General features: G+C 38.9%; 1 protein-coding gene and 1 pseudogene across 2 annotated transcripts; one reads left to right on the top strand and one right to left on the bottom strand.

Annotated features, from left to right (window-relative positions):
- The first annotated feature begins 21,882 nt into the window (after positions 1-21,882).
- LOC107000908 (large ribosomal subunit protein bL21m pseudogene) lies at positions 21,883-22,243 on the top strand (annotated as a pseudogene).
- Positions 22,244-33,652: 11,409 nt separating this feature from the next.
- On the bottom strand, positions 33,653-54,428 carry IFNG (interferon gamma). Of its 2 annotated transcripts, XM_077952283.1 has the most exons (5): positions 54,338-54,428; positions 42,315-42,485; positions 36,988-37,056; positions 36,710-36,892; positions 33,653-34,291 (listed from the first exon to the last, which is right to left on the bottom strand). In XM_077952283.1, the coding sequence occupies exons 2-5, from the start codon at positions 42,339-42,341 to the stop codon at positions 34,160-34,162; spliced, it is 411 nt and encodes a 136-aa protein (XP_077808409.1). In that variant the 5' UTR covers positions 42,342-42,485; positions 54,338-54,428; the 3' UTR covers positions 33,653-34,159. The 2 variants fall into 2 exon arrangements, with proteins under 2 accessions (XP_077808409.1, NP_001028077.1); NM_001032905.1 differs by lacking the exons at positions 42,315-42,485; positions 54,338-54,428 and adding an exon at positions 38,291-38,404 and having other exon boundaries at positions 34,160-34,291.
- Positions 54,429-72,089: the final 17,661 nt, after the last annotated feature.

The raw sequence follows: 72,089 nt of genomic DNA on the forward strand, positions 1-72,089 counted from the left end.
ATTAGTGACAAAAATTTGGCCTCCTTTCCTTATTTTCTATTCACCTCTTCTTCCCAACAGCTCCCCTCACACTATAATTTGTCTAAGAGCAGGAAGAACCCCTGGTTCTTGTCCTTGGGGGTCTAGAAAGATTATCTGTTAGGCTGTCGGCCTCAAAGCACATCATCCAATGACTCTTCTTCTGAAAAAGTTCAGCTTTCTATATTCTACTATAAAAAAAATTAATAAAAAATTCTTTTTAAAGAACGTGAGACAAATGCTGATAGGAAGTGAAAATAACTTCTTTTCCTTGATGTTAAGGCATCTTGTAGGAATGAACCAACATTAAGAACTTTTTCTCAATAACAAAAGAAGAATGACTATTATTTATTCTTCCAACAAATATTCATTGACTCGTCATTGTGTGTTAGGTGTTCTTATAAGTGCAGGCTGCAGGCTGGCCAGGCTGAGGTAGGGTGGATAATGGATGATAAGCAACTAAAGAAATGAGAACAGAAGCAAAGTGTAACAGAGAGTGACTTGGACGCAGCATTAGATTGAGTCATCAGGCAAGGTCTTGCTGAAAGGATGCCATGTAAACTGAGACCTAAATGATTAAAAAAAAAGAGCGAGAGAAAACCATGGGAAGTCAGGAGGAAGAACATTCCATACCAGGAGAACTGTTTGTGGTAAGGCCCTAAGTCAGCTGTTTTAAAGGGATACGTGTCAAAGACCTGCATTAAGTTTCTAAAAAATAATCAATTACATACATTTAGGATAGAAAGACCTCAGTTTGCCTAGGTTTAAAAAATAAAAAAAAAAAAAAAAAACTCAGAAGATCTTAGTTGACCACAAGCTAAAAATAAGTTGTGCCTGTTGAAAAAAATGAAAAATAGTCATGCATGATTAGTCCAGAGTGAGCAAGGGCTGCCCTTGGGTCACATACGTCCCATCTATTATCGACAAAGTTCAAAATAATCCTACAAGAAACAGTTCATTATTCCCACTTAAAAGCTAAGAAAATGAAAGTTAAGAGAGATTAGCTTCATATGATGAGGAAGAAAAAACAGATTTTTCTTTGGGCTTAGTTTATTCATCTATTTCTAGTTCCTTGCAGTGTAACATTAGGCTGTTTATTTGGGATCTTTCTTCTTTTTTAATGTAGATGTTTAATGCTTTAAACTTCCCTCTTGGAACTGTTTTTGCTGTATCCCATAAGTTTCGATATGTTGTGCTTTCATTTTTATTTGTTTCAAGATTTTAAAAAAATGTCTCTTTTAATTTATTTTTTGATCCATTGGTTATTTAGAAACATGTCGTTTAATTTCCACATAGTTGTAAATTTTCCAAAATTCCTCCTATTATTGATTTTTAGTTTTATACCATTGTTGTTAGAAAAAATACTTGATAAGATTTCAATCTTCTTAAATTTGTTAAGACTTGTTCTGTGGTCTAACATATGATCTATCCTGGGGAATGTTGAAGAGAATGTGTATTCTGCTGCTGTTGGATAAAATGTCCTGTATATGTCTGTTAGTTCCATTTGGTATGTCCAATGTTTCCTTATGGATATTCTGTCAAGATAACCTGTTCATTGTTGAAATCCCCTACTATTATTGTATTACAGTCAATCTCTTTCTTCAGGTCTATTAATATTTGCTTTATATATCTAGGAGCTCTGATATTAGGTACATATATATTTATAATTATTATATCTTCTTGATGAATTAATCCCCTTATCATTAGATAATGAAGTTCTTTGTCACATTTTACAGTTTTTGATTTAAAGTCTATTTTTTTTTGACATAACTATAGCTCTCCCTGCTCTCTTTTGGTTTCCATTTGCCTGGAATATTTTTGTTCATCCTTTCATTTTCAACATATGTGTGTCCTTTAAGGTGAAGTGAGTCTCTTGAAGGCAGCATATTGTTATATTTTCACCCATTCAGCCATTCTGTGTGTGTCTTTGGTTAGAGAATTTAGTCCATTTATATTCAAGGTAATTATTGATAGGTAAGGACTTACTCCTGTCATTTTGTTGTTTTCTGATTGCTTTGTAGATTCTTTGTTTCTTTCTTTCTCACTGACTGTCTTCCTTTCTGATTAGATAATTCTCTCTAGTATGCTTTCATTCCTTAAGTTTCATCTTTTGTTTATCTACTATACATTTTTGCTTTGTGGTTACCCTGAGGCTAACATAAAACATCTTATAGTTATAACAGGCTATTTTAAGCTAACAACTAAACTTTGACCACATTAAAAAGCTTAACACTATTACTCCACCACACTCCACATGTTTTGTTTTTTATGTCACAATTTACATCTTTTTATTGCATATCCCTTAACAAATTATTATAGCTATTATTATTTTTAATAGTTTCATCTCATCTTCATAGTATGAATATAAGTGGTCTATGCACCACCATTAGATTATTAAGAGTATTCTGAATTTCACTGCATCTTTATTTTACCAGTGAGTCTTATACTTTGATAAATTTTCATGCTAATAATTACTCTTCTTCTCTTTCAGCTTGAAGAACTCCCTGTAGCATTTCTTGTAAGACAGGACTGGTGGTGATCAACTTCTTCAGCTGATGTAAGTCTGGGTAAGTCTTTCTTTCTCCTTCATTTCTGAATGACAGCTTTATCGGCAATATATTCTTAATTGACAGGTTTTACTTTTCCCTGGCAGCACATTGAATACATCATCCCATTTTCTCCTGCCCTGTAAGGTTTCTGCTGAGAAATCTGCTTCTAGCCTTATTGAAACTTCCTTATATGTTATTTTCTTCATTTCTCTAGCTGCTTACAGGATCCTCTCTTTGTCTTTGATTTTTTGTGGGGTTTTTTTTTTTTTTTTTTTTGGAGGGGGAGGGGGTTGTTAGTTTCTCGGGTTTTTTTGTTTATTTTTCTTTTTGTTTCTTTTTTGTTTGTTTTGTTTTTTGAGACAGGGCTTAGCTCCGTCACCCAGGCTAGGGTGCAGTGGCATGATCTTGGCTCATCACAATCTCAACTTCCCAGGCTTAAGTGATCCTGCCATCTCAACCCCCTGAGTAGCTGGGACTACAGGTGCATGCCACCACACCTGGCTAATTTTTGTATTTTTGTATTTTTATTTTTTGTAAAGACAGGGTCTTGCCATGTTGCCCAGGTTGGTCTCGAACTCCTAGGCTCAAGCAATTTGACTGCCTTGGCTTCCCAAAGTGCTGGGATTACAGGCATGAGCCACCACACCTGGCCTTCTTTGTCTTTTGATTTTTGACAGTTTGATTACATGTCTTAGTGTAGTCTAGTTTAGATTGAATCTGATCAGAAAACTTTGACTTTCCTGTAGTTGGATATTTATCTCTTTCCCTTGATTTGGACATTTTCTCCTATTATTCTTTAAATAAGCTTTCTGCTTTTTTGTCTTTCTGTTCTCCTTCTTGAACTTCTACAACTTGAATATTTGCCATTTTGATGCTTTCCCATAAATCTCATATACTTTCTTCTTTCCTTGTTATTCTTTGTTCTTTTTCTTCTCTGATGGTATATTTTTAAATAACCTGTCTTCAACTTCACAGTTTTCTTCTGCTTAAGACTTTTTTTAAATTTTTAATTTTAATTTGTGAGGGTATATAGTAGGTACATATATTTATGTGGTTCATGAGATGTTTTGGTACATGCAGAAAATGCATAATAATCATTTCATGGAAAATGAGGCATCCACCCCTTCAGGTATTTATCCTTTGTGTTACAATCTAATTATACTTTTTAGTTACTTTTAAATGCACAATTACATTATTTCTCACTATAGTCACCGTGTTATGCTATCACATACTAGGCCTAGCTTATTCTTTCTATTTTTTTGTACCCATTAACCATCCCCACTCCCCAACCCCAAATCCCCTACTGCCCTTCCAGCCTCTGGCAACTATCCTTCTACTCTCTATCTCCATGGGTTTAATTGTTTTGATTTTTAGATCCCACAAATAAGTGAGCACATCCAATGTTTGTCTTTCTGTGCTTGACTTATTTCACTTAGCATAATGACCTCCAGTTCCATCCATGTCATTTGCAAATGACAGGATCTCATACCTTTTATGGCTGAATAGTACTCCATTATATATATGTACCACATTTTCTTTATCCATTCATGTGTTGATGGACACTTAGGTTGCTTCAAAGTCTTAGATTCTGAACAGTGCTGCAACAAACATAGAAGTGCAGATGTCTCTGATATACTGATTTCCTTTCTTTGGGGTATATACCTAGCAGTGGGATGGCTGGATCATATGGTAGCTCTATTTTTAGTTTTCTGAGGAACCTCCAAACTGTTCTCCATGGTAGTTGTCCTAATTTACATTCCCACCAACAGTGTACAGGGTTCCCTTTTCTCCACATCCTCGCCAGCATTTGTTATTGCCTGTCTTTGGGATATAAGCCATTTTAACTGGAGTGAGATGATATCTTATTGTATTTTTGATTTGCATTTCTCTGATGATCAGTGATGTTGAGCACCTTTTCATGTGCCTGTTTGCCATTTGTATAGCTATTCAAATCTTTTGCCCATTTTTTAATCAGATTATTAGACTTTTTCCTATAGATTTGTTTGAGTTCCTTATGTATTCTGGTTATTAATCCCTTGTCAGATGGGTAGTTTGCAAATATTTACTCCCATTCTGTGGGTTGTCTCTTTACGTTGTTGATTGTTTCCTTTGCTGTGCAGAAACTTTTTAACTTGATGTGATTCTGTTTATTCATTTTTGCTTTCATTGCCTGTGCTTATTGGATATTATTCAAGAAATTTTTGTCCAGAACAATGTCCTGGAGAGTTTCCACAATGTTTTCTTGTAGTTGTTTCATAATTTCAGGTCTTATATTTAAGTCTTTAATCCATTTTGATTTGATTTTTGCATACAGTGACAGCTAGGAGTCTAGTTTTATTCTTCTGCATAGGGTTATCCAGTTTTCCCAGCACCACTTATTGAAGACACTGTCTTTTCTCCAGTGTATGTTCCTGGCACTATTATCAAAAATTAATTTATGGTAGGTGGTGGATTTCTTTCTGGGTTACCGATTCTGTTCCATTGGCCTATGTGTCTGCTTTTATGCCAGTACTGCTGTTCTGGTCACTAAACCTCTATAGTATAATTTGAAATCAGGCAATGTGATTCCTCTAGTTTGTTCTTTTGGATTAAGATAGTTTTGGCTCTTGTGGTTCCATATCAATTTTAGGATTGCTTTTTTCTATTTTTGTGAAGAATGTCTTTGGTATTTTGATAGGGATTGTACTGAGTCTGTGGATTGCTTTGGATAGTATGGACATTTTAATAATATCGATTCTTCCAATCCGTGAACATGGAATATCTTTCCATTTTTTGGTGGCCTCTTCCATTTCTTCCATCAGTGTTTTATAGTTTTCATTATAGAGATCCTTCACTTCTTTGGTCAGTCGCAAATCTTGGTAGGTTGCATGTGTCTAAGAATTTGTTCATTTTTTTGAGATTTTCCAATTTATTGGCATATAATTGCTCATAGTAACCACTGATGATCCTTTGAATTTCTGCGGTATCATTCGTAATGTCTCTTCTTTTTTATCTCTGATTTTATTTCTTTGGATCTTTAATTTTAGATATTTAATTTTATTTATGGCTATTGTAAATGGTATTACTTTTTTATTTCTTTTTTAGATTGTTCAATCTTGATATATAGAAATGCTGCTGATTTTTATATTTTGGTTTTGTATCCTGCAACTTTACTGAATTTGTTTATCAGTTCTAATAGCTTTTCTGTGATGTCCTTAGGTTTTTCCAAATATAAGATCATACTATCTGAAAATAAGGAAAATTTGACTACTTTGTTACCAATTTGGATGCCCTTTATTTATTTCTCTTGTCTGAGTTCTCTAGCTAGAACTTCTAGTACTATGTTGAATAACAGTGGTGATGGTGGGCTTCCTTGTTATGTTCCAGATCTTAGAGGAAAGGCTTTCATATTTCCCATTCAGTATACTAGCTATGAGTCTGTTACATATGACTTTTATTATGTTGAGGTATGTTCCTTCTGTTGCCAGGTTTTTATCATGAAGCAATGTGAAACTTATAAATGCTATTTCAGCATCACTTGAAATGATTACATAGGTTTTGTCCTTTATTCTGTCTATATGATGCCTCACATTGATTGATTTGCGTATGTATGTTGAACCATCCTCACATCTTAGGGATAAATCTCACTTTGTCATGATGAATCATCTTTTTGACATATTGCTAAATTCAGTTTGCTAGTGTTTTTTGTTTGTTTGTTTGTTTGTTTCTTTGTTTGTTTTGAGACAGAATCTCACTCTGCTGCTCAGGCTGCAGTGCGGTGGTGCGATCTTGGCTCACTGCAACCTCCACCTCCTGGGTTCAAGCAATTCTCCTGCTGCCTCACTCTCCCCAGTAACTGAAACTACAGGCATGCACCACAACACCTGACTAATTTTTGTATTTTTAGTAGAGACAGGGTTTTGCCATGTTGGCCAGGTTGGTCTCGAACTCGTGACTCAAGTGATCCACCCGCCTCAGCCTCCCAAATAGATGGGATTACCCAGCCAGTTTGCTAGTATTTTGTTGAGGATTTTTGGATCAATATTCATTGGAGATATTGGCCTATAGTTTTCTTTTTTTGGATGTTTCTTTGTCTGGTTTTGGTATCAGGATAGACATCAGGTCATGGCTTTTCTTTAGTGGGAGACTTTTTATTACAGCTTTGATCTCATCACTTGTTCAGGTTTTGGATTTCTTCATGGTTCAATCTTGGTAGGTTGCGTGTGTCTAAGAATTTGTTCATTTTTTTGAGATTTTCCAAGTTTGGCATATAATTACTCATAGTAGCCACTGATGATCCTTTGAATTTCTGTGGTATCATTTGTAATGTCTCTTTTTTTATCTCTGATTTTATTTCTTTGGATCTTTTCTGTTTTTTTCTGAGTTAGCCTGGCTAAACATTTGTCAATTTTGTTTAACTTTTCAACAAATTTTTAAAAGTTTCAATGAAATTCTTTGTTTCAATGATCTTTTGTATTGCTTTCTTCATTTCAATTTCATTTATTTCTGCTCTGGTCTTATTATTTCTTTCCTTTTACTAATTTTGGGTATAATTTGTTCTGACTTTTCTCATTCTTTAAGATGCATAGTTAGGCTATTTATCTGAAGCTTTTCTTCTTTGTTGATATAGGCACTTACAGCTATAAACTTCCCTCTTAGTACTGCTTTTACTGTATCCAATAGGTTTTGGTATGTTGTATTTTCATTATCATTTGTTTCAAGAAATGTTTCAATTTCCTTCTTAAATTCTTCACTGATCATTCAGGAACATATTGTTTAATTCTATGTATTTGTATAGTTTTCAAAATCCCTCTGTTATTGATTTCTAGTTTAATTCTATTTTGTCAGAGAAGATACTTAATATTACTGCAATTTTTTGAATGTTTTAAGACTTGCTTTGTGACCTAACATATGGTCTGTTCTTGAGAATGATTCATGTGCTGAGGAAAAGAATGTTTATTCTGCAGTCGTTGGATGAAATGTTCTGTAAATATCTTTTAGATCCATTTGGTCTACAGTGCAGATTAACTCCAACATTTCTTTGTTGATTTTCTGTCTGGAAGATCGTACAATGCTGAAAGTGGGGCATTGAAGTCTCCAGCTATTATTGTATTGGGGCCTATCACACTCTTTAGCTCTAATAATCTTTGCTTTATATATCCAGGTGTTCAGTGTTAGATGCGTATATATTTAAAATTGTTATATCCTCTTGCTGAATTGACCCCTTTATCATTATATAGTGACCTTCTTTGTCTCTTCTCGTGGTTTTTGCCTTGAAATTTATTTTGTCTGATGTAACTATAGCTACTCCTGCTCTTCTTTGGTTTCCATTGGCACAGAGGATCTTTTCCCATCTTTTTATTTTCAGTCTATATGTGTCTGTTTTTCATTTGTTTGTTTTTGGTTTTTTTGGTTTTGTTTTTGTTTTTTTTGAGACAGAGTTTCACTCTTGTTGCCCAGTTGGAGTGCAATGGTGCAATCTTGGCTCACTGCAACCTTCACCTCCTGGGTTCAAGTTATTCTCCTGCCTCAGCCTCCCAAGTAGCTGGGATTACAGGCTTGTGCCACCACGCCCAGCTAATTTTGTATTTTTAATAGAGATGGGGTTTCTCCATGTTGGTCAGGCTGGTCTCAAACTCCCAACCTCAGGTGATCTGCCTGCCTCAGTCTCCCAAAGTGCTGAGATTACAGGTGTGTGCCACCATGCCACACCTATATGTGTTTTTATAGGTGAAATGTGTTTCTTGTAGGCAACAGATCATTGAGTCTTGTTTTGTTTTGTTTTGTTTTGTTTTTAATCTATTCAGCCACTCTGTGTTCTTTGATTGGAGAGTTTAGCCCATTTACATTTAATGTTATTATTGATAAGTAAGGACTTATTATGCTATCTTGCTATTTGTTTTCTGGGTGTTTTGTGGTCTTCTCTTCTTTCTTCCTGTCTTCCTTTTAGTGAAGATTATTTTCTTTGATGATATTGTTTCATTTCCTGCTTTTTATTTTTTGTGTATCTTTTGTATATTTTTTGTTTTGAAGTTACCATGAAACTTGCAAATAGTATCTTATAACCCATCATTTTAACCTGGTAACAACTTAGCACTATTTGCATAAACAAACAAACAAGCAAAAAGAAAACCAATGAAGACTCTATGCCCTAACTTTATTCCTCTGTTTTTTAACTTTTTCTTGTTTCTGGTTATATCTTATTGCACTCTCTATGTTTTGAAAAGTTGTTATAGTTATTATTTTTTATTGGTCCATTGCTCAGTCCTTCTACTTAAGATAAGTGTAGTTTACATACCACAGTTACAGTGTTATAATGTTCTGTATTTTGAGGTGCTTACTATTACCAGTGAGTTTTGTACCTTCAGATGATTTTATTTTGCTCATTAATGTCCTTTTCTTTGTGATTGAAGTGTTCCCTTTAGCATTTCCTATAGGACAGGTCTGGTGTTGTTGAAATCTCTCAGCTTTTGTTAGTCTAAGAAAGTCTTTGTTTCTCCTTTACATTTGAAGGGTATTTTCACCAAATACACTATTCTAGGGTAAAAGGTTTTTTCTTCAACACTTTAAATATGTCATGCCACCCTTTCCTGATCTATAAGGTTTCCACTGAAAAGTCTGCTACCAGATGTAGTGTAGCTCCATTATATGTTATTTGTTTCTTTTCTCTTGATTTTGTTTTAGAATCCTTTCTCTATTCTTGACCTTTAGGAGTTTAATTACTAAATGCTTCAAAGTGGTCTTCTTTGGGTTAAATTTGCTTAGTGTTTGAGAACCTTCTTGTACTTGGGTATCAATATCTTTCTCTGGGTTTGAGAAGTTCTCTGTTATTATCCCTTTGAATAAGCTTTCTACCCCTACCTCTTTCTCTACTTCCTCTTTAAAGCTGCCTTTTTGAGGCTGTTTTCCCAATTTTACAGGTGTGCTTCACTGTTTTTTTTTTCTTTCCTTTGACTGTGTATTTTCAAATAGCCTGTCTTCAAGCTTACTAATTCTTTCTTCTGCTTGATGAATTCTAACATTAAAGGACTCTAAAGCATTCTTCAGTATGCCAGTTGTGTTTTTCAGCTCCAGAATTTCTGCTTGATTCTTTTTAATTATTTCAGTCTCTTTGTTAAACTCACCTGAAAGAATTCGGAATTGCTTCTCTGTGTTATCTTGAATTTCTTTGAGTTTTCTCAGCACAGCTATTTTGAATTCTCTGTCTGAAAGGTCACATAGCTGTTTCTCCAGGATTGGTCTCTGGCACCTTATTTAGTTCATTTGGTGAGGTTATGTTTTCCTGGAGGGTGTTGATGCTTGTTGACATTCTTTGGTGTCTGAGCATTGAAGAGTTAGGTATTTATTGTGGTTGTCTCAGTCTGGGATTATTTGTACCTGTCCTTATTGGGAAGGCTTTCCAGATAATCAGAAGGACGTGGGTGTTGTGATCTAAACTGTATCTGCTTTAGGGGGCACCCCAAGACTGGTAACATTGTGCTTCTTGCAGATTCATAGAGGCACCACCTTGGTAGTCATGGACAAGATTCAGAACAATTATCTGGATCACCAGGCAGAGATTGTTGTTCTCTTCTTTTACTTTCTCCCAAATGAATGAAGTCTCTCTGTTCTGAGTCACCTCACACTGGGGGTGGTGTGACACAAACACCCCTATGGCTGCCACAAATGGAACTGCACTGGGTCAGACCTGAAGCCACCACAGCACTGGGTCTCACCCAAGGCCTGCTGTAACCACTCCCTGGCTACAGCCTATACTTGCTCAAGGCCCTGGGGCTCTACAATCAGCAGGTAGCAAAGCCAGCTAGGCCTGTGTCCTTCCTTCAGGGTGGCAAGCTCCCCAGGCCCTGGGCATGTCCGGAGGTGCTGTCCAGGAACCAGGAGCTAGAGTAAAAATCTTAGATGTCTGCCTGGTATTCTATTGCACTGTGGCTAAAATGGCTCTTGAATCATAAGATGTAGTCCTTCCCACTCTTCCATCCCCTTTCTAAAGGCAGAGAAGCCTCACCTCATGACCACCAACACCCCAGACCCAAGGGAATACTGCCAGGCTACCACTGATATTCTTTTCTGGCCTGAGGTTTCTCTGGTCAGCTTGTGGGAAATGCTGCTTGGCCTGGGACTTCTCCTTCAGGGAAGTGGGCTCCCCACTGGCCCAGGGCAGGTCAAGAAATGTAGTCCAAGAGCCGAGTCTTGGAATTGGGGAGCCAAAGGGTCTGCTTGGTACTCTAACCCCCTGTGGCTGAGCTGATACCTAAGGTGTGAGACAAAATCCCCTTTGTTTTCCCTCCACTTTTCTCAACAGGAAGGAGTCTTGCCCCATAACCACTATATCTGGGAAGGTGCTGAAACTCGCCTGAGACTAACAAGTCTCAGAGGCTCACCCAAGGCCCTTGGTGTAGTACCTAGATATCACTGCTGGTTATTCAGGGCCCAAGGGCTCTTCAGTTAGCAAATGGTAAATCCTGCCAGGACTGGGTTCTTCCTTTCAAGGCTGCAGATTCTCTTTTGGCCAGGGTGTATCTAGAAATGCCATCTTGGAACTAGGGCCTAGAAAGGGAGCCTCATGACTCAGACCAGTGCCCTGTTCTACTGTGGTTGAGCTGGTATCCAAGATGAAAGCAAAGTCCTCCCCACTCTTCCCTCTCCTCTCCTCAAGTGAAGGGAAAAGGTCACTTTTGGAGCCATGAGCTGTGCAGCCTGGTGTTAAAAGAGGGGTGATGCTAACATGGTGTCTCAGTAGATTGTGTGCCCCCCACCCAGTCCACTGTCTCTGGACCCAATTTGGCACTAGAATTTGACTAGGAGTTGCAGTCCTTGTGGCCTAGACTGTCTTTCAAGCTTGTTTAGAGCCGCAGAGCACTTTAGCCCATTAGCAAGGATTGTAGGAGCTCAAGTTTAGACCACTGGGATCTGTGATTTCCCTCTGGCTAGAGCTGCTTTGAATGCTCCCTCTGTGGGTGTGTGTCAGTTGAATTTGGCCCAGTTTTGTTTTCTGTTGTAACAGGGCAGCACTGTGTTCAATGCCTCACAAATGCTATGATCTTCCTCTCTCCAGGGCACTGAAAGCCTCTCTGCACCATGCCATCCCTGCTTGGGGATTGGGCAAGAGTGGCTTTGGTGATTCAAGACTGCTTTTCCTACCATCCTAGCACCTCTTTTAGTGATATAAAGTTAAAACCAGGTATTGTGAGTACTCACCTAAGTTTTGGTGTTTATGAAAGTGATTTTTTGTATAGATAGTTGTTAAATTGATGTCCTTGCAGAGGGGACAATCTATGGAGGTTTCTATTCCACCATCTTGCTCTCCTTGATTAATTCTGTTGTTGACACTCTTTGCTGCATTTTTTATTTCATTCACTATATTTTTCAGCTCCAGAATTTGTTTGATTTTTTTTTTTCTTGTAGTTTCAATCTCTCTCTTACATTTATAATTTTGGTCATTTATTGTTTTCCTAATTTCATTGAATTATTTTCTGTATTTTCTTGAAGTTCACTCAACTTCCTTTAAACAGTCATTTTGAATTCTTTGTAATGCAGTTTGCATATTTTAATTTCTTTGGGGTTATTGTGTTCTTTTGGTAGTGTTTTTTATGTTTTTTGTCTCATGGTGATGTCTACACATTTGTCAAGTAGACATCCCTTTCAGACTTTACATGATAGTTTTGCTGCAGGTAGACCTTCTCCAGTGGTAGGGGATAGTCTGAGGGCACTTGCTGGGTGGGGTATGTTAATTCTGGCACAAGTGAAGGTGCGGCTGTGTAGTCTCTGTGCAGCTTTGTCAGCTGAGGTTGGTGTTGACAAAAATTGCAGGGATCCTGAGCAGCCAATGCTCTGAATGTCTGCAGTGGGGTCCTCAGTGGCAATGGCTGCTAAGAAACTCCTGGTATTTTTCTCCCACTGGGGATGTTGTGGCTGAGGCATCCCTGTTGGCTCTGGGTCTGGCTTGTGTACCCTCTCACAGTGGTCATGCTACCAATGACTGATAAGTGGATCATCCATGGAGCTGAGGCCTGGAACATAGGCACATATGGAAGAATAACAGCTCCAGGATCTACAGAAGTAATGGCATTGGTGCCTGGAACATAGGCATCCCACTGCTCTGGTGGTAACAGTATGTAAGGTACAGATGCTTTAAAGTAGCTGGGAAACTGAGAATGTGAGCACAGGAGTATGCAGAGTTAAAGTGGCTCTGGTATATAGCCTAGTTCTCTACAGTGGCTGAGTCAGCACTGAGAGCATGGGCATAGGCAGGAAGAACTTGGCTCCAGGGCCCAAAGTGAAAATTAATTCACTATGGTGATGCCTCCAGGGTCTGATATGTGGGCAGGCACAAAGCAGTCACAGAGCTTGAGTCAGGAGTGAAGGCATTCTCAGGGGAGCCACAGCTTGGGGGTTAGGGCCCACACAAAGTTGGAAGACACGGCTGCTCCTTTCCCAAAGCAGCTCCACGGCAGCTGCTTCCTGATGGGTGAAGGGGAGGGTGTAAACCATGTTTCCTTCTCCAGAGCTAACCAGGGGAAATGGCTGTTGGTTGCCTCAGTGGCAAGAGATACTGGTGTCCTGTGCAGAGCAGGCTGCTCTGACCATGGTGGCTTCTGTAGAGTGGCTGATATAGATAGCCTCTGCCTTTTTCTTTGTTACTGGCTGTCTTCTGGAGTCACACATAGGCCAATATCACCGGCAATGCTTACTATGTGGATAGATATACTCCATATTTTTTGCTCCACCACATTGCTGCAGATTATTTGATGAGCACTTGAGGTCTGTATTTTGGTTTGTAGATAGTTGTCTCTATTGTTTTGTGGGGGGGCGGGGGGGCAGGGGGGATGAAGGCTGGTATCTCCCACTCTGCTATCTTGGTGATGTCACCCTAGTTTACTTTCTTACAAGCCTAAATCTGGTTGTGGAATGATAGTGGCAGTTACTGAATTTAATTAAACCTGAATCTGCAGAAGTTCCCTAATGGTTACCTCTTTGTAGTAAGACTGCTTGGGCTATAGGCATTTTCTGATTTTTTCCCCCTAAACGAATCCTGTCATTAAGATTTTTTTAAATCCTAAAATGAATCATCCTAGAGTGTCCACTGTGCTCCCTCTTGAATACACAAATGGACACTTGTTTGTTGAGTATCTTTCCTACACATTATATGGTACATGAAATGCATGAGGATTTGTTCCTGTCCTAAAAACTGATCATCCATTTGATAGACAGAATACACACATAAAACAGTTAGAGAATAACTTAAGATAGCATGAAATAAAATGCATTACACACCATGCATCTCATTTAAAATGCTGCCAGTAGAGAATGCTCAGCTTTTTCTCATATATGCAGACTGATCAGTAATCCCCTGCAGCTTACAGGGTGCCCCAAAATCCCTCCAACCCTGCCACAGAGCCTGAAGCTTCCCCCTGGAAACTTGATTATTTCAGAATCAAGTCATTGACATTTCAGGAATATTTATTGAAAACGTCAACATCCCCAGGATAAGTCACTCAAAGATCTGCATCCAATCTGGCTCCTTAGGTCAAATTAGCCTATCAAATTTCTTCCAGCTGGGTCAGCCAGGAGGGTAGAGTCACAGAACAAGTGAAACGTGTGATGGGAGGAAAAAGTAGGGTGCATTCTGGGCTCAAGGCTTTTGGACAGAGAAAGGCGGGCCTAAGTGAACCATGACATTGAGGGGTCCAGAATAGACAAAGAGCTTTGAGGTCCAGAATAGGTAGGAATATGAGAAGGGAGAATCACAAAAGGAAGGGAGTGGGCACAGGATATGGACTTCTTACTTTGCAAATTTATCCAAGACTCTTTCTCACCTAGGTTTGACCTTCCTCTGAGGTTCTCTGTGGCCAGGCCTATGAAGCCCAGCTTGAGACTCGTGACCGTTTTTCCTCTTAGAATTACGGTGATCACTTTCCTACTGCTATGGTTGCCGCAACATCTGGCCAGGATGCTTTCTCTCATCACTTCAGGGGCACTTCCAGGAAGCCGTAGGCTTCAGGAGTGAGGGAAAGGTGAGGAGGTTGCGTGGAGGCCACAGTCTAGCAGAATCAATGAGCTGGCTCTGCCTCTGCCCCTGCCCCTGCAGACCCTCTTTGCTGCAGCTCCTGTCTGGGCTAAGGACTTCTCTGCTACACCAGAGAAACCCATCTCCTCTTCCTCACATGTATTCCCAAGATTTGCTACACAGAAGGAACCCTCCAGCAGGTGTCAGAATCCTCCAGTTCCTGGCTACTGTCTCATTTTCTCAGGGGAGGTGCCCTGGTAGAGAGGGAGTGTCTGCCTGGGTTTGAGCCCTGGCTCTGCCATTTACTACCTCAATGATCTGGGGTCTCAGTTTCCTCATCTGTGAAAAGAGAATAGTACCGATGTCCCACTTACAGAGCTACATATAAAGAGTTCAGCATATTTACTGTAGTAAGTCCACACATAGTAAATCCAAAATCAATGTTCACTACTATTATTACCACTGTGACTACTCTAATCAATTATCCAATTAACAAATGCTAATTAAGAAGCTACTTTGTTCCCCACCAATGGGCTAGGAATAAAACACTCCACCAAAATGAACAACGATAATGATAAAATAATGGTTTTCATTATGAGCGCTAATTTTGTGCCAGGCACTGTGCTAAAGACTTTTAGTAATTTGTATTGCCTTCTTTATTCTTCCAAACCAAAACTCTGGGGGTGACGGGTTGAGAGAGAGGAGGGGGTGGGAGACACACTTAGAATCTCCCTTTCATAGAGCCTTTGCAGAAAATCCAACTTGCTCCCAGGAATGGCCAAGTCTTTCTCAGAGCTGGGAAGCAATCTCCCTCACCCAGTCGCACTTCCCTGGGCCCTGCCTACAACAGTCCAGGGAAGCACCTTTAGCCCTCCTTTACTTCTTTTTGAATCTTCCACCAGCCTGCTTTCCTGTCTCCCCTTCCACTCCCATCTAATCAATGTAGAAATGGCCTCTCATTTCACTTCTGAGAAGCCGTTTCCTGTCATCTCTTTAAAGTCTACCACTTTCCCACTGACTGTCTCTAATAAGAAGCAGAAAGCAAATGTCTAGCCCTCCTTGTCAGCATAATTAGGAAACTGCTTCCTCTGGACATGGCTGAAGTCCCTATGTTGCTAAGAGCAAGAGTCTTCATGTTTTGCATTTGGGATGTAACTGTTTTGGTGAGCAGTGTGCAAATCAGTTTTTAACACCAACATTCTGGTCTAGTCTTTGAGACAGGAAAAAGATGAAAATAAATATGTTTCCACATTTTAGGGTAGAAAACCCAGTCTGTGGTTTCCCTGGCACTGCTTGTTGTACCATTGAGATCTTCAAGCCATGCAGCCCCATAGGTATACTGTTCCTTATTTGCTAACCTGGTGTTCAAAATAAAAAGACTGGTTTCCTTAGTAGCATTTGATTTTGATTTTACTGAAACTTGTGTGGTTAAAAACATTCTTATACTATTAGTATGTGACCTTTAAGATATTTGTCAGGAAAAAAAAAATCTCATAAGAGTAGAACCTTGTTTCCCAACTGAGTCTCTTTTCACTTCAGAAATGGAGTCCCTTCAAATAATCCCTTCCCAACTATACCCTGAAATCTTCAAACCCCTATTTTCTCCTCTTCCCACTGCAGGAGGAATTTTGGGTCACATGTCCCATTACTCCAAATGGTAGAAACTGGCCGGCAACAATTTTTCTAAGTTTCATACCTTGCCTAGCTTTTTTCATGTCTTCCAACCTGAGCTCATGGGCCATGGGCATGAAATAGCAGCAGCTGTAGTAGCAGTAGCCACAAAACGTATCAATAAAAGATGAAAAATGACATTTAAACAAAGAACAAACCAGAATAAACCAGAATAAAATGAGCAGTTCATTCCTGTCTGACATGCACATCAGTTAAGAATCTAATAACTTGATGTCTTTGGAAAGATGCAAAGTCTCAGATGTTAGGACCACTGTTTGGAAGTCATATAGACATTTTTGGGGGGTGCTTGTTCAGTAATTCATGGTGTGTCCTTCTTGGTTGCTGTGTCCTCTGAGTATGTGTTTTCTGACTTACCTCTGGTAACCCTGAGTCAGGAATTAAAGTAGAGAAAGAACTCAGGGAAACAATAATCGATTTTAACTACATTATGACAAACTGTCTTCACTGATGCTATTCCTTAAATTGGCTGGTGTTATATTGTCCTGCTGTCTTCTAGACATGGTCACATTTGCAGACTAATATGGCTATGAGGTCTGGCCCCTTCAGTTACATCCAATTCAACCCAGTATATTACCCTAAGGAAACTGACGGTGGGGATTTCCTAACTCCTGAGCCAGAGTTTCCAACATGTCATTTTCCAGTTACTCAGCATTTTCTACTCTAGTGATAGTCCCTAAAGTTACTGATTAAAAACAAAAATAGCTAAACCCCAATTACCCAGAATTCCTGGTGCCCCTAACCCACCCAAGATCAGTTACTCATATTCATGATTCTTATTACACCAGTGTTTTCAGTGCCTTGTACATAGTACCCTCAATGAGAGAAAAATATTAATTTGATAATATTTGAAATGGTCTTGTCAAACTCCTTGGAAGATTAATCATATACCATTGATTAGAAACCAGAGAAGAGCAAGGCTGCAAAGTTATGGCTTCATGCATGCACAGACCTGGAAAGTTCCATAAAATTCAATTAGTCCAATGGTCATAGGGCTGAGTGGGTGATATTCATCTCCCCTCACCCCCAGGTAATTTTGGAAATGTACTGTGAGCAACTTTGATTGTCACAATAATTTCAGAGGTTCTACTGGAATATTGTGGGTGGAGAAGCCAACGAGGTTAGAACTCCTGCAATGCATGAGACAGTTTTGTGCAATGAAGAATTGCCCCATGTCTCATGCAACTTACACACATAATTTATCTTAATTTATACAGTGGCCCTATAGGTACTGTATTTATCCCCATCTGGCAAAGTATAATGGAGGTTAACGGGGAGGCTTCATCTTCCCTACCTACTTGAAAATCTCTTCCCTAGAATTAATCATTTTGGTTCAACATATGCAGACAATATTCCTCCCTCAATTTTTCTCGATTGTTCACATCCCCATAGGGCACAGGCAGGGGGCTCTGGAGACCTCACTACAACATCTAAGATAATTCTCCACCTAAAGTACTGAAAAATCATGTTGGACACCAGAAAGCTCTTAGCAACACTCAGTAACTAATTACTGATGTTATTTTCACCTGGAAAGAAATATTCTTGGTAAATCAGAATAAGTTCCTTGAAACTTCATGTAAAATTCATAACTGTGTTAAGGTAATTTTGAGCCACTGTGTATGCCATTCTGTGGGATACGCAGAGTATACCTTTGTGAGGCTCCAGGGACATTCTTTCCACTTTGTACTTCTTTTTAAATCACAAGGTAAGATCTTATGAGACGCAAAGATTCATTTGTTTTCCTCCACCAACTTAAATTTTTCTCCCTTTCTTTATTACCTGTAGGATTTTAGCACTGAATAAATAATAGGTTTGAAGGTGAATTATTTTCATGAGCCCATATGCATTAGGACAAAAACTGAATCTATGGTTTAACCAGGACTTAATGTACCTCGACCTGGTCTTCGAATAGCTTACAAAGGAAAAAAACATATCCTGAGTTATTGGAAGCAGCATGGTGTCAAGGTAGTTAAACAGATTCTGTCTCTGTGGTCAAGTACCCTTGCTGTAAAATCACATGAGGTTGAAAAAGAGGAATAAAAGTGGAAATTTGCTTACCCACACATACCCTAATGACCAAACATTGTGAGTAAACTGAATTGGGCAATTGCTATGTTAGTGACTGGTGAGATAGTTCCATTGAATTGATTGGTCCTGTTCTTGCTCCTCCCATGGGGTACACGCCTGGTTGTGTACCCCCAGCTCAGGGACAAAAAAGTTTGCTTTCCCTTCACTCAGCGTACTACACTTTCCCCTGTTTGAAACTTATTCTGCTGCTACTTCTTTGTTTATTTCATGTCATCTGCTCTTCAAAAATAAAGACAACTCTCACGTCACCAGTCTAAGATAAAGGAGAACCACCCACACAACCATGAAACACTACAGTGTATGTGCTTAGCATTTTTTCAAAAAGTGTTCTGTGACACACAATATTGGCTCCTTTTCCCTGCACCTGAAGGCCTAAATTATAGGTCATTCATTTGTTGGGTCTCTATTAGCTCACTAATGGATGCCAATGTCTTAATTTTAAAAAGTTTTCTAGTGGCTTATGCAAAGTCCTCAGGAAACCTGAGTAGCAAATAGGATTAGCATAATGTAAAGACCCAGAAGTAATGCATTAACATGCTGAGGTGGCATAAGCCCCAATGAATATGTCGATAATTAGTGCTTCTTAGAGAGCAGCTAGATCACCTTCCTAAACACTAATGATGTGCAAATAATCCTTGGTGAATCTGAACATCTGCTAGTGGGTGTCTCCAAGCAGGATGCAATGACAGGAGACAGATTTATCAACATTGCTGTTGGATTCCACCAAGAACATACTCCAGCCCATAAAACCGTCTATCGGGCATAATCATATTCCTAGCCATAATTTTGCTATTGTTTGCTATCCTCTTTTTTCCTATCTATACTAATTAAAGTCTTGGTGCACCCAAAGCAGTATGTATAAATTACATGAACTGGTAAAAATTTCAGTGTTCATTTGACATGAATCATTAATATCACTTTTTTGTATGGTTAAAGAGCAAGTGCATTTTTTTTATTGCCACATCCACATGGGGCACAGGCAGGGGGCTCTGGAGACCTCACTACAACATCTAAGATAATTCTCCACCTAAAGTACTGAAAAATCATGTTGGACACCAGAAAGCTCTTAGCAACACTCAGTAACTAATTACTGATGTTATTTTCACCTGGAAAGAAATATTCTTGGTAAATCAGAATAAATTCCTTGAAACTTCATGTAAAATTCATAATTGTGTTAAGGTAATTTTGAGCCACTGTCTGTATATGCCATTCTGTGGGATACACAGAGTATACTTTTGTGAGGTTCCAGGGACATTCTTTCCACTTTGTACTTCTTTCTAAATCACAAGGTAAGATCTTATGAGATGCAAAGATTCATTTGTCTTCCTCCACCAACCTAAATTTGTCTCCCTTTCTTTACTACCTGTAAATGAATAAGAAGAGTATCAACTATATTTGTTAAAATGTAAACAGAAAAACAAAACAAAATAATATACTAGTGTTTGGTGAAATAATAACAGATTTTTCCAGCCTGAAATAGAGTTGGTTTCCCAGAATCTTCTGGTGAAAATGGAAGCACATGTCCCTTAGAATAATGCTCTTTGTGTCAGTCTAGGTGATGCATGGGTTACTTTGCTCAAGTAGAAGCTGGTTGACCTCCAGGTAGGGACTCCATTATGGGACATATGATTGTCTCCGTTCCAGCTTTGTGACCCGAGAGCTCCCCAATTTCTCCTCCCCCATCACCTCATTTCCAATTTCCCCTAATATTTTTGGCCAGAGGAGTTCTTGATTAATCTGAGGGTTGGGGTAGAACTTGCTCCTCTAGCTCAGGATGCTTTCTCTTAAATTGTTTGTCTACATCATAAGTCTTTTTTATTTTTTAACATCCTAGGCCTTTGAAAGTGGAGACCTAGTTTTTCTCCATTTTCCATTGTTACATCAGTTCTTGACAACTAGCACAGAATGGCCTATTTCAATGGGAGGGATGGTCCAAGATCAAACAAATACAGAGGAAAAACTGAGTTAAAAATTCAAAACAATCCCACTACAAATTCTTAAGATGAACCACAAAATCCTTCTGAAGGCAGTATTTGAGAATAAGCACTAACAAGATTTAAATTCATGAAATTAGATCTTAATTGATTATTTACACATCAGAGAAGTTTAAGAAATAGAAAAATCTACTACATTTCATTATCTCCTACAATTCATGAATCTGGCACCCGGAATATTACAAGGCTCCTTCCAGAAACTACATTAGTGTCATAGCTCACATTTGCATAGAACTTTGCCATTCAAAGTCACAAATATTATGTCATTTGATCCTGAGTTAGTCAAAGTCACATAGCTGGTGAGTGACAGTGTCAGATCTCCAAAACGACTTGGTATTTCTGAAAAGCAATTGCCCTCTAAAAATCATAACCTCAATCAAATAGAGTGTTTATCCAAACATGAGCACTGATTCATTTGGACTTCTTACAAACCTTTTCACAATTTGTATATCTTTTCCTATCTAAAGCATATCATCAGGCCCCTATATTTTATTTTCCCAGCTCTCTATGGTTGCAGTCTCAGCCTGCTCAAACCCGTTTTCCCCAGGTCCTGAGCAAATACTGATGATATGGGCAGGATCCATAGCAAGTCATATCAGTTTACATCCACCGCAGTTTAGCAGGGACCTGATGCAACAGAGAAGAGTCTGATGCTGTTTGGACCTCTCGAGCCCCAGAACTTCCTGCCCCTTCCTCTTCTCAAGCTGTTTCAGTGCATTTGATCAGGTATACTGGTCAGTACCCAGATCCTCATCGCCCTTGTGTCAGTGCTTGCTCAAAAGGACTAGATGCCGCCATGGGGACTCCACTCACCAGTGGTGGTCTCGTCTTTTATAGATGGATTCCGCAAAATCACACACACCACCCCTGTCTCCAAGATTTGGATCACAGTCTAGATGCTCCCACCCTTTCTCCTCAAAACTGCCACACCACAGTCTCTCACCAACCGCCAGGGTGCTCTGCCCTTTTGTGACCAAATCCCTGAGGCTAGGTCAGTTTTGCAAGCCCTATGCACCTCAGATCATCGCCCTGATATTCCTAAGATGTAAGGCCTCACAAAATCTACACTGGAGCCTAAGTAACAGTGCACCATGCCAAAGAAAACACAGTTAAACTAAACATAATCAAGGGATTCTGACTTACTGACTTCTTTTGCAACTTGCTTCCTCTCTCAGTGCTTCTAGAAATGGAAAATTTTTCAGACCCAGAAAAACTGAACAGAACTTGCCAGAATGACGAAGCTAGTGACAATGATTCATTGATTTATTCAACAAAAATCACAATAATAATAATAGGCATTTACAGAGCATTGTCTCTCTTCCAAGCATTTTATATGCATTTTATTTAATCTTTACCAACATTCTTATAAATAAGGCTTGGAGACTATAAATAACATTCCTAAAGTTTCACAGCTAAAGAGATCTAAGTCTAACTGAAACCCAGACAAGTACAGCACGTGCTCACTAGTTACTCATGAGTATAATTTTACACTAACCTATTACACATCCTTGGGGGTGGCTGTAACCAAGATGTCAATGATTCTCTGATGTAACTTTACATTGCCACGGGGCAGTATGGCAGGCTTTTTCCCATGGTGCATTTTGCCAGCCACCAGTTGAAGGTGGCCTCTGAAGATCTTATCTTAATTGGAAATGAACTAGACCTTGCATGTGGAGAGAGAATTCTACTGGAGAAGGTCCTACTGGTTGGGGCAGACGACTTCATGCTGCTTGGCAAGCCACTCCTCAGAAAGGATCTTGTTTGAGTAGAAGCCACAGTCATTGAGAAGACAGAAATATGGCCAAGAGTCATTATGAGATTTAGGAAAAGGAAAAGCTTCAAGAAGAAATAATTCATTGTGACCCCTCAGACCGTCCTCCAGATAAACAGCATTGGAGATTGCTCAATGTTTGTTGTAATCACTGAGTTAATATTTGCAGAAGTATAAAAATAAACTATTGCTTTCCAAGGAAAAAAAGAAGCTTGGGTATGGCCACCCCCAAGGATGTGTAATAGGCTACTATAAAATTATACTAATGAGCAACTAGTGAGCATATGCTGTACTTAACAACTCTTGTTCAGGGTTCAGTTAGACTCAGATCTCTTTAGCTGCAAAACTTTAGGAATGTTATTTATAGTTTCCAAGCCTCATTGATAAGATTGTTGTGAAGATTAAATAGAATGCGTATAAAATGCAGCTCAGATGGTGATGGCACTTTCACCTTTGATCTTTCATCACCATCTGCCCAAAAGAAGCCCTGTCATGGAGCAGCCAGATTCTCATTTTAGGTAAACAGAAAAGGATAAGACACTTCCGGCCTTGTATTTTCTCCCAGAGCACTCAGATGCTGATTACATTACAGACAAATCAAGATTTCTCAACCCTCTCTAATTCTTTCAATCAATTATCCATTTAGTGTAACTATGTGATAATAACACATAAAATTATCATGAAAAATGTGAAAGCTAATAAACTAAAAAAAAAAAAAAGTATTCTTTCTAGTAGCAAGGGTTTTGTGTGGGGAAGCCTGGCTTTGTGGGAAATGATTTGATAAACTTATACTGGAAACTGAGCCCCAGGGAACGAATTCCATTCCAGTCAAATCTTCAAAGGAAGAGAGGAAGCTACTCTGGATAATAAGAGTGAAGAATCGGAAGTTCCTGGAAGAAAATTCTGGAAAGGAAAAGAAATTGGTACTGTGTAGAGGAAAGAGAAAAATCTCCCCTCTCCATGATGGCGCAGCTGAGGTAGACCTTTGGAAAAAGAAAATCTCTGGAATACTGACAATCGTTCTTCCCTGAAAAACCCTCTGACACCTTCAGAAAGTATTCTGAATTGCTGAGTATTAATGCTTTGGTGTGAGTATGTTATTTTGAGGAGTTAAGCTCTATGTCTTGATAAGAACGTATCAAAAACAGACCTCAGACATCAACCCAGGAGTCAGAGGTCACAAAGGAGACTGACAAATGGGTCATGGTGAGAACTATGACCACCTGTGTCCACATGGCTTAACTAGCAGAACTGAAGCTGAATACCACCTTGGTCAAGGTGACTTAAATAAACCAGTAAATAATTTCACTGCTTGCTTCAGAAAAGTATGGAAAATCAATTTATCTGAACAAATAGTTTGCTTAACTGGACAAACAACCTCCTTCTCAGGACAACAGATTGTTCCCCTGAGTAAACAATTATCAAAAAATTATTTATCCGACATGAATTTCTTGACATATAAGAATGCCTTACATTTCCACTAGATCTAAGTCAACATACCACAGATTCCGCAATCGCAGTCTCCCTTTACTGAAAGACTCTTCTCAAACCACTTGATCCCGTAGCCCCAAGCCCTATAAATATCCTTCTGACCTCCTCTGAACCGCTAGGTTCTGAGACCTAGAAAGACTTTGTCAAGGTTTCTCTCCCTTACTGCAGTAGGCTTAATACACAGCTTTGATTGATCAACAGGTGCTTTTTTTTTTTTTTTTTTTTTTTTTTAGGCAAGTCAACAGGGCCTAGTGCTGAGCCTGGCACAGACCACATACTATGATTTTAACAATATAATAATAACAAATAAAGGGCCTAGCAGAGCCTAGCATAATACCAACTACTCAATAAATGAGGCAGCATAAAGCTACTTGCATAACCGTGGCAAGAAAGATGGTAATATCAATAAAATATCAGGTGACAAATAACAGGCCACAAGATATCCTGAGCTCAACTTGAACTTTTCCATCCCAGATGTGATATCAACATCTCTTCAAGGAGACCTTGGTTTCTTTAGCAAAGAAATCCAAATCTAAGCATAAAAGTACACAACGAATCGTTTTTACCTTAGTGTTCAGGACAGAACAGAGTGATCTCAAATAAGTGACCCTTGTACTGAAAGTACAATAAGTACCTACCTTTTTTTTTAAGTCAATTCCATATTGATATTTCCAATATAACAAGGTTTCTTTTCTCCTTTCTCACAGATGAGTTTATAATCCATTTTTTTTCTAGTTTTGAAGTCCCACAATTACTTATTGTCATTTCAAACAAAAATGAAAATCACAGTATTATCCTTCCTGGAATTGGCTGCCAAGTCAGCTTCCATTCAGACAGTTCATCTTGTCAGCATCGGTCACAATCTTCCTCCCAAAGAACATGAAAGAATGCACAAGTATAAGTCTTCTAGTGTTCTAGCATCCCAAAAAGAGTTCCATACAATTAGTAAATAACAGCAATGCAAGGAATCAAAAATAATAATAAGTCCTTGGTGTTTGATCTAAATTTTTTGACTAGTTTTTCATTTGTACAGTATTAATGCCATGAGTTTTGTCTAGGATTTTTTTTTTGCATATGTGCATCCAATTGTTCCAGCAACATTTGTTGAACAACCTATGCTGTCTCTATTGAATTACCTTTACTCTGTCGAAACTCAGTGGGCTATATTTGTGTGAGTCTATTTCTGGGCTCTCTGTTCAGTTCTACTGATTTATGTCTATTCTTTCACCAATACCATTTTGTACTAATTACTGTGCCTTATAGTAGGTTTTCAAGTTAAATATCATGAGTCCTCCAAATTTCTTCTTCTTCAGTATAGGGTTAGCTATTCTGTTTTTTCCCTTTCCACATAAATTTCAAAATTTGTTGGTATCTACAAAATACTTGCTGGGATTTTGTTGAATCTATAGATTAAGCTAATAAGAAACAACATCTTAATGATATGGAATCTTCCGATCCATGAACATGGACTATTTCTCCATTTACCTAGATCTTCTTTGATGTTTTTCATCAGTGCATTGTAATTTACCACATAGAGGTCATGTACATATTTTGTTAGATTTATACCTATTCCATGTTTTGAGTGCTATTGTAAATGATGTTTTTAACTTCAAATTTTAATTGTTCAGTGCTGGTATATTGCAAAGCAATTAACTTTTGTGTATTCACCTTGCATCCTGTCACCTTGCAACACTCACCTATTAGTTCCAATAACTTTTTGTCAATTCCTTGAGATTTCCTGCATAGACAATTATGTCACTGTGAACAGTTTAATTTCTTCTTTTCCAATCTGTTTACCTTCTGTTTTCTTCTTCGAATATGTTAGGTTAAATGGAAAAGAATTGAGGTTGAAGATGAAATTAAGTTTGGTAATCACCCGACCTCCGGATGAGGAGATTATCCTAGATTATCTAGGTAAACAAATATGAACATCACACACCGGGGCCTATCATGGGGAGGGGGGAGGGGGGAGGGGGGAGGGATTGCATTGGGAGTTATACCTGATGTAAATGACGAGTTGATGGGTGCAGCACAGCAACATGGCACAAGTATACATATGTAACAAACCTGCACGTTATGCACATGTACCCTACAACTTAAAGTATAATAATAATAAATAAATTTAAAAAAAAAACAAATATGAAAGCAAAGGTTCTTATAAATGGGTAATATAGGCAGAGAGAGAGAACCAGAGAGATGGCAGCATGAGAAGGACTCAGCTGACAAGGAGGAAGCAGACTGTGAGCCAAGTAATGCAGGCAGCCTCTAGAAATTAAAAAAGATAAGGAAACAGATTCTCTTCTTAGAGCCTCCAGAAGGAACACAGAGTTTCCCTACACCTTAATTTTAGTCACTGAGACTGATTTTGCACTTATGACATCCAGAACTGGAAAATAACAAATTTGTGTTGTTTAAGCCACCAAGTTTGTGAATTTGTTACAACAGCAATGGGAAACTAATATACATATCTTCTGAAAATAAGCTTGTTGTAATTTTTTGCTCTTCCACAGGTAAAGTGGGTTTTTTTTTCCTTTGACTCTTTCAAGATTTTCTCTGTGTTTTTCTGCCATTTGAATATAATATTCTGTCTTAGACCATTTTGTGCTGCTATTACAGAATACCTGAGACTGAGTAACCTATAATGAGCAGACATTAATTTGTCTCACAGTTCTGGAGGCTGGGAAATCTAAGGCCAAGGGGATGCACCTGGTGAAGACCTTCTTGCTGCCTCACAACACGGCAAAAGGCATCACATGGATGAGAGAGAGTAATAGAGCTTGAGAGAGAAAGGTTCAGAGGACGAGGAAAAGGAAGCTGAATTTATTCTAAAAGGAAACCCACTCAGGATAAGTAACCCATTCTCAATAATGACATTAATCCATTCATGAGGGCACAGCCCTCACGACCTAATCACCTCCTGAAGGTCCCATGTCTCAACACTGTTGTGTTGGGGATTAGTTTACAACACCTGAACTTCTTACAAACCATAGCATATTCTTAGGGGTAGTTTTATGGCAATTTGTTCTGCTCAGTATTCTTTGAGGATCGGTTGTTATACTACATATTTTGAAATTGCCAAAAAGAAAAAATTTAAAAACCTATTGCCCCCTCCCCAGTTCTTAGATATTCTTTTTTGTGTGTGTTGTTCTATTCTGTTTGTTTGCTTGTTCTTCATTTTTTCTCTCTGCGTTTTAGTTTGGGAAGTTTCTATTTACCTATCTTCAAGCTCACTGATTCTCTTCAAACTCACTGAATCTCTTCAAGCTCACCGATACGTTGTGTTTACTGTTGAGCCTATCGAAGACAATCTTCATTTCTGTCACAGTTTTTTATTTATAGTATTTCCATTTGATTCTTTTCTTAGACTTTCCATCTCTCTACTGACATTACCCATCTGTTCTTGCATGTTGTCTACTTTTTTCCCTTAACATATTAATTTTAGTTATTTTAAATTTCTCACCTGGTAATCTCAAACTCTATGTCATATCCAAGTCTGGTTTTGATGTTTGCTTTATCACTTCCGGCTGTTTTCTCTCACCTTTCCGTGTGCCAGAGGCTTCAAGTTCTCTGGCATTCTTGCCTTTGTCTCCCATCTTTACTTTGTGCTTCCATAATTACTCCTCCTTAGAGAGAGTCTGTGCCTTGCAGCTCTTTCACCTGTGATCCACTGTTATTACTGGAGCCCTGTGGTATGTAGTAAAGTATGGGGAAAGGGACGTGTTTTATAATCTTTAAATCTCAGCATTTTAGTGGGCCTGTGTTTCAGGACTGTGACCTTCACAAGTGTTTCATCTTGTATAGCTTTAGGTGAAAAAGGACAACTAGAAGGGACTCAAGTTAGAGGAACATCCTTCTCCCACAGCCCTCTCATAGGAGTCTGGTAAAGCCTTTCCCCCTGGAGAGCAGACCTTTGTTTCTGGACATATTTCACAAGGATTACTCATCCCCTCCCCATGCCAGAGCCACAGGGATATCTTTCTCAGAACTTCACCATGAGAACTTGGTGGGATTCCTGTGGGTACCCTCATGAAAACATGGAGGGTCCTTCACAGTTCAACCCCCAGGTGTATCTCACTCCCATGCTAGTCCACACTCAGCCTCCAGCAACTCATCAAAATTACCATTTAAGTGTTTTAACAAGTTAATTACTTCAGTGGATTCAGGTCCAAGTAAGCAGGTCTTGGCTGTGAATTTCTGGATTTGCCTACTCTCCAGATTTTATTGTGGCAGTATGTCTTGCAAATTCCGTTCTATGATGGAACTAAAAAAAAAAAAAATCACCGATTTTGTTTGTCTAGCTTTTCCTTGTTTCGAAGGCTGGAGTAACAACTTCCAGGCTCTGTATATGTTGGAGCTAAAATTGGAAGTCTCTCATGATGGTTTTTTTTTTTTTTCCTTTTTTTTTCTGAGATGGAGTCTCTGTCACCCAGGCTGGAGTGCAGTGGCACAATCTCAGCTCATCGCAACCTCCGCCTCACGGGTTCAAGCGATTCTCCTGCCTCAGCCTCCTGAGTAGCTGGAACTACAGGCACGTGCCACCATGTCCAACTAATTTTTGTATTTTTAATAGAGACCAGGTTTCACTGTGTTGGCCAGAATGGTCTTGATCTCTTCACCTCTGGTGATTCACCTGCCTCGGCCTCCCAAAGTGCTGGGATTATAGGCGTGAGCCACTGCACCCAGCCCACGATGGTTTTTTTCATCCCAAGCAGCATGGTATCTGAGGCCTCAGTTGGAAAATTCAAATGCTTAGAGCTACAATCATCTAAGGGCTTGCTCGCACACATCGGATGATTTGTGCTGATGTTGAGTAGAAGCCTCACTGGAACTCTTGGCCAGAATATGCACACATGGTTTTCCCCATGCAGCCTGAACATCTCGACATGATGTTGGGTTCTGAGGGCAAAAGTCTTGACATGGAAAGAAGCCAGATAGAGACTGTACCCTAGACTTCAAAGGATGTGACTGCATTTCCATTTCACTTCACTGGTAAGCAAAGTCAAGCCCTTTCCCAATATTTAGGAGAGTAACACACCCTCAACTTTAAGTTGGATTACAAGAAGTCACATTACAAGAAGAGCATGGGGATGGGGTGAGTATATAGGTGTGATTATTTTTGGAAATTTCACCTTGTTTCAAGTTAAATATGGGGAATTCTGAGTCATCAAGAATTTTAGACCTCACCAGCCTGTGACTCTGAAATAATCTCACAGTGACTTTTTCATATTTATATTTTGAAAAAATATTGTAGGCTGTACCCCTGCAAATCCTAGCACTTTGGAAGGCTAAGGGGGTGAATCACTTGAGCCCAAAAGTTCAAGACCAGCCTGGGCAACATAGTCAAACCACGTCTCTACAAATAGTACAAAAATAAAAAATTAGCTGAGCATGGTGGTGCATGCCTGTGGTCCCAGCTACTTGGGAGGCTGAGGCAGGAGGATGGCTTGGAAACCCAGGAAGCGGAGGTTGCAGTGAGCCATGATTGTGCCAACTGCACTCTAGCCTGGGTGACACTCTAGCCTGGGTGTCTTAAAAGAAAGAAAGAAATTGCAAACTTACAGAAGAGTTGGAAAAGCTTTATATTTCCTGAATCATCTCAGAGTAGGTGGCTATCCCGATGCCCCTTCACCTCTGAATACATTAGTGTGCATTATCTACCCACAAAGACATGTCCTGCTTAACCATGATACAAACCTCAAAATCAGGAAGTTTAAATTGATATATCACTACTCTCTCATCTTCAGACCTCATTCAAGTTCACCAGTTGTTCTAAAAATGATTTCTACTGCATAAGTATTCAGTTTAGAAACTTGCACTGCATTTAGCTATCATGTCTCTATAATTCATTTCAGAACAAAACTGTTCTTCAGTCCTTAGTCTTTCCTTTACTTATACAACTTTGATACTTTGAAGACTACAGACAAGATATTTTGTAAATTGCTTCTTAGTTTGCATTTGTATGTTTTCTCATGACTAGAATAGGTTATGCATCTTTCACAGAGATATCACAAAAGGTATGCTGTGTTCGTTTCCTTGCATCCTACCAGGTAGGACACCCTTTTCATTTATCTCATTACTAAGGATGTTCACTTTTATTCCTTGATTAAGATGGCATCTGCTAAGCTTCTCTACTATAAAATTACTCCTTTCCAATTTGTAATTAATAAATATTTTATAGGGAGATATTTTGCAATGATGTGGCTATACTATTCCTCATAAACTTTCGGTGTGTTCATTTATATCAATATATACTCCTGGTTTCCTATTATATTCAAAAGGTCATAATACATCACTATCACTATTTATTTTGATGCTCAAATTTTCTCATATTTGACCAGTGGGAGTCCCTTCAAGCTGGTTTCTGTGCCTTTTAACATGTTTCCATCATCCTCTGAATACTTCTTTTGTTCTAGCACACCATGTACTTTCACTACCCCTGCTCTGGGATCAGCCAGTTCTCCAAGGAGTTCTGGTTCCTTCTAGCAAAGAATGGTATTTAGAAGTCAAGATATGGGTGATCAGTGTTCTCACTGTTATTGAGATGTTAACTACTCTCAGGCCCCCTCAATGGACAGAGTTAGGGTGAATTAATATTTCTGTCTATTATTTATTTCTGTATCTACCTCTATATATTGAAGAGCATAAGGTAATACTGACACATCTAATTCTAATTCAATATCATAGGGTTTATTCTAATTTTCTCCTTTTCTGTACTGTAGCTTCCTTCAATAGTGAGGTAGACTGGCTCCCATTATCTTTAATATAATTACTTAATTAATTTCCCATCTGCACTAATATGTCTTCCCCTATGCAGATGCCATTCTTACTTCACTCTAACACCCATGCTGGGCCATCCCAGGACACAGATGTCCTCCTCACCTTGCCTGGACTCTGACAGCCTACTCCAGGCCTTTCTTTCACATAGGCACCTCCTTGCTAGGCTAAGGTTCAAAGGACCCATGTCATGTCAGGCTGCTGCCCTATGATAGACTGCATAATGGACCCCCAAAGATGTCCACATCCTAGTCCCCTGAATCTGGGACTGTTGCTTTATATGATACACACACACACACACACACACACACACACACGCACACAAATTCTCAGATGTGGTTAAGTTAAAAATCTTAAGAAGGAGACAATATCCTGAATTATTCAAGTGGTCTTAATGTAATCATGAGGGTCCTTATAAGAGGAAATAGGGAATATCAGACTCAGAGAGAATGAGAGAGGCTGGAAGACACTGTTCTGCTGGCTTTTGAAAAGGAAGAGGCCACTAGCTGAGGATTGAGAGTGGCCTCCAGCAGTTGAAAAAGTCAAGGAAACAGATTGTCTCCTAGAGTCTCCAGAAGGAACAAGCCCTGCCGATGCCTTGATTTTAGCCCACTGAGCCTAGTTTTGGATTTCTGCCCTCCATGATGATAAGATAATAAACGTGTGGGGTTTTTTTCAGCAACTAAGTTTGTTGTCACTTATTACCAAAGCAATAGGAAACTAATATGCTCACTCACCTCTTCAAGGACCTTCTCCTCATTCTGCTCAGGTTCTGATACCTTCCACACCAGGTTTCCTCCCTTCACACTGTGCCTGGAATTTGGCTGCCCATCGTGGGCAATTACAGATGTCTACCTTACTCTGATGCGCTTAATTGATTTAGAATAATATTGTTCAAATGGGAAGAGAGGAAGAGGAGAATGAAGAGAACAGGATAAGAAAGAACAAGAAAATCCATTGACATTTCACGCTCAAATTTTAATTGCCAAAAATTGCCCTACCAGCAAGGATATGCCAGCAATTTCTGAAAGTCACTAAGGGTGGGACATCATACGATAAGGGCTCTCACACTGCAAGCCCAGGCTGCTGCCCCAACTGCTTACAAGATTAGGGAGATACCTGCCCCTGCTGGCATTGAGAGAGGAAGCTTCCCCTAAGGTCTCTTAGTCTAAAGCATGGTCCATCCCTCCTACAAGCTCCATCACACTTCTGAAACTAGGTGTGTTCATAAGAGAAGAAACATACAAGATAGGGAATAATTGACAACCACTGCATAGGCCAGTCTCAACTCAAGTTCTCTTAAAGGATCTTCTCCCTGTCTCATTCCCTGCTATCATCACAACGCCTAATACAGTTTGTATCTCTTCATGTCTCACAGTCTGGGCCAAACTGAGACCAACCTCAGTGAGAGGGAATGTTTTATCCAGCCCTAGACTAAAATTCATCTCCTGGGGCTTCATTCCACATGGTATGATTAATCACTTCTCAAGATGATTGATGGTGGGAATTTCCAATCCCTTCCCCAGAAGTATGGTCTGGAAATACAGTCCAGGCAAGACAGTTTCACAGTAGCCCTCCATCTGTTTATACATCAAAGTCTGCATCAGTGAATCTTAATACGAACAAGAGTGGAGACACCAGTTGCAGATCATATTAGCTGTAGTTGTGCCAAAAATAACCCAATTTACTTTCAGTCTTGCTTCATCAAAGATTCAAAAGTTTCAGAATCAGATCTCACCCACTGTCACTTAATTGCCCAATAATCAAAATAATGACCCCTGATTGTTGTCGAAGACTCAAATGATCCTTTGTGGGATCTATTTCACATAATCCTACTGTTGCTGTTGGAGGGTTATGTGAAATTGTTGAGAAGGAAGCCCCAGATGCCTAACCCTCTCTATCCTTGACATTCACAATCTTGCCACCACTGTGTGTTCCATAGTCGATAGAACTAATCTCACTATATCCATTATCTTATGTCGGTGATCATAAGAAGTCTCAGACTCGCAACACATCCCTATGCACTTTCCCTTTTATGACAGCCTCTCTTATTTTGTCTCACTGGGTCTTCTGGAATTTACAGCCCAGAACTAACCAAATCCTTCATATCCTCAACTTCCTCCTTCTCAAAAGATAAACTGGCCCTCCCCTAAGGACATTGCTTCCCCTGAATTCCTCTCAAGTGTGGCTGGTTTTCTCTTCCATCTTCTGGGTGCAGCACACTGGTCTGCTGGTTCTTCTACCATTCCAGGAAAATCTCCTCTTCAGAGCCTTTGCAAGGATATACCTTTTGCCTGGAATTCAAATAGCTACCTCTCTTATTTCTTACAAGTGCTTCCTCAAATGGCATCTCCTCAATGAAGCCATGTATAATTACTCTTTTAAACCTCTAGCCCTCCCACCCTGCCACACATAGGACTTCTAATTTCCCTGTCCTGCTCTCCTTTAACTATTTTTCCATGACACCAATCACCTTAGAGAATGCCATGCAATAGACTTACATATTATGTATTTTGTTCATTGTTTATCTGTCCCTTGCTTAATTTCAAATTCCCCAGGGGCAGGGATCCTTGGCTGTTTTGCTTGAGTAAGGTATCTCAAGGATCTACAACAGCACCAGGCACATAGTAGGTACTCCAATAAATATTTCTTGAGTGAAAGTATCAATTTGTACCACAATATTATGAGGAACACACAATTATTTTTCCGACAATAAAGCTGAAACTTAGACAATATACATAAAGTATTAAAGGTCACACTACTTGTAATGGAATAACTTGGATTCCAATTCAAGCCTTCTCCCTAGAGCTTACACCCACTACTCCACACCCAGTGGTGTTTGCCAGCATTGGATGAGGGAGAGGAAGATTCTGAAATGAAGGAGGGAATAGGAAGGTGGAGAAGGGGCTAGAAATAAATCTCTGTGTGCCAAGCTGAGCAGTTTAAACTACATTCCATAGCAGAACCTCTTGAATAGTGGTTCAAATTGAATAGTGACATAATTAAATCTGTATCTTAGAAAGATAATTCAAAGAGCTGCCAACTGGAAAAGTGAAAGCCAACAAAATGCTAGTGGAAAGAAACACCACATTTAATGGAACCAAATGCAACTCTAAAATTTCCACAGCTAAGATGACTCCCCTCCCTACTAATTCATTAATAGGTAGTTCTTTCACTCCAGTTCTCACTTAGAAAAGGTCTGACACAGCATAAATAGTTGTGAACTTATACTTTATTCATATATATTAGATATTGATAATCTTAACAAATGAGTTACTTTCCATTTGGGTACAGTCACAGTTGTCAACAATATTTGGAAGCACCAGGCATGAAATCTCTTGAGATGCTATGTTTTCATCAGGGTCACCTGACACATTCAAGTTCTGTCTGACAGACCATTAAAGCAGTGGCTCAGAATGCAGGCAAGTTTTCAAACAGGCAGTAACTGGATAGTATCACTTCACTTATAAGTGTTCATTATATCATCAAGTGAAATAAACACACAACCCACAGGATCTTGCTTAGGTTGGCTGCCTAGGTGGCCCCTGAGATAAAGCCTTGTAATCACATAGCCTCGCCTAATTAGTCAGAAAACAAAGGATTAAGTGAAACAGTCACAGGATATAGGAATTATAAATAATACATATATTAATAGATATTCATTTTCATTACACAAAAGTTGCTATTATAAATACTTATTTGATTGATGAGTCTAAAAATATATTCCCCATATAAATAATGTTAAATATTAATAAATAGATTTAGATTTAAAATTCAAATAGTGCAGGCAGGACAACCATTATTGGGATGCTCTTCGACCTCGAAACATCTGACTCCTTTTTCGCTTCCCTATTTTAGCTGCTGGCGACAGTTCAGCCATCACTTGGATGAGTTCATGTACTGCTTTGCGTTGGACATTCGAGTCAGTTACCTATTGGGAAAGAAAAGAGCAAAATTAATTTCAGGCATATAAGCCATCAGGATATTCAGTTAATGGCATGATGGTCAGTGAAAATAAAACTATTCCTTTAAAAAAATGGACCATATTACCTTAATATACAATATTTACTTCTTCAGCAGTTGAGGCTAAAAATTACAATTACATTACTAGTTGTGCAATGATGTGGTGGAGTCCGTCACATATCTTTAAATCTACTCCCATAGAATTCTTGAAATCATATAGTGAAAAGACCCCTGGTGTGGAGTCAATGTAAAAAGGTGGATCTGAATCTCATGCGTGCAATAATTCTGACCTTGAGCCAGCTACTTAACCTTTTGGAACCTCTATTTTCTCATCTAAAGGAAGAGAAGACTGTTTCTATGACCTCTCTATCATCAATCTACCAATTATATCACTTTATACTTTAGTCTCTCCTGTATGTATCAAACGAGTAACTATAGGTCAATGATTCTCACTGTTGTGCATAGCAGATTAACCTGGAAACCTAATAAAGACCTCAGAGATCCAGGGGCACGAATTGGAAGGACTGTGCCCTGTGCATTCACTAAGCTCCCCAGGTGATTCTGACATCCACCTAAGTTTGAGAACCACTGATCTAGGTTAGGTACCCTAGAAAACATCAAATCCAAAACAAGTGAAAACTGTAATTTTTAATTTCTCCCAGATTAGGTCAGTCTCTCAATTTCCATAATAGGTTTTAAAATAACCACCAATCATATTTATATATGGCTTACTGATATATAAAGTTTAAAATTAGGAATTGCAACAACTTTTTCAGTACCCTACCTTCTAGGCCAGCAAATTGAACTACTTGCATTTCCTCACTCTAACTAATAGGGCCATTTAGGTGATTTCATTCTTCCTAAAATGTGGACCATTTACTGTCCTCTTGACTCTGCCATTATATTTTTTCTAATCTTGGGAACACTATGGCTACCTCGCCACATTTCTGAGGATGGCTGGGGGATTACAGGCTACAGGGCTAATTATGAAAGGGCATAACATACCTCAGCTTAGCAACTGAGCCAAAGAGAACAATAATTAATAGAGCTCACTCAAGATTGCCCATCAAGAAACAGGAGGTTTGTAGCTTCCAGAAGGAAGAAACCCACAGATTTTTTTTTCACTTTTTTAAGGCCCAGTTCCTGCGGAGTAGAAAAAGTTTTCTACAAGCTGTGTGTTTGCAAGTGACAGATTTTACTTTCCAGTGTTCAAATCATCACCAAGAAACTAAGAGACTTATCCAGGACGGAACAGTAAGCCAGGGGCACCACTGGGTTAGTGGCAAGTGCTGAGAGTCTAGTTTCTAACCAAAGGAGACCTGTTGCCATGTCTCTCCTTTCAGTTTCTGGGGTTCACATGAGAGGAGTGAGAGGCAGGCCCGGCAATAGTGAAAGCTGAGCACAAATCCTAAGAGCACAAATGCCAGCTTGAGCTCTCATTTGAGCCCATTTATATCAAAGCCAATCCCAAAGGAATCTAGAGGTCTTTGTCTTCTAGATAAAATTTTGAAAAACGTGTTTTGTCTTTATGCCTCAATGTTATCTTTCTGTTTATAGAAGGCATAATTTAAAGATAATTTAAAGATACAAGTTCATGAGGTATGACTTAGGAGTCTAAGGAGTTCTCCAGCTGAGATATTCTGAAAGTTGATAGAGACTTGATAGAACAATGTTTTCATAAGCTATAAATTCTACCTATTTTTCCCTAAAAACAAACAGCAACCATTCTTGCTTCTAATTAGGCAGTACAATCTGATAGGTTGGCTAGAGACTTGCAGTGGGGTGCACTGGTACCTACTCAAAGGCTGTAGCTTTCTTCTATCTCATTCTCATTTTCTATTCTTGGCATTGTAGAGTTTTGGAGCAAAGAATGTCATCAAACTTATGCAGTGAACCTAACAGTTTCCTTTTAAGATGAGGGCACTGAGCCCCAGCCAGCCATGTGATTCATCACAGTTCCCTGCTGGCTGAGATGGGAGGAGAACACACATCTTCTCAGCTCCTCCCACTGCTCTTTCCATTAAGACAGACAGCCTCTCATTCAAAGTAAGAGAATTTCCATCATATGAGCAAAGGACAATGAGAGAATTGCTTCTCAGTACTCCCCACTACTTCCTCACCTACTTCCTCTTCATTGGATTTGTCAATTCACCTGTCTTTACACAATAGTTACAATGCCAGCATTTTTCTACATTACATACTTCAGTGATTCCCATACTGGCTTTGCAAAGTCATCCAAACACAAATAGAATTAGTAAGAGTTTCAGCTACGGGTTGAGTTCATAGCTTTAGCAACTGTTAAATAGCTAATGTCTACTTTCTGGAGAACAAATGCTTTGCAAGACCTTCCGCAATGAAACCAAAGAAAGAATTTAAAGAGCCTTACCGAATAATTGGTCAGCTTTTCAAAGTCATCCCGTTTCTTTTTGTTGCTATTGAAAAACTTGACATTAATGTCTTCCTTGATGGTCTCCACACTCTTTTGGATCCTCTGGTCATCTTTGAAGTTTTTAAAAAGTTTGAAGTAAAAGGAGACAATTTGGCTCTGCATTATTTTTCTGTCACTCTCCTTGGAAGGAAAGAACACAAACAGAGGATGATGTGTATTTATCCATCAGAAAGCAAGCAACAGGAAAATTAGCCAAATGGGAATATTCAGCTTACCTCTTTCCAATTCCTCAAGATGTCTAAGAAAAGAGTTCCATTATCTGCTACATCTGGATCACCTGCATTCTGGGGAAAAAAAAAGGGTTTACAATTAGCCCATAAATTGTCTTAAAAATATATTTCAAGTTTCATTAAACTCAGATGTGACAATATTCACTGATTTCCTTTTCAATTCTTCTGCTTAGTTCTAACAATAAGTGTTCACAAAATGTTTATGTGAGATATAGCCAAAGACTACTATGCTCTTTTAGCTTTTTTATTTTCCAACATCACCATTAAATTGCAATGTCACAAAGGAGTTAAACAAAGCTGATGATACTCCAAGGGTCTCAAAAACTATAGTAGGCTAAAGAAAGTATTTTCAAGCTAGGCTAAAAAATACAGAACAAAAAACAGCAAAGCCACCCCACTATAAAATACTGCCCCCCAATGGCACAGGTTTCTATTACATCTACTATGCCTTCCTGTAGGGTATTATGTCAACTTTAAAAGATAGTTCCAAACGTGTGCGTGTGTGTGTGTGTGTGTGTGTGTGTGTGTGTGTGGTCTGATTTTGTGTTGTAGGAATAAAATTAATTGTGAATGTCTGAATATTAGTATGACAGCTATAATTATAACTAAGTTTTAAATAAATAATGAAATATTTAAAATGTAAAAACTTTTCATTAACCATCAATAAAATTTTAAAAGAAACTCAAAAAACTCACTTAAAATTTTTAAACATTCCATAGCCAGAATCATAATTCCTACAAAATCCCAGTGAGCAACTAAGTTCAGGAGTAATTCACAAGGAATATAGATAGAGCAGCAGAATGTTGAAATAACTTTTTGGAGAAAATCACCTATCAGTGATTTTTTTTAAGCCAAAACTTTAAGGACCTTTTTTACTTTAATTTGTAAACGTTTCCTATTAACTTTTGAATGCTAATCTTGACCTTAGAGTCTGAGAAGTCAAAAACTAATAGCCAATCATTTTTTTCAATATGCATACTCCTTGACTTATCACATCTGAATGAGTTCTCACCACAAAATTATTAACATCATTATGCTTCATATCCATATTATGCCCATCTTTGGGAAGATTCATAAATCCCTTTTAAGTCTCTATACAAACTGAGCAGAAGGTTAAAACAATATCTAGATTATGTAGTCAAGAAACTCATCCAGTCAATAATTAACAAAATAAAACCAGATCTCAAAATGACTGCGTACGAGAGGACAGTCTATCAGAGATGCTACAGCAAGTCAATATTCAGTCATTTTCAACCACAAAAAAGTACTATTAAAAAGCCATACTTACAAAATATTTCTTAAGGTTTTCTGCTTCTTTTACATATGGGTCCTGGCAGTAACAGCCAAGAGAACCCAAAACAATGCAGAGCTGAAAAGCCAAGATATAACTTGTGTATTTCATCGTTTCAGAGAGAGTTAAGCCAAAGAAGTTGAAATCAGAAGTTCTTGTATCAAGTTGATCGGGTCCAAAGGGCTTAACTGATCTTTCTCTTCTAATAGCTGATCTTCAGATGATCAGAACAATGTGCTGCACCTCCTTTGGCTGCTGGTATTTATACCTAATTGAAGTCTCCTCAGGATTACGTATTTTCACAAGTTTTTTAAGATGAGATGGTGACAGATAGGCAGGGATGCTAGTTTGTATTAATAACTAAGGTTTTGTGGCATTTGGGTGTTGTAGTTAGAGTTTCCTTTAGACTCCTTGGGTCCTTTGACGATGAGACAGACCCATTATGCCCACCTGTGCCATTCTGGTGGGATTCTTTGAAGGCACTTTTACTTCACACCATTCAAGGACTGGAAATTTTTTCGCACCTCCCCCCTTCACCCTGGTAAAATGTTGACTCCTCATTCACAAAGCACATTGATCATTTGCTTGTGGTTGGGAACAAGTGAAAAAGGAAATTCTAGGGCCTCTCAAACCTTTACAAAGGGGGAGCCTTTTAAAATTTTTCTTGCAAATGACCAGAAAGCAAGGAAAGAATGTGGTTGAAAGACCAATTTGGTGAGGAAGTCCTTCATCAGAGTTGGTTAGTAAAATATCTACCACAAGTTTCAAAGTGCTCTAGATCAGCCCTGCCCAGTAGAAATACAATACAAGCCACACAGGTAAATTTAAATGATCTAGTAGCCTCATTAATAAAAGTTTCTTAAAAAGGTAAATATAATTTCTAAATACATTGTATTTAAACCAATATATCCCAAATATTACTTCAGTATGCATCAGTATACTACATTATTAATAAGGTATTTGACATTCTTTTTGTCATATTAAATCCTTGAAATACAGTGTACAGAATATTCCCATGGGGAGGGCCAGGCACAGTGGCTCACACCTGTAATCCCAGCACTTTGGGAGGTCGAGGTGGGTGGATCACAAGGTCAGGAGTTCAAGACCAGCCTGGCCAATATGGTGAAACCCCGTCTCTACTAAAAATACAAAGAATTAGCCGAGCATGGTGGTGCATGCCTGTAATCTCAGCTACTAGGGAGGCTGAGGCAGGAGAATTGGTTGAACCCAGGAGGTGGAGGTTGCAGTGAGCCGAGATCATGCCACTACGCTCCAGTCTAGGTGACATAGTGAGACTCCATCTCAAAAAAAAAAAAAAAGAAATACAGTCCATATTTTATACCTACAGTGCATCTCAATTTGGTCTAGTCATATTTCAAATGTTTAATGGCCACATATTGCTAGGTGCTACTATATTGGACAGCATAGCTCTAAACAATTTATTGTTCCAAATAATCAGTATTAACAGAGAATCTTTTTAACTTTTTATTTCTTTGTCTTTCAGATACAAAAAAAAAAGGATTATTTCTCCTCCTTTGTAATTTATTTATGAAGTACAACACTTTGGGATGGCACAAAAAGCCCTCCACTCTTTGGTTCCAACCCACTTTGCATTTCTACCTGCACTGTGTACATAACAGCATTGCGGTTATGGAGGCAAACTTGATTCCTGACTCCCATACTATCTAGCTATATGATTGTGAGTTAGCTTCTTAAATCTACTATGACTCAGTCTCCTTATCTGTAAAATTGGCTTGATAATAGTATCTTCTTCCATGCTTCAGTTGAAAATTAAATCAGATAACCCTCATAAAGTGCTAGGAATTTTTCCTGGCACATAGTAATCACTCAATAAAAGTTTATTATTATTCTGGCACATTGGATGACTAGTCATTTCTTTAAAAAAAAAATACCCTGTACCTTTGCTCATGCTGTTTCTTTGGTCTTGAGTTCTTTTTACTCTCATTTGTGCCCCTGAGAGTAGTAGCCATTCATCCAAGCTCAGCTTAAAAATTATCGTCTCCCTGAGTTCTTCCAAAATTATCCTCCCTAAAATTAATCTTACATTCTCTATAAAAGTCTTGGTGTATGCATTTCTAAGAGTTCTGATTCCTCAGTCTTGATTGAAGATAGTTATTCGTGTGTCTTCTCCCATATTAGATTGAGTTTCTGAAAATCAGAAATTGTTTCATTGCTTTTATGATGGCTTTCTCTTCCTTAAAATATTTTGGCATGGAGATTTGCTCATAAACAGCACTGAATAAATGTAAATTCAAATGCTTGCCTAAGGATCTCTTTTGAATTATTTGCCCTCAAGTTCTAATTCTGATGTTATCAGGCCTAACCTATAAGAAACTAGTTTTTAATTAAATAATATTTATGATTAATGTTAGAAACATGATGCTCTGTCTCTTTAGCCACTTGATGACTGGGACAATTTTGTGTATTCTTTTATGTGGAAAAAAAGCCAGAAAGCTCTTTGAGGGGCAATCTTCCCAAAGAATGAATAAGATCAAAACATTTATGTGGAGCCAAACCTCATGTTAAGCAAGTGAAGAATGTAAAAATTACATTGTTTTATTCAAAGCTCTACTGTTGCTCTGCTCAAGAAAAATTATGTCCAGAGAATGTGCTTGCAGGTGGCACAGGGATCTGGGTCCAAGCCTGAGACACACTGCAGGTTCTCAATACCTTCTAATGGTCAACCTCTGAGTCACTGGAAGGAATGTTCCCAGCTTTCTGGAAATAAGTAAAACTTAGTTCTGCCTGGTCCTTGATTGCTTCACTGGAATGTAGTACTAGGACTGAGGAGTTAAGAATAGTGGGATCCATAACAGGGAATGATACGCTGCGTAACCACTTGTAAATTGAGAATGCCTGTTCAAAATAACAGATTATATTGTTTACAGTGTGGCCGGATGTTTATGAAGAGTAATTACATGGCTAAAATCCAAGCTCTAGTAACTCTTGATTGCACGGCCAAGCACAGAATTATGGAATTATGGATTATCTATGGTCAACCTCCTTACCTTTTAGATTTGTAAATCAAGACCCTGAAAAACAAGTGATGTGCTTAAATTCATTCAACGGGCTAATGCAGAACTGAGTCTAAATCCAAGATCTTCCCACAGAGGATGAAACCTTTAGTCAATACATCCCCCAATCTATCACTATCCATTGAGATTATTGTATGTGCCTCTACATTAGATATGTGAATTCAAATAATTACACCCTATCAGGCTTTACTTTCTGGAACTTTTTTTCTGTAGAATTTGTGAGATAGTAATCACACTTTAATTCCTTAAAACATAGTAAGACTGCAAATATATTTTGAAATTGTTTTTGAAATATATTTTTGAAATTTTTGCCTAGACATCCCAGCCAACTCAACTTCATGGGCATGCAACCTGTGCAGTCTGTCAGAACCCTGAACTTAGAACAGCCCACACTTGGTTTAATGCTCTGTTGTCACTTTCTTGAAATTTCTAATAACTCTTCAAACAACGGACCCACATTTTCGTTTTGCACTTGTTTCCACAAATTATGTAGCTCATCCTGCATTCCAGGCTGGAAGTGAAACATCTGCTATTGGATTTTCATCTTTCAACATATGATTTTTTGGCTCAGAACATTATCACTACAATAAGTATATCCATTTGTGATCTTTTCCTGTCTTGTCAACTTTGCAAACAAAGAAACTTCTCTCTCTTTTCTGCCTGTAAAACACCTTTTGTTGCACATGCAAACTAGAGGTTTCACACTTTGTTGGTTTGGCCAGTTCTGAGACTGCAGAATAAGTCACCATCGAGATATACTTTAAAAGTTTTGCAAACCCACCAGGAGCCAAGGTGTGACCATATTACTAAAACAGAGGGGCTGAAAACTTTCTTTTTTCTTTTCAACCAGACTTTTTTTTCTGAAAACTGGCTATGGTTATATATGACACGTCAGGAAGATTTCAATCATATCTCATGCTATCCTCAGTCTTAACTGAGTAGGTAGTCAGTAAGCCAAAACTTACACCTTGGTTTCCCTTTTCCTCTGTCATCAGCAGTCACATCCTAGTACTCACAACCAAATTATCTCATCCAGACTTCGGTGTAGATTTCTTCCACTCAATATGAGTCAATATTGGATCCATGCCCCCACGCTATTTTGACTCCCGGAACTCCTGACATCATGCAAGTCAAACCTACGGAAGAAGAATGACATGCAGAATGGAAGTCCACACGAAGTCAGATTTTCCCCGCAATTTGACTCATAAAATCCCGTAAGTTAGAGGAAGATTTTCTGAATCCCCCCTTTTCTTTTGTGCCTTCTGGCCAATTTTGAGGAGTGGTTCAAAGAATATAGAAGGTATGCTACTTACACAGTACAATCATCAGATTACAATATTCTTAATTTTATATCAGATGGGATTGGGCATTGATAATCCAGAGATTCATGGTCCTGCTTTAAAGGTTGTATTTTTGTTTCACAAGGAATTTTAATGCACCAAGTGCCAAATACTTTGATTGATATGGGGTTACCAAAGACGGATGGAAAGTTCTATTGTGAAAACGTTGGTTTATATCCCAATTTCAATTAATTACTATGTCCTTATTGAATTGAATGCCTACTAGATGTTCATAGCTTTAGGGGTTACAGAGAAGTCAGCAGTGAGACAATCTGGTAGAAGCATATGTCACCACATTGGAAGCTAGGATTGATTCTCCTGTTCTTGTTGCTGAATAGGTAGAATAGGTGTCCATATTCCCCATCTCTTCTCCATGTATATCCTCTCCAGGTGGTTCATATAGTTGAGAGGACTTATTGGTCAGAGGGAAATACACACATTGATATATGTATTGTGTTTCTTCCTCCTATACCCAAGGCAGACCGAACTAATCAGTCATGGCATTCCTTTCTATTAAATTCAGATATAACTGCTGAATCCTTCTCAACACTGAAATCCAGATAGATACTGACTTGTTTGTATTTCATTGCCTATTTTCCCTATTAGGGCAAAGGGTTACTTGTTGTTATGCCTCTTAGTTAGATCCTCCAAATGGGTTCATTCAACTTACAAAGAAGTAAAAGCCATAATCTCTTCCTCCAAGAAAATTAGTATTGGGGGAAAACATAACAATCCATGAAGTAACGTAAGGGAAAAAACTTTGGCCTAAGAGAAAGGAGTCCCAAATTCTGGTCCTGTGTCTGCAAGTGATGTGAGATTTTGAACAAAGTCTTTACCCATGCCTTATATTTAACCACATCATCTTTAAAATGAAGATTTAGATCTAAATGAACTCTAAGTTATCTTCTACTCTTAATATCCTATGTTTCTATGATTGTGATTTACGAGAAATATAAGGCATTACTAAGGACTAAGGTTACAGGAAGTAAGGACTCCAACAGACTTAGAAATTCAGAGGAATCAGCCAGGTGCAGTGGCTCACGCCTGTAATCCCAGCACTTTGGGAGGCTGAGGCAGGCAGATCACCTGAGGTCAGGAGTTCGAGACCAGCCTGGCCAACATGGTGAAACTCATCTCTACTAAAAATACAGACCTCATCTCTACTAAAAATACAAATCCCATCTCTACTAAAAATACAAAAATTAGCCGGTCATGGTGGCATGCACCTGTAATCCCAGCTATTCAGGAGGCTGAGGCAGGAGAATCACTTGAACCCAGGAGGCGGAGGTTGCAGTGAGCCGAGATTGCACCATTGCACTCCAGACTGGGTGATAGAGCAAGACTCTGTCTAAAACAAACAAGCAAAAAGAAAGAAGTTCAGAAAAAATCATTGTCTGAATGGTGGAAAAGTTGGGAAATTTTACCCATCACTTGAGTTTTTAATTTAAGTTGAATTTGAGCTTTGAATTGGAATTGAATTTTTAAACATATATAGAATTTGTAGGAATAATACTTCACAGCTTGTACTTAAACCTTCAGGTCATGTGCTTTTTTACCCCAATGATCTCAAGAAATGAGTTGCCCTCAGGATAGCCCCTGAAATGCCAATGGCACGAGGCTTTGAAAACTTGTACATTTTTCCAATGGAAACTTACTTCTGTATCTCTCTTGATAAAAGTTCCATACTGCACACTGGCAGGTTCACATTCTCTCCTATGCTACCTGGCAGAGGAATTCTGAGTCCATCATGAGCCAATAAATAAATTTCTTTTCTCACCAGTGTTTAACGTGTCATTATTACCATGACACCAATCCCTGAACTAATTTAAGAAGTATCAGAATTAAATTCCCATCCATTGATTTTTCAAATGGAAATATTTTTTAATGGCTGTAAAATTATGTGGGATTTTTAAATTAAAAAAATCAGACAATACAGACGAGCATAAGAAAAGAAAAAGAAAAAATCACCTATGATTTCATTTCCCATAGGTAAATACAGTTAGCACTTTGAGACAAAGTATTTCATTATTTTTTTCTACCTACATAACACAGTGCCTGGCACAGAATTTTTCCCCAATAAACTTCTGTGGATTAACGAAATATGAGCCAAAGTGATTTAGTGATTAAGTTCAAAGGCTCTGGGGACAGGCTGTGTGTATTCAATCGTGACTTTACTCCTTACCGTCTGTTGATTTTTAATGCATTACTTAACTTCTCTGAGTATCACTTTCCTCGTCTATAAAAAGGTGATATAAATAATAACTGTCTCAAAAGATTTCATGAGTATAAATTATGTCAACATGTGTAATAGTGCAATGCCTTGCATATAGTAAGAGCTCATTAAATGCATAGTCATTGTTACTAGTGGCTTCCAATATTCATATTCAGTCTCCTCCTAGCACATGGAATAAGATACTTCATAGCCTCTTTCAATTAAATGGTATCTCATGACTTCTTCTGGCCAATCTACTCTATGTAATGACAGACATTACTTTGGATTAGAGTTGACTGGCCAGAAAAAGTCATGAGATGCCATTCTGGGCCAAGGCCAAATAAAGCCCCTGAGAATCTTTCCAGCTCTCTCTTCCTTTGCTGCAGTAATGACAATGGTCACATGTTTTGAGGACACGAAACATGGCAGATAGAATACATGCTACCTCTACCTTCTTTCAGAATCCCTAAGACAAAAATAACGACATAAAAGGCTATAAAGTCTCAACAACAAAAAAAGACAAAAGCAAATGAGAAATGTCAATGAAGTTATGGAAGATGGAAAGAAGATGAGCAAGTGGTGAGTAACTTCAACTTTAGATTTCTCCGCTGCGGCAAGTACCAAGTAGAGGAAAGTTAGTTCACACTGCAGATTAGTAGAAAACTCAAGAATTGTGTTATTAATCACTTCTGAAGAAGGAAGTTCAGGGTGGGATTGAAAATAGGACAATTGGTTGAAAAATATATATAAGATGTAGTTAGATCCCTTGTATCCCACTTAGCCTCTCCACTGTCCCTATATACCTGTTTGAAGACTGGAAGTTTACCTTCCAGCAAAGTTCCGGATATCTTCCGGATATTTAGCATAGCTGAGAAGGAAGTAAGTACCTTCATAAGGTTAGGATTTAATTGAAAGTCATTATACTGAGCAGTGAGAGCACGAGGCTTCCAGAATGCTTACTATCAGGGTTATATTCCTAGTCTCTAGGAAATTGCCAAGCCGAAAAGAAAAGATATACTAACGTGGGGTTTCTGCTACTGAAACTCACCAGTTTCAAGTATCACCCTGCTAGGAGGCTTGCAAGTCAAGAAGTCCAATCCATATATTTAATGAACCCAATCCAACAATTTGGACTTTGTTATAAAATATAAACAACATTAATGAGCAGAAAAATACTTGGAAAAAATACTTTAGGATAAAATACAAAGTCTAAAAAACAAGCAGAAAAAATAAAAGAAATGGAGCTAATGCAGAGAAAAATAACAAAGAGAAAAAAAATCAAAAAAGTAATAGAAGATTAATGGAACAACAACATTTAGAGAAGAAGAAGCTCTTAGAACTTAAAAGCTGGTGGTAGGGCCAGGTGCAGTGATTCACGCCTATAATCCCAGCACTTTGGGAGGCCAAGGCAGGCGGATCACTGGAGGTCAGGAGTTCGAGACCAGCCTGGCCAACATAGTGAAACTCTGTCCCTAGTGAAAATACAAAAATTAGTCAAGTGTGGTGACACACATCTGTAGCCTCAGCTATTCAGGAGGCTGAGGTAGGGGGATCACTGGAGCCCGGGAGGCAGAGGTTGCAGTGAGCCAAGATCACATCACTGCACTCCAACCTGGGTGACAGAGTAAGACTCGGTCTCAAAAAAAAAAAAAAAAAAAAAAAAATGATGGCAGAAGTTTAAAAAGCAATAGAAGCGTTGAAATATGAAGTTGAAGAAATCTTTAAGAGAGAACAAAATGTCCAAGAACTGGAAAAATTATAAAGAAATTCAGGAAAACTAAAGAATCTACTTAGAAATCCAACACTTAAGTAACAGGTGCTCCAGAAAGAGAAAATAAGTAATTGAAGGAAGAAAATTATCAAGAAGATTATTTTTTTAATTTCTCCATAGCTGAAGAATGTGAGTTTCCAAAATGAAAAGCCCAGTGAATGCCCAGCCCAATGAGTTTAAAAAAAGAATGAAGAGACAGGCCTTAGAGTGCATTTTTAAATTTCAGAGAATCTTGGATGTGGAGAAGATCCTCAAAGTTCAAGAGAGAAAACATAGGTTGTAAACATTATAAATACAAAGGATGAGGAAACAGAATGTCATCACACTTCTCAATAGCTATTCTGGAAGCTAGAGGTTGATGGAGCAATGCTTTTAAATATTGGAAGAAAATAGTGTCCAAGCTAGAATTTCATGCTATGCCAAACAATTAATAGTTAGGATAAGACATTTTTTTTTATTCATGGGAGATTTCATGACTTTATGTCCCACGTGTCGTTTCTCATGAAGCATCTCGAGAAAGTCGAGAAAGTGTTTAACTTGAATAAAACATTAAATTAAGGAAGAAGACCTGGGATCCAGGCAACAAAGGATTTAACACAGGAAAAAGCTAGAAGATTTTCTAGCAGGTGGTGAGGGAAGTCCCGAGAGGATCGTTGTGCAGCAGGTCTTCAGAGCAACCAGCACTGGTTGGAACTAAAGGACTGGGAAGCCCAGGAGAAATGTCTCCAAGAAAAAAAAAATGGAATTAATATGAACATTACAAAGAAATTTCACCCCTGAGAGAGACTGGGGAAGGTGAAGGTAAATTAATGATGGGTGTGTGGAAAACTAAGAAAACTAACCAAACAATGCCAATTATTAACTTCAGGAAAAGCAAATATGGTGCATGAAAAAATGTAGTATTGTACCACAAATATCATGAACAAGATTTACCTAATCATAGTCATGTCCATTTTACCACCTAAAGTGTAATATAGCTATAATGGGAAGACAGAGGATAAAGGGGCTAAGTGTGTATTTGTACAGGGTAAAGTAAGTCATAGTCATATTACCTGAAATGGGAAAAATGGAATGTAAGAAATATGTAGTTGTGTAAGGTAAGTAGAAGTTGAGCTAAGAAATGAAACTAAAGGAATTAAAAGTGATAGCCTCAGAGAAGTATGTTTCAGAGATGGAACTGCATGAATCAGAGTTACTGGCTTTGTGTTATAAGCCTTATGCAACATCTGGGAGTCCCCAAAGCCACCTTCATTTCTGACACCAACTGAAAGTTTGGAACCAGCCCCAGGTTCAATAATTCACTAGAAAGACTCATAGAACTTAGAAAAACCATTATACTCATGATTATGGTTGATTACAGCAAAAGAATACAGATTAAAATCAGCAGAGGAAAGAGGTCCATAGGGCAGGGCTCAGGAGCACTCCATGCTTAGAGCTTCCAGTCATTCTCTACCAGTAGAGAAGTGGACAGTGCTAACTTTTCCCAGCCATGATGTGTGACAGTATACACAGAGTACTGCAGACTCAGGGAGCTTACTGAGTCTTGCTGTCCAGAGACTGTATTGAGCTTGGTCACATAAACAAGATTGACACCTGTATGACTGACTTTAGTCTCTAGCCCATCCAGAGGTCAATTTGATACTTTGTGGCCCAATGCTCCCACCATAGTAGATCACATTGTTAGCATAGACTATGTCACAAGGCTTAAGGCCCCTAGGAAACCAAAGGCACTCTTATCAGGCAGGACATTCCAAAGGCGTGGAGGTTACATGCCCAGTGTTGGAGACAAAGGCCAAAGCTCTCTTTGGATGAAGTTAATCCTGTACTGCATAATATTCCTTCGTTTTTTCCATTTTAAACTGTTTGTTCTGCTATAGCTTTTTTATGATTACCTCATGCTCAGTTGGCAAATAAGAAAATGATGCTGATAAAATGTGGAATTAATTTGGGTTTATACTAGATTTTTCCCAGCATGTTAATGTTTTAAAACAACCAAGGTTCGGCACAGTGGCTCATCCCTGTAATCCCAGCACTTTGGGAGGCCGAAGCGGGTGGATCACCTGAGGTCAGGAGTTTGAGACCAGCCTGACCAACATGATGAAACCCCGTCTCTACTGAAAATACAAAATTAGCCAGGCATGGTGGCACATCCCAGCCACTTCAGAGGCTGAGGCAGGAGAATCACTTGAACCCAGGAGGCGGAGGTTGCAGTGAGCTGAGGTTACATCATTGCACTCCAGCCTGGGCAACAAGAACAAAACTCCATCTCAAAAAAAAAAAAAAAAAAAAAGACAACCAAGCACATGTCTTCTCACATTTAGGAAAAAGCCTTAGCAATATTTGAAGACCTTTTTAAAAAGTCGAAAGTTATAGAAGTGTTTTACTTTAATACCAGTAGTAATTGGTTTAGTGGATTCAAGAACTGCTGAATTTCCACTATCTGCGAAGCAGCAAGTGCAGATGAAGGAACTGCAAAGGCTTTTCCTCCTGTATAAAATCAATGGATTAATGAAAATGGCTGTGCCTCAGATAGAATTTTTAATTGGAACCAAAATGGTCTCTACCAGAAACACATGTCCCCAGGCCCTTTATCTCAAAAGAGGAAGCAGCAGCCCAAATTACCAGGCTGCAAAGGATGGATTCACTGTGGTGATTGGTGGAAATTCCCAAGAGATTTTTAGATGCCTGGTTTTGGTTAGGATTTTTGTTGCTTTTGTTAATGCTCTGATTATAAAGTTTGAGAAGTATTGAATGGCATGTCCCAACTATAATTGTCTCCATAGGCCTTGTTATTTTTAGTCTGAGGTTTTGCAGAACCTATATGTTATAATTTCCCAAATTAGGCGAGGCCATTATTAGTCAAGCAATATGTAAACTGAAGACCCTAACCTTAGTATAAAGACTGCAACAGTCAAAAAAAAAATCTCAATAAATCTGGATTTGGCTCCAGTAAAGCAGAGCTTAGGAACAAGTGTTTGTGCAACTAAATATTTCTACCAGTAAAAATAATGGTGCCTCATAGTAACTAACAGCTGCCACAGTGCTTTATATGCACCATCTCATTTAATTATGACAACCACCTAAAGAAGATAAATTTATTTTTGTTTTATTTAGGAGAAAAATGAGGCTCAGAAAATAAGCAACTTATCCAGTCACTGGCCTAGTAAGTGACAAAGCTGGGTGTGGCTGAGTTCAGTTTATGCTCTTACCACTCGGCTGCAACCAGCCTAGCTACTGCTCTCTGATTTGCTCCTGAAAACTTAATGTGCCTAATATTATATCGTTAAAATTCTTTGTGCGCATGTATGAAAAAACAACTCTGACTAATTTTAGCTGTAAGGTAACATTTAACGAAGGCATACAGAGGAGCTCATGGATGGAAGACACAGTTAAGGAACCACAGTCAATACAGACAGTCTACCAGGCAATCCCAGAAGGTCTCTGCCCCAGAAACGACTCAGCCCTTCTGCAGGGCACCATGCAGCAACGAATTGGTAAATTCCAATGCTTCTGTTCTTGTCTTTGTACCACTCTGCTCCAGAACCAACCCTAGAAAGTGAGTCTAATGAACATGGATGAGTTGCCTGCCTGCTGGCATTAATCCTACAGTGCTGAGTAAAAAAACTGGTAGAAGACCTTCTAGGTATCCATTGGATTTCATGATGGGGTACAGGCAAACCCATGTCCCAGATTTACCAACCCAACCTGACCAAACATATTGAAGGTAATGAGGTACCAAAAAAAAAAAAAAAAAAAGCAAAACAAAACACAACAAAAAAAAACTAGATTGTGATTAAAATGAGGACAGATGTTTCGTTGCCAAAAGAACGAAAAAAATGACCTCAACGGGGACTTTCAGAAGCACTCTTGAAATGACAAAACCCTCAGTGAAATTTATGAAATAACTTTCTTTTTAATATTCCATTTCTGGGTCAATCCTTGATCCTGTTAACACTCTAATAAGCAGCAACAAAGAGAGGCATCACTGCAGAGACTGTGCAGATACTAAACCAGCTTATGTACATTCTATCTGGGAAGACTTTGGGGACAGAGACTGGCGTGCTGTTCATCAAATTTATTTCTGAGTTCTAGCCCATGGAATGTGAGTGGAAGTGACGTGTGCCCTCCTCCATGGGCCATCTTCCATATTTCTTCTCTGTTGACTAACTTGATATGCACATGCACAGTGACCTCACAGTCCAATTATTGAAGATGGTGAAGACGGTGGAGCCACAGGAAGAAAGGATCCTGGTCCTCCTTAGAGAAGAGAGATCTCCTGTTCTGTTACATCTATCTTTGACTTTACATGAGCAAAACATAAACTTCCATTAGGTTTAAGCCATTTTACATTTTGGGGGCATTGTATTACTTTAACTAATATAGCTACCGAAACTTCGTTATCTTGACTACAGCTTTTATGTAAATAAGAAATATGGCCTGTAATCCCAGCTGTTTGGGAAGCTGAGGCAGGAGGATCACTTGAGGCCAGGAGTTAAAGACTGCAGTGTACTATGGTCAGATCACTGCACTCCAGCTTGGATGACAGAGACCTTGTCTTTAAAAGAAAAAGAAAAATGTGTATTTCATGTTTTAAAATAAATTTTTGGCTGGGCACAGTGGCTCATGCCTGTAATCCCAGCACTCCAGAAGGCCGAGGCAGGAAGATCTCTTGAGGCCAGGAGTTCAAGACCAACTGAGCAACATACTGTGACCTTGTATCAGAAAGCAAAAAAAAAAAAAAAAAAAAAAAATTTAATTAGCTGGGCATGGTGTGCCATGCCTGTAGTCCCAACTACTCAAGAGACCAAGGTGGGAGGATCACTTGAGCCCAAGAATTCAAGGCTGCATTGAGCTATGATCACATCATTGTGCTCCAGCCTGGGCAACAGAGTGAGACTCTGTCTCTAAAATATATATGTGTACTACGTAGAAAGTAAATTCTTGGCTGGGCACAGTGGCTCATGCCTGTAATCCCAGCACTTTGGGAGGCAAACGCAGGGGAATCACAAGGTCAGGAGTCTGAGACCAGCCCGGCCAACATAGTGAAACCCCGTCTCTACTAAAAATACAAAAAATTAGCTGGCCATGGTGGCAGGCACCTGTAATCCCAACTATTCAGGAGGCTGAGGCAAGAGAATCGCTTGAATCTGGGAGGCAGAGGTTGCAGTGAGCCGAGATCGTGGCACCGCACTCCAGCCCAGGTGACAGTGCAAGACTCCCTCTCAAAAAAAAAAAAAAAAAAAAAAAGTAGATTCTTAAATTTAGTTTAATGGCTTTAAAGCAAACACTGTCACTGCCTACTCAGACTTATGTTGCCCTAAAACCTATTTCTTTCATGTTTATAATACTTCCTTGTTGGAATTGCCTTCTTAAGACTTTTTAAATTTGGAACACCTATAAAGCCACTGTTTATTTGCTATTTATTAAACTTTAATTTGGGTTTTTGGTTTTGTTTTGTTTGCATTCTGATGTTGTTCTTTTTTTCTTTTTTTTTTTTTAATTTATGTGCTTGCCTGATTATTTTAGCTATAATTTTAGCTATCATTTCCCTAATTCCACAAAGAATTTGTGGTAACTGGCATTTAAAGGTTTTTTTCTAATCTTTTAACTTAGAAAGGCAATGGGTATCATAAAGCTAAGTAAGAAAGCTAAAGTTCTTATCTGTTTTCTTCTTCAAAGAGGGAAGCTTCTTTTAGATTGCAGCACAGAATTTTTTTTTTTTTTTTTTTTTTTTTTACTTCAGGCAACTCTAAACATGTGTCGGTTTCTTTAATTAAGATTTGGCATCCCCAACCATTTCATCTGACAAGAACAAGCAAGGGGGAACATATTCCCTATTTAATAAATGCTGCTGGGAGAATAGGCTAGCCATATGCAGAAAATTGAAACTGGACCCCTTCCTTACACCTTATACAAAAATTAACTCAAGATGGATAAAAGACTTAAATGTGAAACCCAAAACTATAAAAACCCTAGAATAAAATCTAGGCAATGCCATTCAGAAGATAGGCATGGACAAAGATTTTATGACAAAAACACCAAAAGCAATTGCAACATAAGCAAAAATTGACAAATGGGATCTAATTAAAATAAAGAGCTTCTGCACAGCAAAAGAAACTATCATCAGAGTGAACAGACATCCTATAGAATGGGAGAAAATGTTTGCAATCTAGCCACCTGATAAAGGTCTGATATTCAGAGTCTACAAAGAAGTTAAACAAATTTACAAAAAAAAAAAAAAATCTCAATCCCCTTAAAAACTGGGCAAAGGATATGAACAGACACTTCTCAAAAGAGGACATGCATGCAGTCAACAAACATGAAAAAAATCTCAACATTACTGGTCATTAGAGAAATGCAAATCAAAACAACAACGAGATACCATCTCACACCGGTCAGAATGGTGATTATTAAAAAGTCAAGAAACAATGACGCTGGCGAGGTTGCAGAGAAAAAGGAATGCTTTTAGATGGTTAAGGGGAATATAAATTAGTTCAACTATTGTGGAAGACCATGTGGCAATTCCTCAAAGATCTAGAAACAGAAATACCATTTGAACCAACAATTCCATTATTGAGTGTATACCCAAAGGAATATAAATCATTCTGTTACAAAAATACATGCACACATATGTTCATTATAGCACTATTCAAAATAGCAAAGACATGGAATCAATCCACATGCCCGTAAATGATTGACTGGATAAGGAAAATGTAGTACAAATATACACCATGGAATACTATGCAGCCATAAAAAAGAATGAGATCATGTCCTTTGCAGGAGCATGGATGGAGCTGTAAGCTATTATCCTCAGCAAACTAACACAGGAACAGAAAACCAAACACCACATGTTCTCACTCACAAGTGGAAGCTGAACGATGAGATCACATGGACACATGGGGGGAAAAACACACACTGAGGCCTGTTGGAGAAGTAGGGTGAGGGAGAGCATCAGGAAGAATAGCTAATGGATGCTGGGCTTAATATCTAGGTGATGGGTTGATCTGTGCAGCAAATCACCATAGCACACATTTACCTATGTAACAAACCTGTACATCCTGCGCATGTACCCCAGAACTTAAAATAAAAATTGATGGAATAAAAAAGATTTGTCATCCCAAAACTTAATGATTTATAACTTGTACTGTTTGAAAATTAGAAACATCATTTGCTAATTAGAATCATAGATCATGACTTATATGCTGATCATATTTATGGTTGCATTAGGAATCCTATTAACCACAAAAAAAGTATGCCCTGCACTCTGTCTTTCTTTCCTAAAAAGAAAAAATAAAGCCAATCACAAGGGGGAAAATCTAAATGACATATCACCAAGTGTTCAATCTATGCTTCCATTAGGAAAGTGAAAGAACCCAAGAGTGGGAAATATTTCTTGTCACCCCAGGTGAATTTGAAGAAGTATTTTTCTGGTTGGCTTTTTCAGCAAAACTAACAACATTCTGTTCTATTGGCCTGTGGTCAGGGGTTTCCCCCAAGGTGCCTTCCATCTCTCGGCAAAGAACAGCAACTTGGTGGGTTATGTTTTCTCCTTAGTCACCTGATAGGATTTCCCAGGACAAAGGTGTCAAGCCAATTCTGACCTAACTTCCCATGTCCTTCCTGTGGGTCACCCTGAGAAAAAAGGAAATCGCTCTTCTCCCCCACCTGGCTCTGATGTCATTCTTCTCTTCAGCCCAGCGTCTCAATGCACTCAGGGACGCGTCTGCCTCTGCAAAGAGCAAAGGCTTCAAATGACAGCTTTGCATGGTAGCATTTCTCTATACAGAGTCAGGAAGCTCTTAGACTTCCTTTTATTTGAAGAACTGCAAGGAAACCACCTGCAGAGTCCCCAGGGCCTAAAGAGTTTGTTTTGCACCTTCGCTCTTCTGAAGTAATCACACCTGCTGCCACAGCTTCAATAGCTGAAGCCAAGGAGTAAAAATCGCACCAACATCTGTAAATCCATATGAAGCTGAGTGCTGTGAATAACCTTACCAGATGTTTTTCTCATAGAAGAAAAAAAGTCCAAGTTATCCTCATATGCTTGTCTTCCTCACTAGGTTTTAAGGTCCTAGAGAGAATACACTGCATCTTAGTCTTCTTCGTCTATCTCAAAGTGCCTGGCTGAATGCTTTGCATGAAGTATCCAATAATTCTTGACCATTCAGGCCTGGGGGGTGGAACAAGCAGGGCCTCTTAGCTAGGGCTGCAAGCCCAAAGAGATCTCTATTCTTTACCTGCAAGTTAGTGCCCAGGCCACACAGGGAATAGGATGATACCTCATTACACACGCTGATGATAGCTTTAAACTATGTCTGCCCTCTGTTTTCCTAAGAGCTGTGTTGCTGCCAATCGCAAAAGCTGTTGTTCATAGTCATTCACTGTTGGACATTAATGGCAAATCACTCTCAAGAACTGACATCCATTTAAAGGGATTTTTTAAAAATGTGTTTATCTCATAACTGCTCCTGTTTATATAAGGATCCTCTCGTCCTTGAGATTATAATGACATCAAATGTTATTCGTTTTCTGCACTATTCGTATAAACAATGTAACTGTGCATAATACTTTCATGATATCATGCCATTACTAATAAATCACCTTTTTAAAACATCTCTAGGATAGTATCATGGTTAACAAACAGCACAGACAAAGGAGCCAGACTGAGTTTGAGTCTGGGCTCCATCTTTTACCAGCTGTGTAAACTGTGTGAATCTAGGCAAGCTCCTTAAAGTCTCTGGACTCTACTTCACAGGGTTCTGTGGGATTCAAATGAGCTATATGTGCAGCTCTTGGAATAATACTTGGCATATAGCAAGCACAATGTGTGCTCATCATTTTTATTTCCATTTCATGGGTTTTTTTTCCCTTGTAACTTGATTTACAAGAAGTTGTATTTGTACATTTCTTCATTTTTAATGTATTTGTTCAGGTTAAATTGAAATATTTTACATATAGAAACCTCAGAAACAGAGCTTGAGACAAGGAATTTTTTTTTTTTTTTTTGGTGGTGATTCTAGGAAGCACCAGCAGGAAAGAGTCAAAGAGATTCAGGGAAGGGAAGGAAGTCAGTTCAGGGTGGTTCCCAAAGGGAGCTACTGTAGTCAACTGGGACTCAGCTCACTATAGACCTCTGGGTGATGGTGTAGCCTATACCTCAAAGTTGTCCTGCCCAGGGGATGAAGAAGTTGGGATATCTATCTTGCAACTATCTTTAGCACTGCCTGAGCGCTGCTCCCAGGGCATTAAACCCCTAGCACTTCCAGTCTTCCTCATGTGCAAACAGAAAGAAACCTTTAGGCCAAGAATAGTGAGCTGTTACAGTCACAGGCAGAGGGTAAGAAGAGAGAGGGAGGCTGCTGAGAGGATATTGGCAAGGCAGGTAATATCTGCTATGAGAAGTTATTAATTATTCCCTCATTTTTTTTCAGTTTTTATTACATCCTTTATTTTTCAGTGTTAGTGTCACTATACCAACAAGTTGCATTTGCCAGGACTTTTGTGGTAACAAGTGATGAAAATTCCAGTCACTCTATTTTGATTAAAGAAAGGATCTCAGAGACAGGTACTCAGGTGTTGACAGGGTTTGTCTCCCTACCTGTCACTTCTGCTTCTCTTGGTTAGACAATGTCAATACTGCCTCCCACAGAGCAGCATTCACCAGCTGGAAGGTAAGTTAGCCATTAATATGTTTAATTTGAAACACTGCACTAATTCATCAAATACTTGCTGAGCTACATATTTATATCGTCAGGGAAATGCAAATCAATACAACAAGATACTCCTACACATTATGAAATGGCAAAAATCTGGAACACTGACAACATCAAATGCTGGCTGAGATGTGGAGAAACAGGAACTCTGATTGAAGGTACAGCCACTTTGGAAGACAGTTTTGTGGTTTCTTATAAAACGAACCTTACTCTCACTATAGCAGCCACCAATCACAACACTCCTTTGTATTTACCCAAACGAATTGAAGTCTTATGTCCACACAAAAATCTGCACACAAATGTTTATAGTAGTTTTATTCATAGTTACCAAAACTTTGAAGTAACCATGATGTCCCTCAGCAGATGAATGGATTCATAACTGTGGTGTATCCATACAATGGAATGTTTTTCAGCACTAAAAAGAAATGAGCTGTCAAGCAATAAAAAGACATGGAGGAACCTTCAATACATATCACTAAGTGAAAGAAACCAGTTTAAAGAAACTACACACTGCATGACTCAACCATATGACATTCTGAAAAAGAAAGATCAGTGGCTGCCAGAGGTTGGCAAGAGGAATGAAAAGGTGGCACACAGAGCATTCTTAGGATAATGTAAGCACTTTGTGTGGGACTCAGAATGAGAGATACGCGTTCTGCCTTTGTTGAAACCCATAAAAGTTTCAACACTGAGACATGGATTTTGGGTGATGATGATGCCATTGTAGGTTCATCAGTTATAACAAATGTACCTCTCTCGTGGGAGATGTTGATTATGGGGAGAGGCTGTATATGTGTAGGGGACAGGGGGCATATGGAAAATCTCTGCACCCTCCTTTTAATTTTGCTGTAAACCTAAAAGTGCTCAAAAAATAAAGCCTATTAAAAAAATACTTGTAGATGTGCAAGACATTCTTCTAGGCACTGAAGATACAGCGAGAATTAACAAAAAAGGGACAAAACTGCTGTCCCCGTGGCCCTTACATTCTAGCAAAAAGATTAACACAAACAAACACATAATTGTGTAATAGAATGTCAGGTTGTGATTATGATTTGAAAAAGGAAAGCAGGAGAATGGAATAGTGCTATTTTAGGTGGGGGCTTGGGGAAGGCTTTTCTGAGGAAAGAACATTTGAGCAGAGACCTGACTGAAGGTGGGGAGGGAGTCATGGACACAACTGGGAACCAAGTCCCAGGCAGAGAAGAGCCAAATGGAAAAAGCCAAGACAGGAGCCCCTTCAGTGAGGCCTGAGTCATAGCAGGGGTCATGTGTCTGGACCTGAGGAGCAGGCAGTGGGGTCGGAAAGATAACCAGGGCCAGATCATGCCCCTGGAAAGCACTTTGGGTTTTATTCTAGAGGAAATGGGATACTCTCTACTGGGTTTTGAACAAGACAGTGACATGATCTGAGATATGTTTTAATGGGATCACTGTGGCCAGCAAATGGAAATTTGGCTCCAATGGGGCAAGGGTAGAAACTGAGAGGCCAATTAGGAAGCTTCTGTACTCATCCAGGAAAATCCAACTGAGGGGCTCTGACAGCTCATACGAATTCCCACCCAAAAGAGTCAGAAAAAATATGGCAACATGCCTCCTCACAAATCATGTGTACCGTATAAGCCAGCTTCTATAGGGGAAGGAAAGGTACTGGATGGACAAATAACAGGGCCCATCACATAGTTGTAATTTACAAATTACCTTACAAGAGTGGTTATTTAAAATTTAGACATACTCTGTAAGGATCATATTTCATCATTCATGTATAAATGAAACATGTCATTAGAGTTTTGAAATTTCTATTTTTAAAGATAGGAATGTAACTTTGTCCTAAAATAAAAATAAAATGAAAATATTTCTTTGATGAAGGCTTTATTATCATTTAAATGCACATGCTAAAATTTCATATAACCCAGTATATAAAAATGTATAGCAATTCTCAGGATCAAACAAACAAAAACTGAACTTACAATTTTTATTAGTCATACTGAAAAAGAAGCTCAAAATTAGAGTTTTTTCATTGATTACCAACTAGCATGCCAAAACTCAGAGTTGTAAAGCACTCCTGAAGATAAATATACCTTACTATAGCCTTTATCAAATAAGATGTAATTGTCTGCATATTTGTCCATCTTATTCATCCTTCCAACTTCATTTTACACTCCAATTCTATTTGTTTGTAGAACACTAATTGTCTTTTTTTGTTGTTACCAGCCCTAACATATTGTAAAGATCAATTTGTAACTAATATCCACATTATCATGCATCTTTCAGTAAAATAAAAATTGTCCAAGTTTCTCGATTCTCACAGTTTTACTACTTCTGTATGCCGATGGCCTCTCCATCTCTACCTCTAGGACAGACCTCTCTCCAGAGCCTCTGACCCACGCAGCCCACTGCGGTGTAGACAGCTTAGAGCAGACATTATCTTGCTTAAGACTCCTTTGTTTAGAAGAATTACAAACCAACTTAAGCTATCTTAAGAAAAAAAAAAGTATTTAAGAACACAGGTTTTGCTCAGAGAATCCAGAGCAGGAAGTTCAGCCATGGTTCAAGACCTTTCCCTGACTCTCTCCGGTTGTGTGCTACATAGTTGATCATCTCCACTTTCTGTGCACATTTGCCTCATTCTTTCTCTTCCTGCATCTTCCTCTCACAGCTCTGGAGTTTTTACTTGTCCTGTGGTTTCAACTGTCTAAATCATAAATTAGAATTTCCAATAGGAGCTGATTGATTTATCTCGGTTGCCTGTTGTTAGCCTTAAAGAACCCACAAGCCATTTTAAGATCTTCCCTATGATGTGTGAAGCCAGAAACTACATTTCCCACAATCTTCTTCCTTGTATATTTCCTGGTTAGAGTTGGGCAATTAAGGCAATTGCAAGAGATTTGGAAGGTGAGGTCATTATTCTCTAGAGGCAGGAGCATGAACAGGTGTGAGGTTCAAAGCAGCTTCCTGGCAAACTTTTGAGAATTTCCCACCTCAGTGCTACAGACTGAGAGGGTGCATAGGAGCCTTGCACACAGCTCAGTGCTGTAGGCTGACACTGTTGGTGGCAGCTTGCCTGACCATAGCTCCCTACAATGGTTGAATCCAGCTCTAAGTCTCTACATTAAAACCTCACACAACCTTGCAAGTTAAATAAAATACCTAAAGCAGCTTCTGTTTTCCTAGTCAAACCTTGACTGTTACACCTGAAAAAAAAAAACAACAAACAAGGCTGCCAGGTGTGAGGTGGCTCTCAAAGCAGCTGTCTTACAGTCACCCTAAACATAATCCAGCCACCCTAAGCCTCCTCCTCTTGTGTTTTCTCTCCATGGTGGTGACATCAACTCTATCCAGTCCCCTGAGATGAAACCTCTCCCACATTAGCTCAGTCTCCTCAGTTCTGCCAATTTTATCTCCTAATCTAATATTTTTAGCTTTCTGTCCATACTTGGAAACAGCCTTATTATCTTTCCTGAACCCTGAGAGCTGCCTAACCAGCTCCTGATCTCTGTTTGTAGCTCCCTGAGCATCATTTTTCCAGGGATTCTTTCCAAAAAGAAAACCTGATTAGGGCATGCCTTCCCTCAAATAGGAGTCACTCATCCCTGCAAGTTATTTAACTTGTTGCAGAAGACCATCCCTGGGCTTCTGCCCACCCACCCATCCTCATCTCAGCATTCTCTGACTCCCATTTTAAACTCCAGCATTGCCAGCTGGATTTCAGCACCACGCTCATGCTGAACCCGCTGTCACCTGATGGACCTGATGATTTCTACTTTTTAAGACTCGGGTTGGACATCACTTGTTCCAGGAGGCTTTGTTTTTTTTTTTTTTTAAGATGGAGTCTCTGTTGCCCAGGCTGGAGTGCAGTGGTATGCAATGGCACAATCTTGGCTCACTGAGACCTCCACCTCTCGGGTTCAAGCAATTCTCCTGCCTCAGCCTCCTGAGTAGCTAGGATTACAGTCACGCGCCACCACATAGGGCTAATTTTTGTATTTTTAGTAGAGATGGGGTTTCACCATATTGGCCAGGCTGTTCTTGAACTCCTGACCTCAAGTGATCCACCCGCCTCGGCCTCCCAACATGCTGGGATTCCAGGCGTGAGCCACCACGCCCGGCCTCGAGACGTTTTGATGATTTACTCAGGTTGAATGCAGTTCTCATCCCCTGTGCTCCCTTAATATATTATATATAGCCCTGTCACTGTACTGATCATGTTTTTTAATAATTTTATTTGTATGTTTGTTTTCTCCACTAAGCTAGGATGTTTTCCAGGACAAGGAATTTTGTTTTACTCATCTTTGTAATTCCAACATTTAGCACAGAGCCTAGCACATAACAGATGCAATTTATTATAAATGATTAATGAATAAAAATATGAGATTTTTAAGAGGATGAAAAGACAAGCCACAAACTGAAAGAAAATACCTGCAAAACATATATTCGATGAACAACTGGTATCCAAAATATACAAAGAACACATAAAGTTCAACAGTAAGAAAATAAACAACTTGATTTAAAAACGGACAAAAGATCTGAGCACAACACATCACCAAAGAAGATACACAGATCACAAATAAGCATATAAAAAGATGCTCAAAATCATATATCATTAGGGAATCACAAATTAAAACAACAATGAGATAACCACTAGACACCTATTAGAACGACAAAAATCCAGAACATTGACAACATCAAATGCTGGCCAGGATGTAGAGCAACAGGAATTCTCTTTCATTGCTGATGGGAATGCAAAATGGTACAGTCACTTTGGAAGACAGTTTGGTAGTCTCTTACAAAACTAAACATAGTTAGATAACAATGCAGCTATCACACTCGTTAGTGTCTAAACAAATATGTTGAAAACATGACCACACAAAAACCTGCACAGGAATGTTTTATTTATAGCAGTTTTATTCATCGTTGCCAAAACTTGAAAGCAACAAAGAAGTCCTTTAATAGGTGAGGGAATAAGTAAATTCTGGTATATCCAGACAATGGAATGTTATGTTGTGATAAAAAAGAAAAGAGCCATCAAGCCACAAAAAGACATAGAAGAAAATTAAATGCATATTACTAAGTGAAACAAGCCAATCTAGAAGGCTACTCAGGATGGCCTGAGCCCAGGAAGTGGAGACTGCAGTTAGCCATGATCGCACCCCTGAACTCCAGTCTTGGCAACATAATGAGATGTTGTCTCTATAATTAATTTATTATATCAGTAGTTGCCATGGAGCCCAAGGGAAGGGAGAGAGGGATGAATAGGTGGACCACAGGTGATTTTTAGGACATAAATTCTACACTGTGTGATACTGTAATAGTGGATACATTTATCAAAATCCATAGAATGTGTAACACAAAGAATAAACCCTGATGTAAATGATGAACTTTAGTTAATAACGTATCAAAATTGTCTCATCAAGTGTAACAAATGTTACACTGATGGAAGATGCTAATAACAGGGGAAAATAGGTAGGGGGATATGAGAACACTACTCCGCTCAAATTTTCTATAAACCTAAAAGTGCTCAAAAAATAAAAAATAAAGCGCATCTAATATGATTTTACTAATGCTTCCATAAACCTCTGGCCCTTCCCATTTCTAGTCCCTGCCCTCTCAGGATCCCGCCCACTGGTAAATTTCTAGCCCATTCACTCTTGGCTGTTGCTTCTCCTTACACTTTTTGCCCACCTTTGAAGCACCCCATTTCCTCGTGTTTCTTTTGGCTGAGTTAGTTCACTTGTGGTACATTCCATGCCCTGGATGTTTCCCCATCTGGTATCTTTCCTTCTCCCAAGGGACACTCTTGTGGTGTGATCAGTAAAAGGATCAAAGCACATGGAACCCAAGCAGCTTATTCGTTTTGGGGTGTGGACTTATCACAGATGACAAACCTACATGGTCCAGTCTAGATGAATGGGAATAATACATCTTTATTTTTTACCATCTCGCTTGCTTATTCCATAAGTAATTTCCTGAAGGTCTTAATTTTCTGGAAGCCATGCTGGAGGCAGGGGTCATTTAGAAATATGATTTTTATTATATTTGGCTTAAAGCAGAAGGATTTAAAAACATGACCTTTATGTTATTTTTCCAAACTGATAGTGGATGTGGTATTAGGGTAATACATCTATAGGTGAGATTCCAGGGCTGATTTAGTAAATATTAATTTCTAATGCTTTGTCATTCCCACTGCATTATTCTCCTATAGCTGTCACAACAAATCAACACAAACCAGGTAGCTTAAAACGACAGAAATTTGTTCTCTCTCAGTTCTGGAGGCTAGAAGCCTGAAACCAAGGTGTCGGCAGCACCATATTCCCATGCTTCCTTCTAGGGAAGAATATTTCCTTACCAATTCTGGCTTCTGCCTATTCTTGGCACTCCTTGGCTTGTGGCAGCACAACCCCACTCTCTGCCTCCATCTTCACATGCCCGACTTCCTTCCATCTATATGTATCTGTGCCAAATTTCCCCCTTCTTATAAGGACATCAGTCACTGGATTAGGGTTTACCCTAATGAATTTGGGGAGGACCCTATTCAATCCACTACAACCACCCTTCATGTACACAGAGCTTGTTTCTCTGTCAATTAGATATTACAGAGTGAGGATGTTGCCTCTCCTCTAACAAGATATTATAATAACAATTATTGTCAAATTATTTAATGAATGCTTACTATATGACAGTTACATGCATTAACTCATTTAACCCTCTGACAATTCTATGAAATACGTGCTATTTTTATTTCTATTTTGCAGCTGAGCAGCCAGAGAGAGTTTACATAGGACAAATATCACCATTACCAAGAAAGAACAAAATAAGAGGAATAAGCAGTCCCCTTGTATTTTGGTTACTTAAAAGGGATGGATCTCAAGACAAAGGAAAATGGTTGGGTGCATGAGGGGACAGATGCTGGAACCAGTTCTGAAGAAGTATTCCTGGGACCAAGAGGATCTGAGAGGTGGCCAGGTGTGAAGACTGAACAAGCTGAGTGTTAAGAACAGCAAAGTTGGCCAGGCATGGTGGTGCACACCTGTAGTCTCAGCTACCTGGGAGGCTGAGGTGGGAGGAATATGAAGGCCCAGGAGTTCAAATCCAGCCTGGGCAACACAATGAGACCCTGTCTTAAAAAAAAAAATCAGCCAGCTGGAAAATAAACTCGGGGTACATTGGGCACTTCCTCATGAGGAAACCAAAATCTCCTGCCTTCACAAGCTTCAGGAGCCTGTATAAGGACTGAGCCAGCCTCACCCATCACACTGTGTAGGGCCACTCTTCAGCAACAACATCATGTGGCAGTAGAAAACATGGCCATAGAGGATTCCTTCATTGTGCAATTACCTATAAGAAGAAGAAAAGGAAGAAAAGAGGAAGAAGAAGAAGGAGAAGGAGGAGGAGGAGGAGGAACAGAAGGAGGAGGAAGAGAAGGAGGTCTAAAAAGGAAATGCTTAATTTCTTGCTGAAAGATAAGTGAATTTTGGAGTTCAATGTAACAACCAATAAATAATATCTCTCTTCTCTTCTTGGTTCTGTGCCCACTGAAAAATAGGACAAAGAGTGAAACAAATAGAAAAGCAAAGTATTATCCTCTTTCTGATAAAGCAAATAACAGCGAATGTAGCTCGAATGTGTGGGCAAATGGGGGTTTTAAAACTGAACCTCAGAATTTAATTCTTACCCAACTTGTGGTGCTGGACAGCATGGACAACCTCTCCAAGACCCTGGGGGAGTGGGACAGAGCCAGTGCTCCCCACAGTTGGTCACTCCCAGGAGGAAAAGCAGAGAGAAATGGAAGGGGCTGGGTACATGTGCCCTGTTTGTCCTCCCAAACACAGAAGGCAGAAGAGTCACTCCACCCAGGGCAGAGTGAACGAGAGGGTGGAGGGCGATCAGGAATGCTGTGCTCATAGATCTCTCCTGACAAGAATGGGGAGAGAAGTTCCACACCAACAAGGAGGTCAAAGCCAGAGAAATAGGGAAGACATCTCAGGATCTGCACAGTGAGTTTGTAGAGCATAAACTCCACATCAGTTTATGTGGCTACACATAAAGATAACTCCAAGAAGCCACCTTCAGGGAGCCTGCTTGAAGTACTTGGTGTGCTGGCTCCTTATATGGTTGCACTTAAAATAATATTGTTACATAAATACATCTACCTATCTTTTATTTATTTATTTATTTTTTTTTTTGAGTGAATCCTAAGTTAGGAGGCAGTAGAAGGTAACAATTAAAAGCCCAGACAAAAAACTCTGGTTCAAATCCTAGCTCCACCTTCACTGGGCAAGTTACTTAACTTTTTAAGATCTTACTTTTCTCAATTAAAAGGAGGGAAGATAATGGCACCCATTCCATAGAGTTGCTGTAAAGGATAAGTGTTGTTGGGTGGCTCATGCCTGTAATCCTAGCACTTTAGGAGACCAAGGCAGGTGGATCACTTGAGCTCAGGAGTTTGAGATGAGCCCAGGCAACGAGGCAAAACCCTATCTCTACAAAAAATACAAAAATTAGCCAGATGTGGTGCCTCGCTCGTATAGTCCCAGCTACTTGTGGGGCTGAGGTGGGAGGATCGCTTGAGCCCAGGAGGTCGAGGCTGCAGTGAGCTGAGATCGCAAGGCTGCTCTCCAGTCTGGGTAGCAAAGTGAGACCCTGTCTCAAAAAACAAACAAACAAACAAACAAACAAATAAATAAATAAATAAAGTATTGTTGACGTTTATGAAACACTTAGAGCTCCACCAGGCATACAGTGAACTAGGATATTGCTGATGATGATAATCATCATTATTGGCACATGCCAGGACTTGATAACTCTAGTTGGTAACATGAATCCTATTTAAAAGTGTTTCCACTACAACTTAAGAAACTGTCAGTGGCTGCAAAGCTCAGGGTGGACAGCAGAGAGTTGGATTTAGCCATGACTGGAGTTTTTCCAGGAGAATACGATGAAGGAAGACAAGAACAAATGACAGACCAGGAAACTGAGGTGCGATAATGAGGGAAGTTAAGACATAAAATGGAGAGTTATAGTGAAAAGATGCTAAGAATAATGGTTTTTTTCAATTCCATTGGAATTTAATGATAGCTAGAGTGGGTTATAGAAAGAGTAAGCTGAAAAGTCATAGAGTAGGAGTCATGTCATTGAGATAATGTGGGGAATGGGGGCTGTTGCTATTACAATGCAAGTTCTAGGATCTCAATGGGAAGAACTGGCTAAAGTAAGATAAAGGGCAATATCTGAGTGGAAGGGAGGTCAGGAACGGAGGGACCAGCATGTTTGAAGTACCATATGTACACATATTGAAGTGTATGATACCAGGTGGTGTTGGAGAGTGTGACAGTGAGCAATAGGTAAAATCTTTCTAGAATGAGGAGAAGCACCTGAGGGATCAGTACATGATGACTATGGGGGTTAGTGGATAATGTAGTCTGATGATAGGATACTTAAAGCAGGAAGACGCGAAAAAGTTTTAAGAAGAAGAGAGGGAGAATGGGGTGTGCTTTGATGAAACACAAGAATGGTACTTAAACTACCTCCGCCTACATGCCCAAGGTGCAAGAGAAAAGGGAAAGAAAACAGCTGCATCTAGAGAAATCTTCAAAGGAACCAGGTCTCCAGGGGACAGTCAGGTCAGTTACAGTAAGAAAGCAAAGTTCAGAGAAAGTGTTAAAGATACAAGGGATCTTGCTGGTGACTGACAGTGAGTTCAGGGGACACAATGAAAAGATTTCAGAAGCTGGAGATAGGTGGAAGATGAGGTGAGGGAAAAGGAAGTGCAGTGCCATCATGGAAATGAAAGCCTTGGGATGGAGGGGTCACCTGGATGTCCTGGGCTTCTTAGGCCCTCCATCCTAAACAAGCATAAAGAGCATCATAGGATTATCCTTGGTAGTCTCAAAGCTGAGAGTGATGGGGAGACTGTGAACATTGAAGGTCCCACCAGGGACACAAAGTTACAGGTTCCTTCTTCAATCCTGCCAGTGGTCACCAGGAGATTGAGGAAGCAACGGTCTTATTTCCCAGAGGAATAGGAGCTCTGGACTCCTTCAGGAACCCCTGGGGTAGAGGATGTCCAAGTCTGCATGAATACCAACAGATAAGACCATCGGAAGAAGGGCTCCTAAGAAAGAGAAACCACATACAGAAAGGAAGAAGTGAATATGACCCATGCTCACCCACCAACATGCCTACAACCAGTAGGAGATATGAGAGCTAGGAGGGAACTTAGGAGTCTCTGAATTGAAAGTATTCATTTCAGTGAGGAGGAAACTGTAGTTCAGAGACGTAGAGTAAACTTATTGTAAGAGAAACCTATGTAATATATCTCAGAAAGCTCTCCTTCAAAATCATTATCCAAAAAGAAAAGAATGGGCCACTTAAAGGAGTATTGGTTTATTAATCGGGAAATTTGCTTATGGAAAATAGGCAAAACTTGCTTTGAAATGCTTATCACAATCCACCTAAAATTTCTGTTGGCAGCATCATTATCTGTAGTTGCTTCAGCGGTGACACTAATAAATCCACACCACAGAATAGTAGCAAAGGATTTATTTTTCTTTTACATTTGATATTATGGTCACCAATTGTGAGCTCTGAAGTAAAATGTCCTATTACATGACAAATTTAAAACACTACATTTTAGAATTTACCTTGACAACACTCTCAGAGAAGATTGTTTTAAAAACTATTGAGAAATTAAAAATCTAAGTGAATCATACGCCTGAAAGCTTTCTTTTAAGTGATACTTGGGCGGAAAAATAGGTCATTCCAACATTTGTAGACGTTGAACTTTACAAGTGTAGAAATGGTCACAGAAAGCCTATATTATTCTGAAATATATTTTGTTTCAGCGATGTTTGTGAAAATTGACCAACTATTTGATAAATCTAGATTTTCTTAAAGGCACTCAACTAAATGCTATTATCTCCTAGGACTTGTCTTGGCCATTTTTATTATCATAACTCTCCAATGTAGGCTTTAGGATTTCCAAATTGATACTTTGAAGCCCAAAATTATTCCCACCATAATTTAGAGTAGCCTTTGAAATAGCTTATAGAAAGCATTAATTGATTCCATATCTAGGGGCCTTTTGAGTTGTTTATAACTTATATATATCTACATATATATTTATAAAATTATATCTTTAATATAATTTATAACCAGATTTCTCTTACAAAAAGATTCAAACTATTTTTAAAGTATGAATTGATTATTTTTAAAATAATCAATTATATCATATCATTTGTGCCACAATTCGTACTGATCTATTGATTCAGAAACCACATTCAAGATAATCCTCTCTACCAAGAATTGGCCCCAGTGTAGCAGCAAAGCACCATTAACTATCATTTCCACCGACAGCTGAGGTTGTGGTTTTGCATTCAGCATTTTTTTCCTTGTGTGGAGTATAGAACAAAAGATGTTACTAATGTAATAGTGTGAGTCATCATCCGGATCTGTGGTTACTACTACCATGAAAAGTTTTCTTTCTCAGTAGCAAAGTGTCATTGGTCATTCCCAAGATGTTACACATGAACAGAAAAAAAGTGAATATTGTTGGTGCTTCCATTTTATCTAGGAAATAAAACTGAGTTCCTCGTTTGTGGGTAAAGGCAAGTCACTGTGGTGACACGGAGCATTTTTTCAGTAGATGAGGTGAGCGGGAAGCAGCAATCTGAGATGTCTTTTCAGTGCATTTCACACTTAGGACATTCACTTTGTTTCAATAAGTACAAATAGCAAACATAAAAATTATTGTCTATATACTTATTAAAATCTTTTCTAATCTCCTGCAAACATACATATCAGCATGTTGCTTCCTTAAATGTTTTTCTTATTCTTTGAAGAGAAATCCAGTAGTTGTTGTTTTTCTTCTTCTTCATTAATGATACACTTTTCTAGCTCTGCTTCATCTCAAGATTGCCGTTTGCATGAATTGGTGTTTTCCAAACTGTTTTCTAGGTAACAAAGACACTTGAGTTGACTAAGTGCCTACAAGGCCAATGTATTCTTGGAACAAACAATCTTCTAGAAACTTATGTTAAAGAGTTGTTTTAATGAGGAACTTCTCCAACCTGTAACATTCTAATGGGCATTATAATTCCCCATACAGAAAATAGAGTTAGCACCATTTTCTTAAATTTGTTAAATAAGAAAATACTTTTGTAAGTTTAAAACAGAAAAACTAATAATATATTGAGGAAATACTATATATTCCGTGCAACAGAGTGAGAAAAGTTGATTTCAGTCACACATTTGTATCTTTCTTAAGGGCAAGTACACCATTACTTTGTGGTTAGTGTTTGCTGTTATGTCCAAGGCATCTATATTTATGATGACCATATATTCATGGTTTGGTGCCAACTTCAATTATGTGGTCGCATTGTCCCTCTGAGCACTTCAGAACTTTTCAGAGTTTGTTGCCCAATTTTTCATTCAGAAAATATATTCACTACATATATGGATAAATAATTTGATAAATCAAAAGAACATAATCTTCCATAGTTAAGAAGTTGTTTCTGCCATTTGTTAAAAGTAACCAGATAACTAAGAAACTTACCTGAGAGAAAATAAGGCACAACAGGTGACTCAGAGAAGTGTAAAATCTTCTCGATTATGGCTTTGTTTCATGATAATTATATGAGGTTACTAAAAATATTTAACATCCCCAAGCCTGTCTCTACATCCACATAAATGACAAAACCAAAATCAATAATCTTTTTACTTTCTACTCCTTTGTCATTGTAAGGATCCTTAAGGTCTGTGCAAAAATGTGACCTCATCGGTGAGCTTTTTCTGATCAGCCTTTTTTTTTTTTTTTTTTTTTTGGAAACGGAATCTTGCTCTGTCATCCAGGCTGTAGTGCAGTGGCATGATCTCCGCTCACTGCAAGCTCTGCCTCCCGGGTTCAAGCGATTCTCCTGCCTCAGCCTCCCGAATAGCTGGGGCTACAGGTGCCCACCACCACGCCCGGCTAATTTTTTTGTATTTTTAGTAGAGATGGGGTTTCACAGTGTTAGCCAGGATGGTCTCAATCTCCTGACCTCATGATCCACCCACCTCGGGCTCCCAAAGTACTGGGATTACAGGCATGAGACACCGCGCCCAGCCCTGACCAGCCTTTTTTTAAGAGCAAACCAGCCCCTGCCCTGAACGCCACCCCAACTCCTGCTTGTTTGTTCTTGTTGTTCTGACATCCTTTATGTTTACTTCTTTATTTGTTTATTTCTGCATCCCTCTATCGAGAATGGTATGTTCACCTGTTTAACGTTTAGGACAGAGCCTGACACTTAATAAGTAAAACAAGTAAATCTTTGTTGGCTAAATGAGTAAAATATGCAGTGTAGTAAAATTTGAAGAAACACTTGGAAAGCTATATCAGAATAAAACAGCAGAACCGTAAATCGTTTCCACAAACTCAGGTACATAGAGAAAGTTCAGTATGCATTTATAGGCAATCTTTGATCACATTGGGAAATTAACCAAAAGGGAATATTCATTGTGGGCTACAGTGGCCATGCAAGACTTAGTAGAGCAGAGGAGATCATGAAGAAAATATATAATTTATCCTGAAATAAAAGAGTAAAGAAGACATAGCAGATGGACAATCTGGCACACAGAAGGACATGAAAGCAGAAATAAGCTTGTCTTGTGTTGGGGGCTTTTTAAAAAACAGACTGATCTTGAAGGAGGCATACATGTCAAAGGGTAATGAGAGATGGATTTTTAAACTTATTCAGTCATTTATTTGACAAACTCTTGTTGAACACCTACTATACGCTGAATTTTGGGTTAGGACTGATGAAAGTAAAAGGCCAGATAAGGACTCCCTGAATGTCAGGCAAACAAGTTAGAAAATGCTCATGCTGCCTCATGGGATTATTTTAAGGATTAAGAAAACAGTGCATCCAAAGTGCCCCATGTGCCATTTTGCTCCATGATAATATAATCTGTATCATTACCCAGCTGGTGATTGGTCTGGTGAAAACAACATGTTAGGCCATGCATTTAACCAAATGGCCACAGTCAATATATTTCTGAGGATCATGCAACATGTCAGAATTTAGAAAGCACAGTTGTGGGGAAAGCAGAATAGCAATAAAATAGATTAAGCACCATCAAGAAACAGAGCTATTTTATGTTTTAAGAACAGAAATTTCTAAAAATAAGTTATAAACTCAACCTTTCCAAGAATGGAGCCAGATTCTTAAAAAAAAATCTGTTCTGAAACTAATAAAACATACTTCTACTACCTCCTTTAGAAGTTGTTGAGTGGAAAATTACAAGTGGTTAAAAGAAATAAATAGCTGTCTATAAGAGTTAACATCTGTTCAGAAATACGGAGAAAAAGCAAACATATGCCATATTCCTCAAAGCAGTCTTCTGCCACAGATTAATAGCAAGAATCGTCCTCAAAACATCTCTTAATATGAGAATTACTACCTTTATCCTCAAATAACTAATTATGCCTCTTTTCATTCTGACAAACTTGACAAAACTTTTGCTGCATGTAATAAATCATGCTTAATTAATTCATCCACTAGACTCTTTTGAGCCCTATTGTGTTCTAAGCTGGGCTTTAAATGTTGGCATTACAAAGATCAACAAGGTATAAAACCCTGCTCTCAAGGAGCCTTTGATTTGGTGGAAGTGTCAGACAAGGGAGTCAAAGGTTTCAATACAGTGTGATAAGTACTAACAGGTATCACGGCAGCAAGAAGAATCCAGAGAAGGAATCTCATTTGACTAGGGATGGGAGTGAGAATATGAGAGGTGGCAAAAATGAATACATGGGTAGGGTCACAGACAATATGCATGAGACCTCTCTTCTCATGAAGCTTACATTTTAGTAGAGTCAAAGAAAGGAAGATAAAAAACAAGGAAATCAACAAACGACAATTTCATAGCATGAGGATAATATGAAGGAAATAACCAAGGTGATTTGGAGTTACTAGGAGTAGATGGAGATCCTTCCTCAGCTGGGTGGGGAACATCATGTCAAAGGAAAAGACACTTGAGCTGGCACCTAAATGAAAGGAACTGACTGTGGGAAGGCCTGGGGGAGGGTATTCCAGGGGGAGGAGCTAGCAAGTACAAATGCCCAGGACAGAGCTGAACTTGCACCTTTCAGAAGCAGAAAGGTCAGCTAAGAGACAACACAGGCCAGGAGACAAGGTCAGAGAGAAAGGCTGGGCAATTAATGTAGGTCTTTCTTGGCCAGATAATAAGGTTTATTCTCAGTGCAAGAGAAGCCATTAAAAGGCATCAAACAGGAAGGGATATGCTTTGATTTACACTTCTTAAGTTCTTTCTAGAAGCTCAGTGAAGCTGGATTCAGGGGCAAGGTATGAGTGGAAACAACGAGACCAGTTAGAAGGAGGACTCTTGCAGTGTCCAGGTGAGACATGGCAGTGACTTGGGCCAGGGTATACCAATGGGGATAGGAGAAGCAGAAGGATTTGAGATATATTGGGGAGGTAGAAGCGCAGGAATGTGCTGATGAATTTGGTTCAGGATATGAGGAAAAACAAGAAATCAAAGATGCTTGTAATTGCAAAAATGGCCCTAGCAATTGAGTAGGTGACAACTTATCATCTAATAATAACAACTTATGCGTATAAAGTGTTTATTATATACCAGTCATGGCTCTAACCACTTTACATATATGACCTCATTTAGACCTCACAACAACCCTACAAGATAGGTACTATTCTCAT

Source organism: Macaca mulatta, chromosome 11, assembly GCF_049350105.2.
Source record: "Macaca mulatta isolate MMU2019108-1 chromosome 11, T2T-MMU8v2.0, whole genome shotgun sequence".
In the NCBI taxonomy this organism is placed as follows: domain Eukaryota; kingdom Metazoa; phylum Chordata; class Mammalia; order Primates; family Cercopithecidae; genus Macaca; species Macaca mulatta.

Bases quoted from the DNA above. Each gene is read 5' to 3' on its own strand.
- IFNG (NM_001032905.1), bottom strand. From the start codon at position 38,404: ATGAAATACACAAGTTATATCTTGGCTTTTCAGCTCTGCATTGTTTTG. The intron at 37,057-38,290 runs GTAAGTATGGCT...TTTTTTCCCCAG, and splicing joins AAAACCTTAAGAAATATTTT to AATGCAGGTGATCCAGATGT. The intron at 36,893-36,987 runs GTAAGCTGAATA...TTTCCTTCCAAG, and splicing joins TCTTGAGGAATTGGAAAGAG to GAGAGTGACAGAAAAATAAT.